This window comes from Hyperolius riggenbachi, chromosome 10, assembly GCF_040937935.1.
Source record: "Hyperolius riggenbachi isolate aHypRig1 chromosome 10, aHypRig1.pri, whole genome shotgun sequence".
Lineage (NCBI taxonomy): Eukaryota > Metazoa > Chordata > Amphibia > Anura > Hyperoliidae > Hyperolius > Hyperolius riggenbachi.
The window spans coordinates 219,423,949-219,496,037 of NC_090655.1; the positions used below are offsets into that span (position 1 = coordinate 219,423,949).

Sequence of the window (72,089 nt, forward strand, 5' to 3'; positions counted from 1 at the left end):
GTTTACACCACGCGTCCTTTTTTTCCTACGCCCTTTTTGCATGTACGCGGGCCATAGGGCCTGATCCAATTCACTTTTTTCTCCTTACTTTTCTTCTAGGAGATCATTTTTGATAATATGCTAAAAATAACGTTTCAGCACTCTGCATTTCAAAAAGTACCAAACAGTAGGTGAGAATGTACTGTCAAAAGTAATCAGAATATTTTCTTGCTTTCTGGTGGCTTAAAGGGCATTTTGTTGATAAGATGTGAAAATATCACCTAGGAGAAAAGATGAATTGGATCGGGTCCATAGACTGACAAGCATGGCAAAGGTAGAATGACTCAATCAGAATGACAATTTGTAATCGGCACAATGTTTTAGGTTTGTCTTTGTTCACTACATGATGGGTATTAGTGACAGAGGTTGAAACAAAAATTTGTGAACTAATGTGTGTCTTTTGTGCATGACAATACTAATAAATTATGTAAAAAAAAATATATGTTAACACTTTTTGGTTTTCCACAATATACTAGACAAGATGCTAATCTTATTGTGGGCACATAGGATTTTCAGGGGAGAACTAATCATACACAATGTTCAGAAAAAAGTACTATAGTAATTGTTGAGTCAGGTCATCTAATAGTCAATTAAAATTAATTTTTATTAACAAATGACAAATTTAAAAAATAATTGTACATAAACGACGGTTGCTTATATAGCCATCACAGTATACCAGATAACATACAGTTTATCATTATTACATGTTGTTTACAATTTCTCCCCTGTAAAGGAAAATCTTACATAGAATATTGTCCCAAGATGCAGCCCTCACCACACAACACAGGCGGGATCACATTAGGATGAATTATGGCCGTATGTACTTTTATTTGTAATAAATATAGGCCGGGATATTGCTAAATTATCGATGCATTTCGTGGACATAGCCAATTGTATGGTCCACCTCTTCAGGAGTGACATTTATTTCCTGGCTCAAACACACAATTTTATTGTTGGCTGATATCCCATCTGCTTTTGGACAAGTGTGTCTATACATATCTTATTACCCTTTTTTGTCAGATCCCCATAATCTCAGGATCTTCATATCAGAGTAAGACAGGTGTTGCGTGTATATAAGTACTGAATCAGGGGAACCGGCTGGTCCTGTCTGAACACATGGGGCCATATGCAATTCACTTTTTCACCTGAGTTTTCTTCTAGGAGATAATTTTTCATCTTCGATTTAAAGTAGTTTTCCAGTACATTTTAACAAAAAAAAGTACAAAAAGGTAGTTGAAAAAGTAATAAAATTATTTTGAGTATTTTCTCGCTTTCTGGTGGCTTAAAAAGCCTTTTATTGACAAGTTTAAAAATATCACCTAGGAGAAAACTCAGGTGAAAAAGTGAATTGCATTTGGGCCATAGAGTTTTGGATACAGCATTGGAGGGTTAAACCCATGGGGCCATATGCAATTCACTTTTTCACCTGAGTTTTCTCCTAGGAGATACTTTTTTATGTTCAAACTAAAATAACTTTCCAGCACTTTTAAACTAAAAAAGCACCAACAAGTAAATGAAAAAGTACTATCAAAATTATTTTGAGCATTTTCTTGCTTTCTGAGGGCTTAAAATGCATTTTATTAACAAATTTAAAAATATCACCCAGGAGAAAACTTAGGAGAAAAACTGAATTGCATATGGGCCATTGTCAGTTGTTTTTCTCTCCTGGGTTTGGTTATGTATTTTCACTGGCTGGGTTGGGTTTCCAGGCATTGAGCTGAATGACTCTCCTTCCCAACATGAGGACACTGCCTAAGCAGGGTCACCAGGTGTTAGCAGTGGGCATATCATATTCAAAACCTTATAGATTCAGGACTAGCATATTAGACTCAGAATTTATCCAGAGGAAAAAAGCTTACTTCACCTGGACCACATATTGTGCTCTAGACGATGTCTCATCAATGGAAATTCAATGGGAAGGAGCGACTGCTTTTAGTACTAATGACGTAGAGGAGTTCCTCAGTCACATATAAGTATACAGCGAGTAGAGAGTAATGGTTTATTATGAGACAGATCTCACCAAATACACTCAGAGGCCAGAGTTCTAATTACCCCAGAGGAATCCCTTCCTCATCATTAGATCTGAAGGCAGAGCTGTGTTGGAGTGATGATACATCTTCTACACCAGGGAAAAAATAAAGGTTGAAATAAAGCCAACCTAATTATTTTCTTTGATGATGCCATGACTAAGATAATAGAGCACCTTCACAGATTTAGTGGTACCTGCAGTACGGATGATGTGTTCCAGTTGTCACGTGATGATGCTGGCTACATGGTGGGGGAAGGGTTAGGAGGCATTTCAAAATGGAATCAATGTTTATTTTAAAATTAGCATTTCTAAACAACACATCAAATTTTAATTTTTGGAACCCTCCTACACCCCACTGTGATCAGAAAGACCGTCTGCATCTATCTGGTGCATGTCTTCTGCGGACGGACCAGACCTGTGAAAGATTAGAAAGACAGCCCACACTAGTAGGCTACAACAATATCAGCTTACCGTTATGAAGAGTGGAGTCTGGCATGCAGTGGGAAGAAACAGCTGGTGCAAGCACACAAGGTGATGCCAATAAGAGCAATCCCAGAGCGGGTGGTTGCTTAGTGTGCAGCTTGAAGAGCACTGAGTTCCAGTTTTTATCTCAGAGAGTCTCCTGCTGGCCATGGTACTTGCAGCGGCAGTTTCTTTCCATTGCATGACGGACTCCACTTCATAAGGGTAAGCTGATATTGTTGTGTTTGTTTTAAAGAGAACCTGTAATAAAGAATTGTGCCCCTGTGGTGTACTTACCTCTGGAGGGGGAAGCCTCTGGTTTCTAATAAGGCTCCCCCTTCCTTCCGTGCAGCACTGATCCAGCGCAGGCTCCCTCAATCAGTAGCAGATGGCAAAATATTAACCTTTGGGATCCAGTGCAGGTGCAGACCATCTTCCCCCTTGGAATCCGGCGGAGTCAAATCGGGTCCACTCTACTGCGCAGGCTTCTTGTGCCTGAGTAGTAGAGTGGACCCAGTCAGACTCGGCTATGGTCTGCTCCTGCACTGGATCCCAAAGGTAAATATCACAGAGTGCTGCAGGCGCTACTGTGGACAGATTTTAGAGGTGTGCCAGTGCTGGATCGGAGCTATGCTGGAGAATGGGGGAAGCCTCATGAAGTTCCAGAGGCTTCCCCCTCCTGATGTAAGTACTCCATAGGGGCACTTTTTTTCTTACAGATTATTTTAAGATTAAAACGTTAATAAACCAGAGAGACACATGGTTGTTCTTCTTGTCTTTCAGATTTGGGGTTCCAGCCCATGCTATAGGCTAACAATAAGAGTAGCTCTTGATCAGACTAGCGCTGTGTCATTCCTTTTGTTTTAAGAGAGCTCACACTGTTAATAACGTTGAGTCTAGAGAGCTGTGTGTGTTTTCACATGATTTCCAAGGCTTCCATGATTGCTGGGTTGTCACTGGTATGAGCTCTCCAGTGAGCAGTGAAGTGATTTTTATATGTAAATACTTTGGGCCATTCAAAACACTTATACATTTTTTTAGGGGAGCCAAGAATAGATCTGGGACTCTGTAAAGGACCCTCCTCTGTATGGGCTGATATCTGGATATTTGTGGGCCTGGATGTACTGGATGCTAGAGTTAATGTATGCACAGTAGAGAGGTGATGACGCAGGGCTCTCTTATCACAAAACTGCTTCCCACACTCTGAGCAGGAAAACTGCTTGTCACCTGTGTGAGTGAGCATATGTGTTGTCAATGTGTGTTTTGCAGCAAAATATTTCCCACATTCTTCACATGGAAACGGTTTCTCTCCCGTGTGACTTTTCTCATGTCTATGAAGTTTAGACTTGCAAATGAACTTTTCCCTTCATTCTTTGCACTCAAATAGTTTCTCTCCTGTGTGACTTCTCTCATGTATATGAAGATTAGACTTAGTGGAAAACCCCTTCCCACATTCCCGGCACTTAAACGGTTTATCTCCTCTGTGTCTTCTCTCATGTACATGAAGATTAGACTTAAAGGAAAACACCTTCCCGCATTCACGGCACTCAAACGGTTTCTCTCCTGTGTGAATTCTCTCATGTCTATGAAGCTCAGCCTTAATGAAAAAACCCTTCCCACATTCACTGCACTCAAATGGTTTCTCTCCTGTGTGAATTCTCTCATGTTTATGAAGCTCAGACTTAATGAAAAAACCCTTCCCACATTCACTGCACTCAAACGGTTTCTCTCCTGTGTGACTTCTCTCATGTCTGAGAAGACTAGTTTTCCCACTAAACTTTTTCCCACATTCACAGCACTCAAACAGTTTCTCTCCTGTGTGACTTCTCTCATGTGTATGAAGATTAGCCGTAGTGGAAAACCCCTTCCCACATTCACTGCACTCAAACGGTTTCTCTCCTGTGTGAATTCTCTCATGTACATGAAGCTGAGACTTATAGGAAAACCCCTTCGTACATTCACTGCACTCAAACAGTTTCTCTCCTGTGTGAATTCTCTCATGTCTATAAAGCTCATTTTTCTGGCTAAACCTTTTCCCACATTCACAACACTCTAATGGTTTCTCTCCTGTGTGACTTCTCTCATGTCTATGAAGCTTAGACTTAGTGAAAAACCTCTTCCCACATTCACAGCACTTAAACGGTTTCTCTCCTGTGTGAATTCTCTCATGTGTAAGAAGATCAGCCTTCTGGATAAACTTTTTCCCACATTCATAACACTCAAATGGTTTCACTCCTGTGTGACTTCTCTCATGTACATGAAGATTAGACTTAGAGGAAAACCCTTTACCACATTCCAGGCACTCAAACGGTTTCACTCCTGTGTGACTTCTCTCATGTACATGAAGATTAGACTTAGAGGAAAACCTTTTACCACATGCACTGCACTCAAACGGTTTCACTCCTGTGTGACTTCTCTCATGTACATGAAGCTTAGACTTAGTGGAAAACCCCTTCCCACATTCAGGGCACTCAAATGGTTTCTCTCCTGTGTGAATTTTCTCATGTCTAAGAAGATCAGTCTTCCAGCTAAACTTTTTCCCACATTCACGACACTCACACGGCTTCTCTGCTGTGTGACTTATCTCATGTTTAAGAAGATCAGACTTCCGGGTAAGCTTCACCCCAGTGTGGATACGCTGATGACTCTGAAGATGGTGTTTTCGAGTGAAACGCTTCCCACACTCTGAACATTCATAAGGCCGCTCTCCTGTATGAAGCCTCTGGTGGATAATTAGAGAGGATTTATATATGAAGTGTTTCCCACACTCATCACAGGAGAACTCCGACTTTCCTTTGGATGTTGTCTTTTGCTTTTGCTCCTCTGTGTCAGAGTGGGAGTCCACCTCATCATTAGAGGGGTTGTACTCTGACTTATTGCTGCTGTCATCCTGTTCATCTGATGTCACTAATCTGTCATCTGTCACGTTCTGCTCTTTGACTAGCTCCTGGTCACCATGGATGGAATCTGGCATGATGTCTGTTTTCTTGGAAGTTTTTTTGGAAGTGGAACGTGTAACAACCGCTGTAACAGAAAACAACTTTTATCACTTACAACACAACCCTCTATAATATCAGTTTTGTTTCTTTTTGTATCATTGTTCCTTATATTACAGTGTGTGCAGCTGATGGGAGATTTGAACTACCAAAGTTAAACTTTAAAAACACAAAATGAGAATTATACAAATGAAGCCGGCAGTTAAAGCCTATGTGAATAGACAAATAATGTCCTTTGACACATTATTTATGCTTACTAATTGACAAATTATTTATTTCTACTCTTGGACCCTCCATTCTATCATTATAATATTGTATATAGAATTTATGATACTATTGAGGACTATTTCATTAACCACTTAGGTAATTCGAGACAAATTATCTATGTCCTGCAAAACTTCAGTTCCTGCCCAGGGATGTAGATAATCATCTATTGAATCTGACGGCCACCGCTCGTTCCCACACTCGCTACTGCATGCATTCTCGCTGCTGCCTGTTAGAGGGGATATCAATGAATGGGAACACAGGTCCCATTCATTAATCTACGTCCCCGTGGCAATGAGATGCCTGCGGTCATTGTAAATACCAAAGTAACTAAAATTACAAAAAAAAACATAAATAGTTACTTTAGGGACTGAACTATTTTAATATGTATGTCAAGAGGGTAGATTACTGTTAATTTAAAAAAAAATATGGGCTTGTAATTAGTGATGGATGCAAACTGAAGAAATGCACCTTCATTTAGAAATAAAATATTGGTGACATACATTGTACTAGGGGAATAATGTAAATGTTGCAATAACCTGGGAACAATGGGCAAATAAAATATATGAATTTATTTCCATTTTTTTTGTTTGTTTTCTTTTTAAAATGCATTTAGAATAACACAATTATTAGTAAAATGTACAACCCAAAGAAAACCTAATTGCTGGAGAAAAAAAAAGATATAGATCGTTTTGTTGTGATAAGTAGTAATAAAGTTATTGATGAATTAATGGTAGGAGCGCTGAAAGGTGAAAATTGCTCTGGTACAGAAGGGGAAAAACCCTTCAGTGGTGAAGAGGTTAACCTCTCTGGCATTTAGCTCATAATGGTGATGGGCAGGAAAAAGAAAATGAAAGTGGCATGCCCATCACCTTTACAGGCATGCCGTCAGGGAGGTTTCCCAACCTGTAGGTGTCCCCAGCATAGCTTAGCTTTCAATGCACACTCTGCATCACGCACATGGTGGAGACATGCGGGCGGTCTTATAATTGAGTCAGCTTATATTCACCATTGGCATGCTGATCCCTCATCTTGTACCTCAGATATAAACATGTGCTCCGGCGATCAGTGTTGATGACGCCAGGGTCATTTGTTTTTGTTTTTTTGTTTCAAGGGTTCTTATTGCGAAGATATAAACATTTCAGCAATTATAAAGTCCCAACATGTCCCCAAGCAGGGGGCTAAAGTAGATACAAATATGGGTGACAAATTTGTATGGTATTGGGATATAGAAATATCTTCACAAAATAAAAAGTTATAAAAAGTGGATAGGAAATAGAATAAATGAGGTAGAATGAGGAAGGAGAGAGAAAAAGAAGAGGAAAAAGGAAGAAGAAAGAAGAAATGACAGATTTAAACTAAGGAGAAACAAGTATATAAATGCAGTGAATTGCTTAGGAATAGACAGAAGTCTGTAGCAATATTGCCCTACGCTCTGTTTACTAGTAGATGACATAGTCAGGAAATAGTAACAAGCAGATACAAGGCTGTACATATGTGTATTAGAAAAATAACAAGTAGCGTAACCCCCTAGATGAGCGAAAATGTAAATATTCTTTTCGACAACTTTTCTGGAAAATATTACTATTTTCGTTCCGACAAGCGAAAATTTGCCTGAATATTTTTAGCGTTTATTTTTGCCTAATGTCCGCTATTTTTGCGTTTAATAGCTAAGCCCCCTTACAAGTCAGAATCACCAAATTTGCAGGGTATATTAAGGAGATAAGTGGGTACAAGAGGAAAAAAAATACCTATAGTTTTTGAGAAAATTGATTTTTTTGAAAAATTTTTTGAGAAAATTCAAAGGAAAAAAGTATACATTTAAATGCGGTAAATGACAGTTACTGTAGCAAACCTAACAGTAGTGTAAATTTACTTATATCAAAAGAAAGAGCAATGAATTTTCTGACGGGGTTTCCAGGGGGTCCATATGCACTGTGTACGCACTTCCCTAGCCCGGGGTTCGGTGCGCATGTCGCCCTCTGGATCCGTTATATCGACGACATTTTGGCAGTATGGAGTGATACAGTGAAAGAGTTGGAGGCATTTGTTACAGGTTTGAATCAAAATCATAAAAATATCAAACTTACTTTTGTGGCGGGAAATGAAAATCCTGTTTTTGGATTTGCTGTTGAAAGTGGAGGGCACAAGGGTGATCTCCACTTCTTATCATAAGGAGACCGCTGGAAACACAATCTTACATGCTGCCAGCCACCATCCACCGTCCCTGAAACGAGGCATACCATATGGGCAATTTCTCAGTTTGTGGAGAAATTGCTCACGAGACGATTTTCATTGAGAATCTCGAGGCATGTATGATCAATTTCGATAAAGGAGATACCCACACTCTGTTTTACGGAGCGAACTTAAACAAGCGTGGAAAGTTAATCGGGAAGAAACACTGGCCCCGAGAAATAGAGAGGAGAGAGAAAGTAATGACTGTGTATGGGTTATTACACGATATGGGGCACACTGAAATAGCTTGCGCTCCTTACTTACTAAGTTTTGGCCCATCTTGACGGCATCGGAGGAGGTCGCTGTGGTTGTGGGCCCCCGTCCCTTGCTTACGGCAAGGAGGGCCCCCAATCTCAGGGACCGCCTCGTCCATTCAGAGCTACAGTTGGTACCGAATACTTGGCTAACAGAGCGAATCCCACATGGTATGTACCATTGTGGTAAGTGTAAATTATGTCCCTGGGTGGATAGGACACAATCCTTTCAAAACAATTTAGGGGATGTTACATATGACATCAAAGCGTTTATTATTATTAATTGTAACACAGAGAAAACGGTGTATATGACTGAATGTCCATGCCATCTTAAATATATTGGCAAGACCAAGCGACCTTTGAAGGAATGGGTGCTTCAGCATCTGGCAATAATTTCTGGTGGCAAGGGACAAACCAATATAGCCGAGCACTATCGAGAGCATCATGCAAACAGTTTGAGAGGTACACTAGTTAAAGGAATCTACAGACTAAACATCACAAAATGAAGGGGTGATTATGATGAAGTGTTACTTTGTAAAGAATCAATGTGGATTTTCAAATTAAATACAGTAACACCTAGAGGGCTAAATACAAAATTAGATCTGTCCCCCTTCTTGAAAACAACTAGATATGGATAAAGGTGATATGGCAATCAGTGGTTATTGGTCCTCGGGATTATGGGTGGACAATATACCTTTGGTTATTAATGATATGCTGTTTGCATGTTATAAGTACGTGTGGGTCCGCAGTGAATGGGCTAGGAGAGTGCTGAAATATATCAACTTATGCTACAGATATGCTCTGTGAGCGAGCTGGACTCATTAATTTAAACTTTCTTTTTGTATTCTAAAATTATGCTGCTGCATGGATTGCTCTATGAATTGGAGTTAGTGTCATTATGGACATACCAGGCAATGCTGTTTGGGAAATGTACGGCTTGATTATATGAACCTTGAAACTATTCAGAGATCTTGCTGGAACTTGCTCTGAACTCTTTCGCCTTGATTTCTGGCCTTCCTTCACCTGTCTGGAGCAGTTCTGCTGCCTGTAACAGATTTTTGAGCTCTCTTCCTCCACCATGTGGCCATTCCTGAATAAGTCAGTGTGCTCGGTATCTTGACAACACAGTGATACATTAGGACGCCGGCGTGTATATGATGTAAGGGCAGAGGAGGAGCCATGACGGGATGTCAAATAGGACTGACTGGGCAAAGCTAAGCCACACCCTGACGAAGAACCGGTGGGCGGTTTGAAACGCATAGGTGGGCGGAGCCTCAGGCAGCCGCGTTCTCAGCGGCGTTCAGTGCTGCAGTGCTACTGTGGCCTGCCAATCCGAGCTTTGGTGGTGATTCCCCACTGTTCCTGTAGTTGTGATCGTATGGGTGAGATTAACCCCAGCTTAAAGAGGAACTGCAACGGCAAAACGTCCCCTGGGGGGTACTCATCTCGGGTGGGGGAAGCCTCAGGATCCTAATGAGGCTTCCCACGCCGTCCTCTGTCCCACGGGGGTCTCGCTGCAGCCCTCCGTACAGCCGTGACGTAATATTTACCTTCCTGGCTCCCGCGCAGGCGCTCTGACGGCTGTCGGCTGCGAAGTAGGCAGAAATACCCGATTGCCGTCGGGTCCGCTGTACTGCGCAGGCGCAAGTCTCCGGCGCCTGTGCAGTAGAGCGGACCCGACGGAGATCGGGTATTTCCGTCTATTTCCGAGCCGAAAGCAGCCACAGCGCCCCCGCTGGAGCCAGCAAAGGTAAATATTGAAATTACAGTCGGGCCTGTCGCCGGCTGTTCAGAGGGCTGCAGCGAGACCCCCGTGGGACAGAGGACGGCGTGGGAAGCCTCATTAGGATCCGGAGGCTTCCCCCACCCGAGGTGAGTACCCCCCAGGGGATCTTTTTGAAGTTACAGAGTCTCTTTAAAAGCACAGTGATGTATCCTGCAGCATATGATACATGTACAGTGGCTGGAGCCGTGTTACTGCTGATCAATATGCGGAACTGTTGTTGCTTAAAAAGTGAATGCATTTAAAGGAGGCCCCCCAACTTTACCCACAGGATAACGCAGAGCACTTTAATGTATGAATGCGCGGGCGAGTGCAATTGTGTAATTGTAATTCTGGCCAGAATATATTGCATAGTTATACATAAACGCACTGCACTACAAGCAGGTTTATGAGTCTGACTGCTAAATTGTTGATTTTAATTATATGTGTATTGTTGGCATACGTGGTTTTTTGTACAATATTATGGGTATTTTGTAATTTGGATAATTTATCACCTTAACTTCATTAAAATAACTCTTCTTTGCATACACATTAGCTTCTAGCTCCCTTTGTTTTTTGGTCTAATGTATGTATTGAGGCTGTGTAGCGCTCCAGTATTGTAGGGAGCAAAAAGTCCGTTATATATTGGTGATTTAAATGGTGCAGATAATTGAGCATTGTTTTTTGTGTATACAGACCCCCTGGAAACCCCTCCGAAGTCACAACGTCGCTTTCTGCTCTCCTCCCTGCAAGCTGTGCGGCAGTGAGCGGCAGTGTGTAGTGTTGGGTACGCAGAGATCTTCAATCAATGTATCAAAGAAGGTCGCAAGATAGAGGATATTGGCGTTGGGCTTTTTCCAAGGATATTGGTGTGGGAACTTTTTTTAAAGGTACAGGTAAGTATTTCTGGTTAATTAAGATGAACTGGTTCACGTTCCATGTTTTTTACCCTTCAAAGTTCCTGACAATCTTGACACTTTAGCTGTGTCGCTACTCGCTATTAACCACTTGACGACCGCCCACAGCCAATGGGCGGCGGCAAAGTGGACACCGAAAGGACCGCAATACGCCCATCGGTGGCGCATCCTTTCGGCATGCAGGGACAGCGATCGCGTTACTGGTGACGCGCGCTGCCCCTGGCAACAGGCTCCGCCCACCCGCGGCAACATCCCGCCAGCCATTCGGAAGCGCCGGCGGGATGTTAACCCCCGATCTGCCGCATACAAAGCGTATAATACGCTTTGTATTGTATACAAAGCGTATTATACAGGCTGCCTCCTGCCCTGATGGTCCCAGTGATCGAGGGACCATCCAAGGCAGGCTGCAGCCCTCCTACTGTGCACCCAATCACACTGATCTCCCCCCCCTTCCCTCTGATCGCCCACAGCACCCCTCAGACCCCCCCCCCCCCCCTGCCCACCCCCCAGACCCCTGTTTGCACCCAATCATCCCCCTAATCACCCATCAATCACTCCCTGTCACTATCTGTCAACGCTATTTTTTTAGGTTAGGTCCTAACTGCCCCTGGGGGCTCCTGATCACCCCCCACACCCTCAGATCCTCCCCAGACCCCCCAGACCCTCCCCCTGTGTATTGTATACATCTATTCTCACCTGGCAATCACCCGTCGATCACCCCCTGTCACTAACACCCATCAGATCAGACCCTAACCTGCCCCTTGCGGGTACCTGATCACCCCCCCCCACACACACACCCTCAGATCGCCCGCACACCCGTCCTCAGATCGCCTCCGAAGTGCATTGTTTACATCTGTTCTCCCCTCTAATTACCCATCAATCACTCCCTGTCACTATCTGTCAACGCTATTTTTTAGGTCAGGTCCTAAACTGCCCCCTGGGGGCTCCTGATCACCCCCCCCCACACCCTCAGATCCTCCCCAGACCCCCCCAGGCCCCCCTTCCCCCCTGTGTACTGTATACATCTATTCTTCCCTGTAATCACGCACTGATCACCTGTCAATCACCCATCAATCACCCCCTGTCACCACCTGTCACTAACACCCATCAGATAAGACCCTAACCTGCCTCTTGTGGGCACCTGATCACCCGCCCGCACCCTCAGATCACCCGCAGACCGCCCTCAGATCGCCTCCGAAGTGCATTGATTACATCTGTTCTTCCCTCTAATCACCCACTGAACACCCATCAATCACCCATCAATCACCCTGTCACTACCTGTCACTGCTACCCATCAGATCAGGCCCTAAACTGCCCCTTGCGGGCACCCAAACACCCACCCACACCCTCAGATCCCGCCTGAACACCTCTCCAGCGCATTATTTACATCTGTTCTCCCCTCTAATCACCCATCAATCACCCATCAATAACCCCCTGTCACTGCTACCCATCATACCCATCAGATCAGACCCTCATCTGCCCCCTTGCAGGCACCCAATCACCCACCCACACCCCCGGATCGCCCTCAGACACCCTCCCCCCCCCCGATCACCTCCCCAGTGCATTGCTTGCATCTTTTCCCCCCTCTAATCACACCTTGAGACACCCATCAATCACCTCCTGTCACCACCTGTCACCCCCTAGCATACCTACCCATCAGATCAGGCCCTAATTTGCCCCGTGTGGGCCCCTGATCACTCGGCCAAACCCTCAGATCCCCCTCAGACCCCCTTCCGATCACCTCCCCAGTGCATTGATTGCATCTATTCTCACCTCTAATCACCCCCTGAGACACCCATCAATCACCTCCTGTCACCCCCTAGCACTCCTATCCATCAGATCAGGCCCTAATCTGCCCCCTGCGGGCTTCTGATCACCCGGCCAAACCCTCATTCACCCCACCACAGTGGCAGAATTTTTTTTTCCTGATCACTGCTGGTCTCTACGACTTAATTGTCACTGAGACCAATCGTTATGCCACACAATACGCAACCGCCAATCCAAGAAGCTACCATGCCCAGCCTTTTCGGTGGAAACCACTCCAAGTTTTGGGGCCTTCTCCTTAAAATGGGTCTAGTCAAAAAGAATGTATTGCAGTCTTATTGGTCTACGCACCCAATACATCACATGCCCATGTTCTCTGCTGCCATGTCCAGGTCATAATTTGAGAACATCCTGCGCTTCCTGCACTTCAGTGCCAATACAACCTGTCATCTAAGAGGCCACCCTGCTTATGACCACTTCCACAAAATTCGGCCCCTCATAGACCACCTGTCATCAAAATTTGCAGATGCTTATACCCCTGAACAGGCATTTTGAGGCATTTGGTTTCCAGACTGCTCCTCACGGTTTTGGGCCCCTAAAATGCCAGGGCAGTATAGGAACCCCACCAAGTGACCCCATTTTAGAAAGAAGACACCCCAAGGTATTCCGTTAGGTGTATGATGAGTTCATAGAAGATTTTATTTTTTGTCACAAGTTAGTGGAAAATTACACTTTGTGAAAAAAAACCAAAACAATAAAAATAAATTTCCGCTAACTTGTGACAAAAAATAAAATCTTCTATGAACTCACCATACTCCTAACATAATACCTTGTGGTGTCTTCTTTCTAAAATGGGGTCACTTGTGGGGTTCCTATACTGCCCTAGCGTTTTAGGGGCCCTAAACCGTTAGTAGTCTAGAAACCAAATGCCTCAAAATGACCTGTGAATAGCACATTGGGCCCCTTAGCGCACCTAAGCTGCAAAAAAGTGTCACACATGTGGTATCGCCGTACTCAGGAGAAGTAGTATAATGTGTTTTGGAGTGTATTTTTACACATACCTATGCTGGGTGGGAGAAATATCTCTGTAAATGACTATTTTTTGATTTTTTTTACACACAATTGTCCATTTACAGAGATATTTCTCCCACCCAGCATGGGTATGTGTAAAAATACACCCCAAAACACATTATACTACTTCTTCTGAGTATGGCGATACCACATGTGTGACACTTTTTTGCAGCCTAGGTGCGCTAAGGGGCCCAACGTCCTATTCACAGGTCATTTTGAGGCATTTGGTTTCTAGACTACTCCTCACGGTTTAGGGCCCCTAAAATGCCAGGGCAGTATAGGAACCCCACAAATGACCCCATTTTAAAAAGAAGACACCCCAAGGTATTCCGTTAGGAGTATGGTGAGCTCATAGAAGATTTTATTTTTTGTCACAAGTTAGCGGAAAATGACACTTTGTGAAAAAAAAAACAGTAAAAATCTATTTCCGCTAACTTGTGACAAAAAATAAAATCTTCTATGAACCCACCATACTCCTAAAAGAATACCTTGGGGTGTCTTCTTTCTAAAATGGGGTCATTTGTGGGGTTCCTATACTGCCCTGGCATTTTAGGGGCCCTAAAGCGTGAGGAGTAGTCTAGAAACCAAATGCCTCAACATGACCTGTGAAATCCTAAAGGTACTCATAGGACGTTGGGCCCCTTAGCGCACCTAGGCTACAAAACAGTGTTACACATATGCTATCGCCGTACTCAGAAGAAGTAGTATAACGTGTTTTGGGGTGTATTTTTACACATGCCCATGCTGGGTGGGAGAAATATCTCTGTAAATGGACAATTGTGTGTAAAAAAAAATCAAAAAATTGTCATTTACAGAGATATTTCTCCCACCCAGCATGGGTATGTGTAAAAATACACCCCAAAACACATTATACTACTTCTCCTGAGTACGGCAATACCACATGTGTGGCACTTTTTTGCAGCCTAGGTGCGCTAAGGGGCCCAACGTCTTATGAGCATCTTTAGGCTTTACAGGGATGCTTACAATTTAGCACCCCCCAAAATGCCAGGACAGTAAACACACCCCACAAATTACCCCATTTTGGAAAGTAGATACCCCAAGGTATTCAGAGAGGGGCATGGTGAGTCCGTGGCAGATTTCTTTTTTTTTGTCACAAGTTAGCAGAAATGGAAACTTTTTTTTTTGTTTTATTTTAGTTTCAAAGTGTAATTTTCTACTAACGTGTGACAAAAAATAAAATCTTCTATGAATTTACCATGCCTCTTAGTGAATACTTTGGGATGTCTTCTTTCGAAAATGGGGTCATTTGGGGGGGTATTTATACTATCCTGGAATTTTAGCACCTCATGAAACCTGACAGGTGTTCTGAAAAGTCAGAATTGCTTCAAATTGGGAAAATTCACTTTTGGCACCATAGTTTGTAAACGCTATAACTTTTACCCAAACCAATAAATATACACTGATTGGATTTTTTTTTATCAAAGACATGTAGCAGAATAAATTTGGACAAAAATGTATAAATAAATTTTACTTTATTTGTAAAATGTCAGCACAGAAAGTTAAAAAAATCATTTTTTTGACAAAATTGATGACTTTTTTGATGAATATAATAAAAACTAAAAATCACAGCAGCAATCAAATAGCACCAAAAAAAAGCTGTATTGGTGACAAGAAAAGGAGGGAAAATTCATTTAGATGGTAGGTTGTATGACTGAGCAATAAACCGTGAAAGCTGCAGTGGTCTGAATGGAAAAAAAGGCTCTGGTCCTTAAGGTGTAGAAAGACTGTGGTCCTCAAGTGGTTAATACTGCAATAACTTTTTCATTACTTAAGATACCTAAGTGATATATATATTGTTTTTTTTTCAGGGCAATCTATGCTATCTTTGAGTAATATTTTTTTCAAAGAATTATTTTATTTTATAAATCATCATTTTATATATCATCTGCCTATGACGCCCTTGCTCCAGTTCGCATTAAACAGTCTACACCACTTCACCATGCACGGTGGTTTGACAGCTCACTAAAGGACCTAAATAAAGAAGTGCGCAGACTAGAAAGGAAGTGGCGAAAATCTCAGAATTCAAAAGATAAACACACCCTTGTCTCTCACCCGGAAAGCTACCAAAATGCGATCACCAAGAAAAAATCCTCCTACCTATCACAGGAGATCACAAAGGCCGCCAACAGACCAGCCCAACTATTCCGCACAGTTGATAGACTATGTAACCCATCCTGCCTAAAGCCTACCATAACTCCCTCAAAGGAGCTATGTGAGAAATCTGCTTGCTACTTTGCTGACAAAGTATCGTCTATTCGGTCTCTCATTCAGTCCACAGCACCCAAGACTCATGCAACTCCTGGAAATAGCTGCAAAAGCAACCTAACACCCTGGACTGACTTCAAAAGTATTAGTGAGGAAGAGATCTCAGACATCCTCCGCAACGGAGGATGTCTGAGAACTCTTCCTCACTAATACTTTTGAAGTCAGTCCGGGGTGTTAGGTAGGAAACCTCCCTGCTTGCAGAGAGCAATTTACTATTTTGTGAAATGCTGGACCAAGCAGGTCAGGGCATTTCAGCATGTGTTTAGTCGGTTCAGGGTCCAGGTCGCAGGTTGTCTGGCGGAGGTTGCCTGCCCTGACCTGCTTGGTCCAGCAGTTCACAAAATAGTAAATTGCTCTCTGCAAGCAGGGAGGTTTCCTACCTCTCTAAAAGAAGGAATCATCAAGCCCCTTCTTAAAAAACCTTCCATGGATCCAGATGCAATGAGCAGCTACAGACCTGTCTCCAACCTCCCCTTCTTAGGTAAAGTTATTGAAAAGGCTGTCTATCTGCTACTTGAAACCAAGCTGTCAGTAAACAACATCCTGGACCCTCTACAATCTGGCTTTAAGAAACACCACAGCTGTGAAACAGCCCTCATGCAAGTCTGCAATGATCTGCTCATGGCAAGGGACAGAGGGGAATGCTCCATCCTAATCCTGTTGGATCTCTCAGCGGCTTTTGATAGTTGACCATGAAATCCTGCTTAACAGACTGCAGGAGTACTGTGGCATCAGTGGATCAGTCCTCTAGTGGTTCAGAATATTCCTGACTGACAGAACACAGAGAATATCCCTAGGACCTATAGGGCCATATGCAATTCACTTTTTCACCTGAGTTTTCTCCTAGGAGAAAAAAATTCATCTTTGATTTAAAATAACTTTTTAGCACTTTGCAATGGAAAAAAGTATCAAAAAGTAGGTAAAAAGTACTATCAAAAATATTTTGAGTATTTTTTTGCTTGCTGGTGGTTTAAAATGGGTTTTATTGACAAGTTTTAAAATTCACCTAGGAGAAAACTCAGGTGAAAAAGTGAATTGCATATGGCCCATAATGTCCAAACCTGCACCTCTACAATTCGGAGTGCCACAAGGATCAATCCTATCCCCTCTGCTGTTTGCAATCTACATGTTGCCACTCGGTACACTTATCCAACGACATGTCCTGACGTACCACTGCTACGCCGATGACACACAGCTATACCTGTCCTTCAAACCTGGTGGAACAGACCCTACTCCAAAAATAAACTCTTGCTTAGCTGAGCTACAGGCATGGATGAATGATAACTGGTTGAAACTGAATGCTGACAAAACTGAGGTCCTCTTTGCCCAAAGCCAGTGCTCGCCATCAAAACAGCTCTATCCTAAAGCAACACCAATGAGGATTGGGAATTCAGACATAAACAGCTCCAACCTTGTGCGCAGCCTTGGCGTACTAATCGATGGGGATTTAAGTTTCAGAAACCAAATTTCATCTGTAGTTAAATCTTCCTACTTTCATCTGAAGAAAATTGCAAAGATTAAACATCTGATTCCCCCAGAGGATCTTCCAACCCTAGTTCACGCCTTCATCACATCACGGCTGGATTACTGCAATGCCCTTTATGCTGGCCTCCCCCAAAAGGACCTGCGTCGCCTGCAATTAGTGCAGAATGCTGCTGCCAGATTGCTAACAAACCAGCCTCGCCACTGTCACATTACACCGATCCTTCGCTCACTGCACTGGCTACCAGTAGAATGAAGAATACTCTTCAAGATTGGACTGCTGACATTCAAATCCCTGCACAATCTGGGCCATGGATACATGAAGGACTTGCTGAAGCTGCACCACACCTCTCACAACCTCAGATCAGCTAGTTCTATAAACTTGGTCACTCCCAGAGTGCACCTCAAAAAATCTGGAGATAGAGCCTTCTGTCATGCTGCCCCTACTCTTTGGAACTCCCTGCCACACCCAGTAAAGACAGCACCACCCCTGGAGCTATTCAAATCCAGACTGAAAAGCCACCTGTTTAGCCTGGCATTTCCAGATTTATAAAATTCTTCCTCTGTACCACAATGGTCTGAGCCATGCTTATGCGCTTTGAGTCCTATGGGAGAAAAGCGCTCTACAAATGTTATTTGTTGTTGTTGTTCTTGTTGTTATAGAATTTTTAAAGGGAAAAACTAGAAGTAAAATCTAAATATACACTTTTTTTCAGGTGTAATGGATAACAGAGGCGCCAAAAGGATAAAATCAATTGTTAAAAAGTTTAAAAATGCTTTGGAGGCAGTTGGTGGACTTACCTCCTGTAAGCAGACACAACAAGCTGTGTATTCAAAAAACAAAGTAGATTTATTGGTACACTCCAGGGTATATTCGCAACGCGTTTCACGGGTATATTCCTGCTTCCTCAGGCAATAATTAACAGGAGTACACACATACATGACACATACATACATGACCGCAGTCTTACGGTCACGATACGCACCTCTTTTTTTCAGGTTTCACACTTAACTTGATAGTTTCTTCCCAGTTAAAATGATGCTATATTTGCCTTATTTCATTACTCATTAGGCATATAGTAGACTGTTAACCCCCATGTGCCCATTTGTTTTTTAGCACTTAATTTAGTTTTATTGCATCATTCATCCTTTACAGAGTCCTACATGTGTCTAAACAGCAAATAAGTACCACAAATGACAACATTTTAAAAACTAGACAACCAGGGCTATTCCAGTGTGGGCATTTTGTGTCTTTCAGATTCTTCTGGTTTTGCTGAAATGTTCCCAAATGTGACCAATATTTTGAAAATGACATTGTTTTCAAGTATGGGTTTCAGTTTGCCGCCAAATATTTTTTTTCTGACTAGGGCCCATGTTATAAAACACAAAAAAATGTATTCTCCAGTTTCTGGCAGTTAAAATGAGGGCATTTGTGCCATGTTTGATGAATAATTGGGCCTGCAGAGGGGCATTCTGGCTGGTGTGCACCTTTGGATTTTAGTATAGTGTCTTTATTTTGAAAATGACATTTTTTAAATGTGAGTTTGTCGTAAAAAAAAATTCTGATGGTCAAAATGAGGGCACATATGCCTTTTTTTTTTTACTTGCAATAGGGCATAATGCATGGCAAGCATGCTTGGATTATTATGCAGGAGTACAGAGGCGCTAAGAGGATAAAAGGAAGCTAAATAAGCTTAAAAACCAAATTCTTGGTAAATAGAGGAGGTAGTGGTGGACTTACCTCCTCCAAGTAGACACACAACGACTGTAGTAAAGACAGTCAATATATCTTATTTATGAACTCCAAGTATGCAACGCGTTTTTCAGGTTTGATCCCACTTCATCAGGCAATAACAACGGAGCAATAGCATATGTGGTCAGTAGAAGAGCCAGGCACCTCTGTGTATGCTTGGATTATTGCAGGACATTTTTTTACAAATCTACTAGGGTGGCACACCATTTGGGCAAAAAGTAAAAATAGGTAAAGAGTGTAAAAACAATGCCTTGTAATAGGCTAAAAAGAAAAAAAAAACTTTAATAATTGTAGACTGTGTGATAAATTTCAAAACATCCTTCAAAACAGAGGCCTACTGTGAGGAAATGCGGAAAAGCCGCCGCGTGTGCCAAGAGCTAGGCGGCTGACTCCGCGTCCTACGCGGCGGTTTGCACGCGTCTGGTTGTGTGGTGGAACGCGGAAAAGCCGCCGCATGTCCTGACAGCAAAGCGGCTGTTTGCATGCAGCAGCATGTGCTTGGTGTGGCTGGGTCTGTTAGTGCACCTAGGCAGATGGAGAGCTATGCTCGCGCGGGCCTGAATTCAGGACCTTTATACCTGCAGAGGAAGTGTCAGCTGATCAGGAAGGTCAGCTGTTTCCTGCAGGACTCATGATTGGCTGAATGGTTCGGGCGGGGCAGCAGAGTCCAGCAACTATATATTCTGCTGCTTATTCAGTTGCTGGTTGTCTGGCGTTGCGATCACATACGTGGGAGCACCCAGATCCGTAGTCAGATCCGCAAGTGTGCCGGGACCAGCTGGAGCTGTAATCCTACACTTAGCTAGTTTCTGTTGATAGCTTAAAGTACTAGTTTGATTGTGATTATCTGTTATGACCTTTTGCCTGCCTGACTATCCTCCTGAACTCTGATCTTGTACCTCGATATTTCTGATACTCTGTTGCCGAACCCCGGCTCGTCCTTAGACTCTGCTTCTGCCTACTGATCTTGTACCTCGATATTTCTGATACCCTGTTGCCGAACCCTGCCTGTACCTGACTCCGCCTTTGCCTCTTGATATTGTACTTTATCTGTCAGTGTGTGTACGACCTGGCTTGTCCGACCTCGAGAACCGACCTCACTGTTGGAGGCGGTTCCCCGTTCTATCAGTGACACTTCCTCCAGAGTGTTACTTTTAGACAATCCTTCCTACTCTCAGCCTGACTCCTCCCGTCTTGGAGAGTCCAGGTCTTCGGAAGGAATCCGTGCAGTATACCTTACTGCGCTGAGGCTTAGTCCTCAAAGTGTTACTGTTACACCAAACACTACACTCTACTCAGGTGAACAGAGATTAGCTGGTATATCGGATTATCGGTGATACTGCAGATCACTTATAATCTGGTATACATCTGTATTCCCAGTGATACTGCAGATCACTGGTAATCAGATCCTCTCTGTGCTTCACCGATCGTTACACCTGGATTGGAGGACAGGATTGGCAGTAATTTTGAGTGTCCTTTTGGATTTTGTGCTTGCTACACACTTTGCATTTTTTTTGAGGGTAGGTTTTTCTTTGAGTAGGGGGGAGGGAAGCGGGAAAATGTTTGTCCCGTAGTCTAACGATATCCTCACAGTCAGTTTGATTAAGGTTGCCACACCGGCTGCCAGAATCAAATATCAGGGATGATCAAACATGCTACTCGTACTTCAGAAAGGAGACCGTGTTGCCTGATTTTTGGTATATGACATAAGAATTAAACAATGCCATCTGAAACAGGTAAATCCCCATTTTTCTTGTACCAGCATTTGGTTTTTCTGTTTACCAGATAGTAAGACAACATCTGGTCTGAAAAATCCACTGCCCACATATGCTTGCCATGATCCAGTATCGCCTGTGGTTTGTCTGTCTCTTGTCTTTGAGACCTCACTGACATCATAGCCTCAGTATGCATGGTGGGCAGCATCAGGACATGTCTCTTGTCTTTATATTCAATACTTCTCAGGCTGCACATCGAACCCTTTTTTAATTTTTTATGCACGACCTGTTCTGATAGGCCCTTCCTGTTTGCCCGCAAGGTACCACAGGCCACAGTTTGAGAATCAAACAAAAATTTAAAAAAGGGCACGCTGGTGTAAAAATTGTCTAAATATAGGTGGTACCCTTTATTTAGTAATGGGCTAATAAGGTCCACGACAGTCTTTCGATTGGTGCCCATATAAGCAGGACACCCGTCAGGCTGTAGTAGTCGGTCTTTCCCCTCATATATACGGAATGAGTAGGTGTACCCTACTGCTTTCGCAAAGCTTGTACAGTTTCACTCCGTACCGAGCTCGTTTGATTGGGATGTATTGTTTTATACACAGCCTCCCTTGATAGGGCATTAGGGATTCATTGACTGCAATCTCCCACTCGGGTACATCAATTTCACTGAATTTTACATTCAGATGGTCCAGAAGTGGCCTTAATTTAAAAAGGCGGTCTTGAGAAGGTTCTTTGATAACTTTTTTTAGCCCCTTATTGTGTTTACAGAGCCCTGCGGCTATCGTGCTGCAGAGCTCTTATATTACCATACAGCACTGTCCTCAGGCACTGTATCCACGCAAGCTAGCTCAGCCGGTGGTTGGGTCTCCATGGGAACAAGTGGCAACCAACTACGTCACTTCCTCTTGTGACGCCCCCAACTCGGAGAGTCCTCTAGCGGTCTGCGTATGAGCTCAGTCCTCGGCTCCATTAAGAGGGACACTGCGCAGCATCAGCTGGGCACTACTGACAGCCGCACCGCTACCAGGTGAGACCTGTCCTGGCGGGGAGACCACCTATATACACATAAACAGTTAATTTCAGAGCGCTCTTTTCTTTCTTCGTCTTGTTTCCTAGTGGAGTATTCAGAGCAGCCTGAATGATCATTCCAGTGGCCTGATCGCACCCCAAGGAGATATCCACTCTCCCATCTACACGTAATATGGGTAGCGAAGACATTACTTCCTATCAATTTTTGAATTTTCAAGCTAAGCATGTCGAATATAGCAGTTATTTGTGAAATTTAGTATTTGGGCGAAAATATGGCACTTTCGCTTTAAATTTTGCTATTGGACGAAAACGCGAAAATTTAAGCTAATTTTCATGAACATTCGGCAGAATCGAAAATGGGATTTTTGATGCAAAAATGACTTTGGCGATCCAGGGTGACCAATCTTTGTCAAATTGCGGCATCCTATCCTCTGTTGTTGCTATCATTCGTTTATGGATCATAACATTGTGAACTTTCGTCTCAACATGGTCCACATCCAAATAGGACGTTTTCCAGCGTGAGGCCAAATAAACTTTTGCACAGTTTGCTATATGTTGGACCATTCTGTGAGAAGGGTGTTTCAAAGTGCTAGGCTTGTCGCCAAGCAAAAATATTGCTGGATCAATGGGTATCGAGTGCTGGAGAACTGAGGATACAATGCCGCAAACCTGAGACCAAAAATTAGAGACAATCGGGCATGTCCACCAAATATGGTAAAAGGAGCCCCTTGCCCCAAATCCTCTGCAACATAAATCAGAGGAAAGAGGGTAAATGGATGCAATGCGGACAGGTGTGAGATAGGCTCTAAGGAGCCACTTAATATTAGCTTCTAGAATAGAGTACTATAGGCTCCCCTTCATTAATATTTCATAGCAATGTACCCATTTAGCTGGAGAAAAATTAAAACCTATGTCAGTTTTCCACTTGGTTCAGATTAAATCCATGGCATCCTGGGGGCAAGTAGCAAACAGACTATATAAGTAGGAAATTATCCCCCCTTCGAGGTGGCTATCCAAGCACCACCTCTCAAAGTATGTATAGGTAATAGGGTGTAACCGTCTGAGTGGACCAATAATGAAAAACTTGCTGGAGGCGGAAGAACTGGTGAGGCCGGCAATAAAGTGTATCTGCAAGGGGGGATGGAGAGATAAGTTTACCATTAGAGACAAAATCACCCAGTTTGTTGTAATTAAGATTAGCCAGCCAGGCCAGATCATCCGCCATACCAGGGGGAAGTCAGGAGTAGAAAACACCCTAGTATTAAGGGAGGGGTTGGCCTACAAATTTAGAAGGAATCTATAACGCTTCCAGAGCCTCAAAGTATGTAGCGAGTAGGGGAAGGAAGAGGCTACTCTGGATAATTCAGAGAGAGATGACCAAACCAGAGAGGGGAGGGTATAGGGCTGTAACAGAGAAGATTCCAAGCTTACCTATAAAGGAAATATAAATCTAGCCTGAGTTAGGGGTATATGGGCTAGTAATTGAGAAGCCAAGCAGTACAGTACAGTAAAGATTTGGGACACCCGGGCCTCCAGCAGACCTTGGTAGTTGCATGCGCTTAGATGAAATCTTTGGCGGATTGTTAGCCCAAATAAATTTAGTCATCTCCCTCTGAAGCTGGGCATAGGCAGATTTGGTGACCAACACTGGAAGAACTCTACATAAATATAGTATCTTAGGTAATAGGGTCATACGGATAGCATGTATACGGCCAGAAAAGGAGATGGGAAATTTAGACCAGAATCTCAGCAGGGAGAGGAGCGAGATGATCATTGGATTATAATTAACAGCAAACATGTCAGCTGGATTTTTTGTCAGTTTGATACCTAGGTATTTCACAAATTTCTTTTGCACCTGGAAACCAAAATGAGAGGATAATGTATTTACTATGCCACTGGAGAGGTTGCAGGGAAGGACCTCTGATATGGTAATATTAAGGGAAAGGCCAGAAACTTTTTTGAAATCTTCTAGTAGGTTTAGTAGGGCAGGGCCCGAGATTAAGGGATTGGTGATAATGAGAACAAAGTCATCAGCAAATAAAGATATCTTATAGGAAGTTGGGCCAATCTTGTATCCTTGGATGTCAGCTAAAAGGCGAACTTTATGAGCTAAGGGTTTCATGCATAAGGCGAAAAGAGCAGGGGAAAGGGGGCAGCCTTGTCTAGTACCACGTTCTATATTGAGGGTAGACGTTTTAGTGGAAGGAAGCTTAAGGACAGCCGTTGGGCTTGAATAGATTGCCTTAACCCTCTCCACTCTGAGTTCTTTCCTAAAGGAAGTCGTTTCTGCTCAGAGTTTTTTTTTTAAGAAATGCGCTCTCCCTCTTACTCTCTCTCTCATTTTAACATGGAACATAACATAGTAACATAGTATATCTTATTTTAAAGAACACATTATAACGTTTAATTTGATACCTTATTTGGACAGTTTGGCATCTTTTATTGGCTGGTAGCAGAGGAGAAAGCCAAGGTGTGGTAAATTGAAAAACAGTTTCCTGGGTGTAATCCGGGCCTACGTGAGCAAGTTTCGCAATGATAGGTGGTTTTATGCCTGCGACCCGGGGTCTTACTGTCCCTACACGCAATGCAATCTTTGGTATTTCAATCGGGCATATTAGCAATAAAATACTGGCTACTATTTACACCCTCCCCCAGTCCATTCCATAGGATGCCATTCATTCTCTGTGCAACTTTGCAGGCAATCTGCAAAAATTCTGCAATTTAATCTGCAAGGAATCTGCATGGAATCTGCAGAAAGGAATCTGCAGATTCAAATCAGGAACCATTTTTTATAAAAAAAAAAAAAAAAACAGTAAAGAAACAGAAGTCATGTAAATGTCACTTCCTGACGGCCGGGACCGTGGATTTCCGGTATGGGGCTGGGGGGCACTGACAGTGTGGGCATGTAGTATTACATGCCCAAAAACCAGCGCACAGTGATCGTCGGTTTGCCGCGGTCCCGGTGAGCTGCAAACCGCCGCTGTAGGGATGTCCCGCATAGCGGGCTGGTATAGCTCAGGGTGCGAAGCCCCACGTGGCCGGGACTCCGCATTCTGGCTATCCCAGCCTGCATGGGGGACAAGGGGTTAAGGAGGCTTGGTAGGGGGGACCCGACGCTGTCTGTTTTCATGAAATGTATACAATATGTATACAGAACTCGGAATGCAGTAACCTGTACTGCAGCAGTGTCATTTTACACAGTTTAAAAACCATTTTTCCTATGAAACTTTGAAATCTATTTGCTCAAAAACTATAAGGTCTTTTCACAATTTTTTTTTTACCATGTTCCTACTCATCTGCTTATTATACATGCCAAATTTGGTGATGATAGCATGTACCGGGGCTTTACAATTAACCGCAGAAGTTGGCACTTCAATAGAAATGCACTTGGAACACGAAAATTCGGAACACGAAATTCGGTTTTCGCATGCGGTACACGAAATTTCGACAAAATCGGAATTCAGCTGTTCCGATCAGCCCTACTCCTGGATACTCTCATGCATCAATTTCAATCTCCGCCTTCTTGTAGTGATATTTCTCAGAAAAAAAATATATAAACAGAAAAAGAAAAAACCGTTGCGTGATACTGTATTATCAAAGTGTCCATATATGATAACACCCAGTGTTCAGAAATTCTGTGTATGCATCCACCATGTAACCAGATATCACAGGTCCTCACCATATATTATAGCTGCCAGGTCACAGACAGCAATAAAAGCACCTTACTCCACCAACAGCCTTTAAATGCTCCTCACATGCAATAAAACCACCAGTAACGTCACCCGTGGCCTCTCCCCTGTTTCTCTGCCGTCCAAATTATAAGACAGCAGACATGCTTGTGGGTATATTCCAGCAGGCCCCAATTGGCATTAATGCGGCAGATGGATCTTAACTTCAGCAAAAGGAATGCAGTTGCATCTCCCTGCATAACCTAGCAACTGAAGGAACTCCTCATAGTGCATAGGGCAGCACGGTGGCGTAGTGGTTAGCGCTCTCGCCTTGCAGCGTTGGGTCCCCGGTTTGGATCCCAGCCAGATCAACATCTGTAAGGAGTTTGTATGTTCTCCCCGTATCTGCGTGGGTTTCCTCCGAGCACTCTGGTTTCCTCCCACATTCCAAAAACATACAGATAAGTTTATTGGCTTCCCCCAAATTGGCCCTAGACTATGATACATGCACTACACGATACATACATAGACATATAAATATGGTAGGAACTAGATTGTGGACCCCTCTGAGGGACAGGTAGTAACAAGACAATATACTCTGTACAGCGCTGCGTAATATGTCAGCGCTATATAAATACTTAAATAAATAAATTAAATAGTGTAAAACCGTACATTCATTAAAAAATCTAAAAGAAGTGCACTCACATGTTCCAATGTAAAAGCAAGCATATCATGGTACACAATCTCCCATGCCGACTCTACACACCTGTAGCTCTGCCATACACGTTTCGCACATCCATACTCATCAGGGGCTGGAGGCGTATGGCCAGTCAGCATCTTAAATACAAGCATTATCCTCCTCATGTCCAATCACCTATGAGCGCCCTCTTCCAACATGGCAGATGAAGCATATCCGCCCTTAGATCCCGTCAATACGAGTTCCCACGAATGGCCATTACCTCACATGTTGCGTAGCGCTACCCTATTGTTAAACGCGACTTCAGACTGGATGCATCCCTCTACTCCGCCCACCAGCATCGAACGGCTGGGTTTCAATTGAGCCTCCTTGCCATCAATACTCAAGCATCACAGGTACCGCCCATCCGCATCATCCTCTGGCGTCAAATAGAAAAAGGTTCTCAGCCAATAATCCACCTCCCTGATTGGCCGAAAGCTCTATACCTAAAATCTTAGCCTCAAGGGGCAAGCAGTTTTGTGCAAATGCAAAATTTTGTTTCCATGCCGCATTAACTTCTGTGTATACCAATTTTAAGCAGCCCATTCCTCAAGCCCTGATGCATACTTACATTGTTTTACATATCACTAGGTCACACTAGTACATACTAGCAGTCTGAACAAGTTAAATCCATATAGCAATCCACATATATTCAATCATGATTGCTTATGCAATTAAATACATATCTACAAGCAGATGAAATTAAATCTTCACAACATATTCTATCCACTTATCTCAATGAAAGTGAGTCCAGCCCCCACTCCACCCATAATCTATCAGCGCAGCACGTAAAGGCCACACCGCACAGATAAATCGCAGGGAAAAAAGTGGAAAGGCCCACCAACCCCCTAAGAAACAAAAGAAAAAGCCCTATGGAGCACATGTATGCCTCTTCTACAAGCTTGGGTACCAGTACATAGGAAGGACCACTAGAAGACCAAAGGACCGCATTGGGGAACATGTGCGGAATATTAAAGAGACTCTGTAACAAAAATGTCATCCTTTTTTCTACTATCCTACAAGTTCCTAAACCTATTCTCTGGCTTACTGCAGCACTTTCTACTATCATAGTCTCTGTAATAAATCAACTTTCCTTTCCCCTGTCGGATTTGTCGCCCGGTGTCTGGAAGGCTGACAACTCTTCAGTGCTGATCTGTTATGCATGCTTCCCCCTCCACACCCCTTTATGCACACTCCTGTGTGTGTTATTTAGATTAGGCAGCGTCTCTGTTCTCTTGTCAGTGAGAGAAGAGAGCTGCCTTTTACAAGCTGGATAAATCGTCCTCTGTTAGGCTGTGAAAGGAGCTGGGCTGTCACATACTGAGGAATTACATCTGCAGGAAGAAACAATCAGCCTGTCACTCTTCAGTGGATGAGAGCTGCAGGGGGAAAGAAACACACAAATGATCTCTTGAGATTCAAAAGGAAGGCTGTATACAGCCTGCTTGTGTATGGATGTATTTTCTATGTGTGGACATACTGTACATCAACTTATTTCCAGTTTTGGTGGCCATTTTGTTCGTTTATAAACAAACTTTTAAAAACTGTTTTTGACTACTTTCAATGCGGCGGGGAGCAGCGAAATTGTGACAGAGGGGAATAGGAGATGTCCCCTAACGCACTGGTATGTTTACTTTTTTTGCAATTTTAACAATACAGATTCTCTTTAAGAAAGGAAATGTTGGGCACAATTTATCCAAGCATTTTGCTGAACATCATGGCCGGGACTCCATGGGCACGAGGTTTTGTGGAATTCACAAACTGAGGGGGTGCAATAAGATCAGGGAATTATCAAAGATGGAATTAAGATGGATCTATCAGATGAAAACCTTGTGCCCAGGGGGATCTTAACGTTGAGTTCGACGTAAACTGTTTTATATCGAAAGATTAATTAGGTTTTTTGGAGGGATATGGGGTATATGCATGTCTCTGAGCTTACAGAAGGCGCATGCATGTGATCCGTAGGGCTTTTTCTTTTCATTTGTATTTTAGGGGGTTGGTGGGACTTGTCCCCTTTCTTCCCTGTAATTTATCTGTACAGGGGAGTGGTGACTGGGATCACATTCATTGAGATTAGCTGAGAGACCCTTTTTCTAGAAAATACCACACTTAGCAAAACTTTTATAACCTATGTTAAGCTAAGATATCACAAAGTGGACATGAGCAACACAAAATGGAGGATATAAAAAATGTAACTAATTTCTTTCACAGGTGACAAAACTACTAGAAACGGCCCTACCAAAGCTTAAAGAGAACCTGAACTTAAAATAAAAAGTGAAAATAACCATACACAGGTCATACTTACCTCCTGTGTAGTCTACTCCTCAATTTCTTTCTCCTCTCCTGCGTCCCGTTTGTCCACTGTGATCCATGAAATTCTACGTACTCCATTTTAAAAAAAGGCCATTACCTCATAACAGCTTCCTGGTCAGCACACTGTTAAACTGTAATATCATCCACTTAAGCCATGGGGAAACATGGACATTACCTTGCACATTCACTTGTAACTGACAGCTGCTGATATATAACTGACAGCAACTGGTATATTTCAGTTCTGACAAACTATTGTCAGAATTGGAATGGACCACTGTAAGAAGAAAATGGCGAGCCTCTGAGAGGAACCGACGGTGAGGTTAGTATGTAATATTCATTTGCAGCTACGTCATGTGTTTATTTTAAATAATTTTACTTGCTTCAGGTTCCCTTTAAAGAGACTTTGAAGTGAGATAAAATCAATGCTTTTAATTTTTATTAATGTCGCTAGTGCTAAAACGCAGCGTTCCCGTGGCAAAATGAGGGGTTTGTACTTTGTACCCCCCAAATCCCCTGTGCTAACTTCCTGCTTGATGCAGAGCTTAGGGCTGTAATTCTGCCTCCTCGCACGTCAATCCTCGCTGATCGCCGCCTCTCCCCCGCCCCTCTCAATCTTCCTTTACTGAGAGGGGCGGGGAGAGGTGGAGATCCACGGACAGATTGACGTGAATGGAGGCAGAGCTGCAGCTGAAAGCTCTGCCTCCATGGGCAGCAAAATCCACGACCAAGAAAGTTGTGGATTTTGCACAGGGGATTTGGGGGGTATAAACCACTTGTTTTGCAGCAGGGATGCAGCGTTTAAGCACTAGCTATAGTGCTCAACATTAGTAAAAGTTAAAAGCATTGATTTTATCTCACTTCAATGTTTCTTTAACCCCCCTGGCGTTACAAAAAAATCACCAGGGGGGCGGTGCAGCACTTTTTTTTTATTTTATTTTTTTAAATCATGTAGCTAGCTTATCGCTAGCTACATGATAGCCGCTGTGCAGCGGCATCCCCCCACCCCCTCTGATTGCCTCTGGCGATCAGCGCAAATAGGAAATCCCGTTCAGAACGTCGTGACATCAGACGGAGTCCCGGTCCACCTTATAGCGCTGCCTGGCACTGATTGGCCAGGCTGCGCAAGGGGTCTGGGGAGGGGGACGGCGCGGCGGGTAGCAGCGGATCGGCGGTGAGCGTCGGCGATCGGATGTTACATGCAGCTAGCAAAGTGCTAGCTGTGTGTAACAAAAAAAATTATGCAAATTGGCCCACCAGGGCCTGAGAAATCCTCGACGGCATAGCCCGACCTGTGTTTGGGATTACCGCCAAGGAGGTTAACACAGTACAACACACACCACTGCCACCCCCTAATAGTGTCCCAGTTAGCTGAGCATCCTGTCTACTCACCAGTGGGCTGTGAGATGCCTGTCTGCTCTCCTGTCCTCTCCAGCTCTTTTCCTGCAGATAGAATGTAACTTGTATCTGCTCCTTCCTGCTGGCACACCGTCACCATCACACTGCGCACTCCTCTCATCTCAGACCTGCACAGCAATATACTGCTCAGAGATGTATAACCTGTGGGGCCAGGCAGAGATCTGAACACACAGCCTGCTCTGTGATACACCAGAAGAGTCAGTGAGAGTAACAGGAAGCTTACTACACAGCAGAACTTGTCATGTTCCCTGCCCACCTCCATCCAAAGGGCAGAGATACAAAGTCCACCTGAAATGATAAAATCCACAGCTAGTGTGTGTAAGGCCAGTCAGGGCCATGAAAAAACTATGCTGCTTAGTAGCTGCGATGTGAAACTTTTTAATATGTCTGTGCCTCCGCCACCTGCTCACCTGCCTCGTGGCTGTAGGTAATCTGGAAAGCCACATTAATAAAATGTGGCTACATGGGTGGGCAAAGCATCAATAGGTCCATCTAAAATGGGTTCTGTTTATGTAGGCAGGATAGTTGAACTTTATTAAAGTATGTTTAATGTGTCTGTATAAAATGTTCCTCTGCTGTGGGTCTGCTGCTCTCTTTGGGCTTGATTCACAAAGCGATGCTAACCTACTTAGCACGTCTTAAGTCTTTAGAGGCGCTAACCAGGGTGCTAAGTAGGTTAGCACCGGATTTCTCAATCAGATCGCGCGCTAACTTTGCGTGCGCAAAACTTTACGCGCGCAAAGTCCTATGCTAAGTCCCATAGGCTTTAATGGGCACTTCACGCTGAGCGCCCTGCGCTCTGTGCAGTGCGCGTGTAAAGTTTTAAGCGCATAACGTTTAGACGGGCTAAGGGGGTTTTCAAAGGCGTGCTAACAGTTAGCACCGCTTTGTGAATCAAGCCCTTTGTGTTTTTGCAGGTGCTGCTGTAAAGGAGAAGAAGAAGAAGGAATAAAAAAAAAATGTTGTGTGATAGTTGTGGTACCTGTTACCTGGACTTTGTATTCTGCCCCCAGAGTTGATTGGCTGCGGGCCAAAATGTGCAGGAAGCAGCTAGCCAATCATTAGAGACACTGTTTCTATAAAAAGACTGTAAAAGGGGCTGTCCTGTCACTCCCCTCAGGACAGCCTGAAGAAGATTGTGTCTCTCCCGCCCCCCCCCCTCCCCACTTGTCGCGGGTAAGAGTTTTTGGTGGTTCTAGGAAAGGTCGGTGTTGTCTGGGCCTGATTCTGTAAGTCATTCCTTCTGTCTTCCTTCTTTACGGTTTATTCAGCATGTGTCTATGACCATGTTTTTGGGTAAAAGTCACCCACTAATGTGGGTGGGCTTTGTGTTGTGCTTATTGAAAAATATTATTATTCAATAAAGATTCTGCATTTTGGTTATTTATGTAAATTATTTATTTATCGTATTAAAGGTTTACAATTTAAATATTTAAATCCACCAATAAACCACCCGCGGCCTATTTTATCCAAAGAAAGTGTCAGTGTTTTATTTATTCTTTGCATGTGGGTTAAGTATTAATCACACATTGTATGCACTTGCCCTCCCATGTACATCAAAAAAAGGGCTTGTGGAAATGTCTGTGCCCAGTAATCCTAATAGTAAAATATCAGTATTAAAGTAAACACCAGGCTTTAAAAAAATAATAAAAATAGATCTACCTGGGGCTTCCTCCTGCCCCTGGCAGCCTATCTGTCCCACGCTGCAGCTCTGCTCCCAGCCGTTGTCCTAGGGTCCCCTCCGTACCAGCTGGTGACCTAGTGAGGTCAGCCGCTTCTGCCCACGGGAGAGCTCTTCTCGCCAGGTTGCCAGCTGCAATGGAGGGGTCACCGGGACAATGGTTGGGGGTGGAGCTGCAGCGAGGGACACATAGGCTGCCAGGGGTAGGAGGAAGCCACAGGTAAGAAGATCTGTTTTTTTTTAAGGACCACTATTGCGAAAAAAGTAGGCAGTTAAAATCTGACACAACCAACAGGTTTTGGGCCAGTCCATCTCCTCATTGGGGATTCTTAGGCTTTTCTTTGTTTTCAACAGCATTTCCTGAACAGCAGTTGCAAAGGCTAACTGACAAAATAGTGTGCAAGTGAGAGGAAGCGACTCTCAGACAGGCGAGGCTCCGGGATGAACCCGGGGCCACAAAGTGCGTTCGAAGTGTTGATGATCAATGTGTCCTGCAACTCACACTAATTCTCCCAGCTAGCTGCGTTCTTCATCGATGCACGAGCCGAGTGATCCACTGCTAAGAGTCTGGTTCGACTTGTGCTGTGTTCTGGCTTTCCGTACGGCAGGTGACTCGGACTCTTGGCCGGGTCTGCGCAAGGAAGACGCCCGGGCGCTTGGCCCCACCAGGGCTCCCCCGCACGTCGAGGGAGGGCTTAGCTTGCTCGAGTCTTCCAAACCTACTTTCCCCCTACTCCTGGGAGCAGGGGGTGAGTGGTACCCTGGCTGACCCGAGGAAACTGTGGCTTCGATGTTCCTGGTTGGGGGATGGCAGGGCCTGGGGGGTCGGCGACTCTCCCGGGCTGGCCCCCGGGGGAGGGTTTGAGCGGGGCCTGCGGCGGTCGGCTCCCTCCTGCCTGCCGTGAATCTCTCCCTCTCCGCCCGGGGATCGTCCCATAGTCGCTGGCACGGCCTCCCGGCGTGCTATGTCTCCCCGGCGCATTATGTCTCCGCGCTTACGGGAGCGGCCCTCCCTTTCCCCGTGAACTGGTGGGCGAGGCAGCTCCTCAGCCATGCACTCTCCCGTTAATGATCCTTCTGCTGGTTCACTTATGGAAACCTTGTTACAACTTGTACTTCGTCTAGATAGTCAAGTTTGATCGTCTTCTCGGTGCTCCACCACGGCCATCACCGACCCCAAGGACCTCACTAAACCATCCAATGGGTAGTAGCGACAGGTGTGTACAAATGGCAGGGACTTAACCTCCCTGGCGGTCAATTAAAACTGCCAGGGAGGCAGCGCAGTAGTTTTTTTTTATTTTTTAAAATCATGTAGCTAGCCTAGCAGGTGTCTCGGGGGGCACCCTCTAACGCGGCGATTGGCGGCGAATCGGCAGCGAGCGGTGGCGATCGGTGAGTTCACGCAGCTAGCTGCGTGCAACAAAAAAATTATGTAAATCGGCCCAGCGAGGCCTGAGCAATCCTCCTGCATGGCATAGCCAAGGGCCCTTTCGTCAGAGCCGGGACAAGGTCCTCCAGCACCCAAGGCTGAGACACCAAAGTGCGCCCCTCCATCCCTCCCACCCCAGCTGTTACACACTGATTGCTATTAGACTAAGAGGCGCCATAGGGCCCACAACCTCCCCAACACCTTAATATGTAGTTATCTGGCTAGCAGTCACTGCTATGTATCCCCTTTTCTTATTTCTTTCTGCTTCAAACACAATTAGGAATGACAGCTGAATGAATTCTGCGCCCCCTCCTACACTGCGCCCTGAGGCTGGAGCCTCTCCAGCCCATGCCTCGGCCCGGCCCTGCCTTTCGTCACTACCTCTCCGAGTCAGGAGTGGGTAATTGGCGCACCTACTGCCTTCCTTGGATGTGGTAGCCATTTCTCGGGCTCCCTCTCTGGAATCAAACCCTGATTTCCCGTTACCCATGGTCACCATGGTAGGCGCAGAAAGTACAATCGAAAGTTTATAGGGCAGACATCCGAATGCATCATCACCATCACGGGGACATGCGATCGGCCTAAGGTTATCTAGAGTCACCAAAGCAGCGGGGAAGGGGAGGCCGGGGCCCCCTCCAGGTGCCTGGATTGGTTTTGGTCTGATAAATGCACGCATCCCTGGGGGTCAGCGCTCGTCGGCATGTGACTCTCTTGCAACTAGCAGAGTCCCAGTGGATTGGCGTACAGCCCACGTTTTCCCATTATTTAAGAAGGGCAAAAAATCTGATCCAGGAAATTATAGACCTGTAAGCTTAACATCAGTTGTATGCAAACTATTTGAGGGGTTACTAAGAGATACTATACATGACTTCATAGTAGAAAATAATCTTATTTCTCAGCATCAACATGGGTTTACTAAAGACAGGTCCTGTTTGACTAACATGCTCAGCTTTTATGAGGTAGTGAATGCTAATATGGATATTGGGAATGCTGTAGATGTGATATACTTGGACTTTGCAAAGGCCTTCGACACTGTTCCCCACAGAAGTCTGGTGCAAAAGTTGAGGATGCAAGGACTGGGGAAGAGTTTGTGTGCATGGATAGGGAACTGGCTAATGGACAGAAAACAAAGAGTTGTGGTCAATGGATCGTACTCAAAATGGGAGACTGTTAGCAGTGGGGTCCCACAGGGGTCTGTACTGGGTCCAGTGCTCTTCAATTTATTTATTAATGACCTAGTAGATGCAGTAGTGAGCAATGTTGCTATTTTTGCAGATGATACAAAATTGTGCAGAATCATCAACTCTCAGGAAGATAGTGTCATATTGCAACAGGATCTGGATAGGATGGCTATATGGGCACATACATGGCAGATGAAATTCAATGTTGACAAATGTAAAGTCATGCATTTTGGTCGTACCAATGGTCTAGCACCATACAAAATAAATGGGATACAGTTGGGAACATCAAACTTGGAGAAGGACTTAGGAGTACTCATCGACAACAAGTTAAATAATCGTACTCAATGCCAAGCCGCTGCAGCTAAAGCGAACAAAATTTTAGGATGCATTAAAAGGGAAATAAAAACTCGAGATGCTAGCATAATATTGCCCCTGTTTAACTCTCTAGTAAGGCCACATCTGGAATATGGAATTCAGTTCTGGGCACCACATTACAAAAAAGATATTGCAGTTTTAGAGCAGGTGCAGAGACGAGCTACAAAATTGATACGTGGGATGGAAGGTCTCGCTTACCAAGAAAGGTTAGATAAACTGGGTTTATTTAGTCTAGAGAAAAGACGCCTTAGAGGAGATCTAATTAACATGTATAAATACATTAGAGGGCAATATAATAGCTTGGCGGATGAGCTTTTTGTCCCTAGGCCTTCTCAAAGGACTAGAGGACATGAGCTGCGCATGGAGGAAAAACGTTTTAGTCATTTATTTAGGAAAGGGTTCTTTACAGTAAGAGTGGTTAAGATGTGGAATGCATTGCCACAGGAAGTCGTTATGGCAAACTCTATACCTGCATTTAAAGGGGGCTTAGATGCTTTCCTTGCGTTGAAAGACATCCATGGCTACAATTACTAGGTTATGCCTAATGATGTTGATCCAGGGATTTTATCTGATTGCCATCTGGAGTCAGGAAGGAATTTTTCCCATTTGGGGCTAATTGGACCATGCCTGGTGGGGGTTTTTTCGCCTTCCTCTGGATCAACAGGGGTATGTGGGGGACGGGCTGGAGTTGTACTTTGTACTGGTTGAACTCGATGGACGTATGTCTTTTTTCAACCAAAATAACTATGTAACTATGTATTAGCTCAAGAATTTCCACAGTTATCCATGTAACGGATGGAGCGATCAAAGGAACCATAACTGATTTAATGAGCCATTCGCAGTTTCACTGTACCTGCCATGTGTACTTACACGTGCATGGCTTAATATTTGAGACAAGCATATGCTACTGGCAATATCAACCAGGTAGCCTGCGCGCGATCCGTGGCCCGGTGGGGTTCAAACACACGACGGAGGCTGGGGGATGGGATGGGCTGCTGGAGATATCCGCGGCAACCTCCCTTTCATGCACCGCCTACCCCACCCCACAGGGCCCTCGCCCACCCTCGGGCCATCCCCATCCCGGCAGCCGGGGCCTGGCCCCCGAGGGGGCTGGCCTCCAGCCATGGAGTGGGTCGGGTCTGGGGGTCAGCCTTCCCCGGTGAAGTTGGAAAAGCGTGCTCTGCTGTGGGCCTGCCCACAGGAGGGGACAGACCCTCTTCCCGTCATTGTCAGAGCGGGACCCCTGGCGTCATTGGTCCGCAGGGCTGGTTGACCTACGGGTCCTGACAAACTTGCCTGCGCCTTTGGCCTGGCCACCGGGAGGGGACGGCCGGGCCTCGTACTGGATCCTCGGCTGGTGGGGGGGGGGGGGGGATCCGGGCAGCGGGGTGGTGGGGAGCGATCTCCACCGCCGTCGGCGGCCGGGGCCCCTGGGCCGTGGCCTGGCAGTCGACTCTCCCCCTGCCCCGGGTCGCCCCATTGGTCTGCAGGAGGTCTGCATGGATGGTGGCTCTCGCCTGCCTACGCCGGAGGGGGTGGCTCGCCCTCGGTCCGTCCACCGTCCCTGGCCCTGCCGGTCAGGGCCGTGCAGAGGATCCTTAAGTGGGGGGTGCTCAAATTTTTAAAAGGGGCCTCGCAATGCCCCCCTCCCCATCCCCACCTGCACACACCCCCATTCTCGTTTCTGGCTAGTTGGTATTGGTTGTCATGTAGGCTCTGAATACAGATGCTGGGTGCCAGGGCTGGGCCGAGGCATAGGCTGGAGAGGCTCCAGCCTCAGGGCGCAGTGTAGGAGGGGGCGCAGAATTCATTCAGCTGTCATTCCTAATTGTGTTTGAAGCAGAAAGAAATAAGAAAAGGGGATACATAGCAGTGACTGCAAGCCAGATAACTAGATATTAAGGTGTTGGGGAGGTTGTGGGCCCTGTGGCACCTCTTAGTCTAATAGCAATCAGTGTGTGACGGCTGGGGTGGGAAGGATGGAGGGGCGCACTTTGGTGCCTCAGCCTTGGGTGCTGGAGGACCTTGTCCCGGCTCTGCTGGGTGCCATGTGGGTTCTGGCTATAGGTCGGTATCGGGTGTCATGCGGGTGTTGATTGCAGGTACTTAGTGCCATGTGAGATCTGGGTGCGTGTACTGGATGTCATGTGGGTGCTGGGTGCAGGTACTGGGTGTGACATGGGTGCCTGTAGTGGGTGCTGGCTATGGGTGGGCTTTGGGTCAAGACGTTGCTTTATAAAGTCACAATTTCACAAAAATGCTTGCTTGTATTGCAAAGCTCAAACCAAGTTATACTCTTATAAAAGGGAGCATCATGCTTCAAATAGCAATCAATGTACAATTGACTTTGTAGTGATTGAAGATCAGTATACAGTAGTGATGATCAAGTAGATGCAAATAACTTTGAGTTATTGAGCAAATTTATACAGCTTGAAAATGAACCAATCGAACTTTACCTCAGCAGGATTTGATTGGTTCATTTTCAAGCTGCATACATTTGCATAAATTTGCATCAACTCAAAGTTACTTGCATCCACTTCATCATCACTACAGTATGTGCACATGCTTCCAAACTCAATCAAATACAAATAGACTCAGAAATCACAAAAACTGTCAATCTATATATATAATAGAGTAAGTGCCTCAACCTTCAAACAAGAAGAAGAAGTAGTGCCCTGCCCCCAGGGCGTGCCTCAACCTTCAAGCCAGAAGAAGAAGTACTTTGCATGAGAAAATGTATGCGTGCTCAAACACCAAGTTTAAGCCTCTTTTCCACGGACTGTTGAGCTGTGTGCTCAGCAAACAGTTACCAGGCAGCAGCAAGCAGTTACCAGGCAACAGTGAGCAGATACCAGGCAGCAACAAGCAGTTACCACTACCAGGCAGCAGTGAGCAGTTGTGAGAGTTTGAGAGGCATTTCACTGCCTATCAACAGTCCATGGAAAAGAGGCCTTACCCTAGCAAGTCTGGCTTTGCAAATCTGGCCTAATTGGCTATTCATGAGGCAATGCTCATCCAAATGCATGCACAAACCAATACCGCAAAGTGGTCAACCTGCTACATGCTACATTAGCACTATCCAGGAGCGCCACGGGGAGGATTCCCAATGCCCCCTTTTTATACACCTGGGGGGACCGCAGGGTCCCAGGCTCTCTCACTGCCTGGGAACCACAGCGGCACCCCGGAGGGGGAGGCTGGGTGGCACAGACGACCCCCCCACTTACCTAATGTCCATTGCGTTCTGCTACATGCACATTAACTTGGGGGCACCACATTAGAAAGGAGTGAAGCATGGGTCACCCCAAGCTTTAGAGCTCAGGGCTGGCTCACATACATACAACACTCCAGAGGGGAGAGGGGGGGGGGGGGAGGACAGGCGCAGACAACTCACTCCAGGGTTCACACCACCGGAGCAAGCCATCCACCACCTGCCTCCAAAGGATACAAACTGCACAAAATGCTTTCCATGAGAAAATGAATGCGCATGTAGCAGAACGCAATGGACGTTAAGGTAAGTGCCTATTTTTAATATTAGGAGGTGGGTGCGGACGGCTCTCCCCGGCGCTGGCCACGCTTGGGGGGGTCGGCTGCGCCACCCAGCCTCCCCCTCCGGGGTGCTGCTGTGGTTCCCAGGCAGCGAGAGAGCCTGGGACCCCGCGGTCCCCCCAGTTGTATAAAAAGGGGGCATTGGGAATCCTCCCCATGGCGCTCCTGGATAGTGCTAATGTAGCATGAACTAATTCCCGCAGGGCGACCGCTTTGCGATATTGGTTTTTTGACCCTGCATAGTTTGGCATGCGAAAGCAAATGCATATTTGCATGAGCATTGCCTCATGAATAGCCAATTAGGCCAGATTTGGAAAGCCAGACTTGCTAGGGTTAAACTTGGTGTTTGAGCACGCATAATTTTTCTCATGGAAAGCATTTTTTGCAGTTGTATCCTTTGGAGGCAGGTGGTGGATGGCTTGCTGTGGTGGTGTGAGCCCTGGAGTGAGTTTTCTGCGCCTGTCCCCCCCCCCCTCTCCCCTCTGGAGTGTTGTATGTATGTGAGCCAGCCCTGAGCTCTAAAGCTTGGGGTGACCCATGCTTCACTCCTTTCTAATGTGGTGCCCCCAAGTTAATGTGCATGTAGCAGAACGCAATGGACATTAAGGTAAGTGCCTGTTTTTAATATTGGGAGGTGGGTGCGGACGGCTCTCCCCGGCGCTGACCACACTGGGGGGGCGGCTGCGCGCCCTCCCCCTCTGGGGTGCCGCTGTGGTTCCCAGGCCGTGAGAGAGCCTGGGACCCCGCGGTCCCCCCGGTTGTATGGGGGCATTGAGAAGCCTCCCCGTGGCGCTCCGGGATAGTGCTAATGTAGCATGAACTAATTCCCGCAGGGCGATCGCTTTGCGGTATTGGTTTTTGGACCCTGCATAGTTTGGCATGCGAAAGTAAATGCATATTTGCATGAGCATTGCCTCATGAATAGCCAATTAGGCCGGATTTGCAAAGCCAGACTTGCTAGGGTTAAACTTGGTGTTTGAGCATGCATACATTTTCTCATGGAAAGCCTACTTCTTCTTGCTTCAAGGTTGAGGCGCGTACTCTATTAGATAGATAGATGCGGCGTATGCTACGTCGCGGGTTGGCTAGTACATTTTAATTGCTCTAATGCAAGTGCCCTATAAATTTCTTTTGTGCATCAGAAAACCCCTGCATAAAAATTACAGATACAAATCACACCTCTTTTCAGAGATTTTCATTCTACCTACTATCATACACCTCTTGGTTAAAGGACAATTGAGGTGACATTAGACATGATAAGATAGACATGTGTATGTACAGTGCCTAGCACACAAATAACTAGGCTTTCTCTGCCTGAAATAGTTACCGGTAAACATCAGGTATGCAAATGACAGATTCTGTCCGGGTCGGGACCGGGTTGGACTGGGTCAGAATAACCTTCACTGATAAGTAATTACAGCTATAAAACACTTTCCTGTCAGTAAATGGTTTCTAAAAGCAGAAAGGAGATAAAAGGTCAATAATTCATTGATTTGAGCTCTGGCATCATTCAGTAAAGGTGTCACTGAACACAGACAATGAAACAATAAAATCTTCAAAACTAGATAAAAATCTAAAATAAAACCTTGGGATAAAAAAAAAAAAAAATTAGGAGAAGGAAGAGATACTAGTTTTTCCCATCAGTTTATTTTCAGTTCGCATGTCCTTTAACTATTGTACCATTATCAAATTGAAAATGCAGCAATCATATTCATATAAAAAAGCAACAATTGCACCCACATATGAAATGCTGCCATCACACCCACATGAGACATACAGTGTTGACTCCCACAAGAGAAGTGCAGCATTGTCCACCACATAGGAAATGCAGTTATACCACCCCCACATATAAAATGCAGTTATCACGCACACATATGAAATGCATCAATTATAATCACTGTTATGCAGAACATGAAATGCAGCCATGGCCCCCTCATATGAAATGCAGCCATTATCCCCATATGAAATGTACCCACCATCCCACACAGGAAATTGATTAACAATTTCTGCCTCCCCATCATTGGTGTCAGTGGGCCCTGTAATACCCCCCCCAAGACAGAAGTAACAGGTGGCTTCTCCCTACCCCCTGAGACAGTAGTGCCAAGTGACACCCCTGCTCTTCCCCGATGACACCCCCTGCCCCCAAAGAAAGGATATATACATATGCATATGGTGGCATAGTGACTAGAAATCTCGCCTTGCAACGCTGGGTCCACGGTTTGAATCCAACTATTTGCAAGGTGTTTGTATGCTCTCTCTGGGTCTGCGTGGGTTTCCTCCAGGCACTCCGGTTGCCTCCCACATCCCAAAAACATACAGACTTCCCCTACAAATTTGCCCTATACAATATATACATAAGACTGCAGTAGGGATTAGATTGGAAGGCCATCTAAGGGAGAGTTAAGTGAATAGACATAATACAACCCACCTAGGGTATACTTTAATATTTTGTTGCTGACCTCGCTGTGGCCAGGCCACGCATGCGCAGTATGCCCCAGGCCAGAAGACTTCCTGGGGCAATTTGCAAAAGCTGCAGGCAGCAGAGGACAGAAGTGAGGGAGAGATAAGGCCAGAGGGGGCTAGAGGAAGCCCCAGGTATGTATGCATTTCTTATATCCCCCTATCTCAGGTTTACTTTAAAATCAGGGCCCCCCTCAAAAAAAAAAATCACACTACCACCAGGTTTAAAGAGACTCAGAGACCAAAATAATAATAGATTTATACATACCTGGGGCTTCCTCCAGCCCCATCCGCATGGATCGCTCCCACGCCGCCGTCCTCCGCAGCCTTTAATGACAGGCCCCCCTCCTGGTCCCACTCACACCATATTGCTACCCCCATCCCTTCCCCCTCAGAAAATAATCCCACTACCAACAAGTCCAGTGGCAAGTTAAAATCAGGACCCCCTCCTAAAATCCCTTCCCCCAGAAAGAACCACAAGTTAAAATCAGCCCCCCCTCCTCCTGCTCCCAGAGTCCCACACTAAGTTAAGTCATGGGCCCCCTTTATCTCCCAATCAGCTCCACTCTGTCCTTTCCATTGATTCCCTCCTCTCCTGTAATGCATAACCCTCAATGCTGGTCTGCCTTCAATTAATTTAAAAACTCACGGCAGCCCACGCAGCAGGAACGCTGTCTCAGCTGTCAGCTCTCTCCTCAGTCGCGCTGTTGTCCTGGGTGGCATCGCAGTCTGTCACTGTCAGTGACTCTGCGGCTCCCATGCACCTCGCACTCTCTCCTCGCTTCTTGTCCAGTCCTACTGACGTCACCTCATCGCCGACGCTGGGAAAGATTCTCCCTTCGGCAGCCGCGTCTCCTACGTCGGGTTGGTGTTGTGCGGTTGCCATGGAGACGCGCTGTGCCGAAGCTGCAAACGTTTTGATGCGGGGGGCCCTCTTTCTCCGTCCGACGGCCTACTATGTGTGCCCCTGGCCCCTGGTCTGGCGTACGTTAAAAAGGGGCGCTGGGAAAAAAGGGCGCGGGGTTTTAAACGATAAGCATGGATAACGTTTAAAAATATATTGTACTGTATTTCGTTTAAAATTAATGGTTTATAAAGTTATAAATCATTAAATAATGTGCATTAAATCGGCAATTGTAAAAACGTTAATCTTTCGTTTAAATAGTGAAACGTATAATAACGTTTAAAAAAAAATTACTAAGTAACCCTCCCTGTACCTACCCCTAACCCCTAGACCCCCCTGTTGATGCCTAAACCTAAGACCCCCCCTGTTGGTGCCTAAGTAACCCTCCCTGTACCTACCCCTAACCCCTAGATCCCCCTGTTAGTGCCTAAACCTAAGACCCCCCTGTTGGTGCCTAAACCTAAGACCCCCCTGTTGGTGCCTAAACCTAAGACCCCCTGTTGGTGCCTAAACCTAAGACCCCCCCTGTTGGTGCCTAAACCTAAGACCCCCCTGTTGGTGCCTAAACCTAAGACCCCCCTGGTGGTGCCTAAACCTAAGACCCCCCTGTTGGTGCCTAAACCTAAGACCCCCCTGTTGGTGCCTAAACCTAAGACCCCCCTGTTGGTGCCTAAACCTAAGACCCCCCTGTGATAAGCATTAATAACGTTTGAAAAACATATTGTGCGGTTTTTTCGTTTAAAAATAATGTAATAAAAAAAAATTGTACTGTTTTTCGTTTAAAAATAATGTTTGAAAAAAATATTGTACTGTTTTTCGTTTAAAAATAATATTAAAAAATGTATAAATCATTAAATAATGTGTAATCATGAGAAGCAGTAATAAAACATTAAGTCTCCGGGCGCCACTTTTAAAACGTTATTTTTCTCCGGCGCCCTTTTTTCCTATCGGGCGCCCATTAAACAATATTTATTATGGGAGTGAATGGCGGTGCCCGATTTGTCCACTAGCCTCCTGCGCCCTTTTTTACTGTTCCCCCTGGTCTGACCTGCAGCAGCAGATTCGCCACTTGTCAGCGCGGATGACTGCAGTTAAGCAAGCAGGCACTCTCAGGGTCATTTTTCGCAGCGCACTGGAGGAGGTTGGGGGAAACGGGGCCCACCCATGAGACTGACCAAAAGGGGGGGGTGCTGCAGCACCCCGAGCACCCCCCTGTGCACGTGCCTGCTGCCGGGTCCGTCTGGCCTGACAAGCTCCTCCCAACAATTTCCCTGAGGGTTCCAGGCTTGGGTTGGGGGAAGTTGGAAGCCGCCCTTCCCAGGGGCATGTGGATTCTCGTCCGAGTCTACGGGGCCTCGGTGGCCAGCCGCATCTGCTCTCATCGGGGTTTGCGCGCCGGAGGAGTCCCGTGCCGGCCTCCCCACGGGTGCCCACAATGTGGCCTTGGTCGGGGAACCCATCCAAACCTTATGCCTCTGCCCCGCAGGGGCACCACTCCTTACCCTCCCCCCCCCCCCCGGGAATCCATGTGAGGGGAGGAAGTCCCTGCCACTGGGGCATCTGACTGAAATAGTGTCCCAGTTGTTTTTAAAATGCTTTGTCTTTTATTTAGGAACCCTTATCCGTCAGGGCTAAAGCAAACCCTAGGCTGAAAAATTGACTTACCTAAGGAAAAATAAGTCTCAGGTTCCTCCAGAGGCTTCTCACACTGTCTCTCAAGCTGTCCTCTGGTCCGGTGCCGCTGCCCCGGGACCCTCCAGAACATCAGGGCCACACTCCTCCTGTGGCACAAGCGTGGCCATGCTGCATCTGGGTGAGCACCACCATGCCTGCCCAGTAGCATGGAGTTGCTCATGCATGAGTGACCCGGGCTTACTGCGCAAACTCGAGCATACTCACATAAGTGCAACACGGCTGCACTCATGCACTCATGCTTGAAGAAGAGCGCTGTCTAAATGAGATTTGTGGTGCTTTTGGCAGAAATCTTTGGGGGGTATATAAGCATCAACGAGGGACCAGATGATGCCATGGAAAACCTCTATTCGATCCAGAGGCTTCCCTCTTCTTAGGTAAGTATTTGATTTTTGACCCGAGCTTCATCTTGAGTACACTTTAAATTCAGATATTCCTCTGTCCCCATTTCTGCCTATTCTAGACCTGTTGTAGGAATGATACAATGAAATGCTGCTATAAGGATCCTTCCTGTCGGTTGCAGCGGAGCAGCAGAGCAACCAAGCAGTTTTGATTTCTCTGCATGCATTTGGTTGCTGCTTGGTTTTGATTGCATTCGCAATGAGTCTCATTGCTATCTGCAATTAGTGTTGGGCAAACACCTAGATGTTCGGGTTCGCGAACGTTCGCCGAACATCGCCGCGATGTTCGGGTGTTCGCACCGAACTCCGAACATAATGGAAGTCAATGGGGACCCGAACTTTCGTGCTTTGTAAAGCTTCCTTACATGCTACATACCCCAAATTTGCAGGGTATGTGCACCTTGGGAGTGGGTACAAGAGGGAAAAAAAGAGCTTATAGTTTTTGAGAAAATTGATTGTAAAGTTTCAAAGGAAAAACTGTCTTTTAAATGTGGAAAATGTCTGTTTTCTTTGCACAGGTAACATGCTTTTTGTCGCCATGCAGTCATAAATGTAATACAGAGAAGAGGTTCCAGGAAAAGGGACCGGTAACGCTAACCCAGCACCAGCAGCAGCAGACGTGATGGAACAGGAGCAGGCGCAGGAGGAGAAGGCCATGCTTTTTGAGACACAACAACCCAGGCCTTGCATGAGGACAAGAAGCGTGCGGATAGCATGCTTTTTACCGCCATGCAGTCATAAATGTAATAAAGATAAGAGGTTCCATAAACAGGGACCGGCAATGCTAACCCAGCAGCAGCAGCACACGTGATGGAACAGGAGCAGGCGCAGGAGGAGAAGGCCATGCTTTTTGAGGCACAACAACCCAGGCCTTGCATGAGGACAAGAAGCGTGCGGATGGCATGCTTTTTACCGCCATGCAGTCATAAATGTAATAAAGATAAGAGGTTCAATAAACAGGGACCGGGCGTCAACGCTAACCCAGCAGCAGCAGACGTGATGGAACAGGAGGAGGCGCAGGAGGAGAAGGCCACGCTTTCAGGTGCAACTCAGGCCTTGCATGAGGACAAAGCAATGCAATGAGTAGTTTTCAGGACACAATGGGCTATTCGGAGGAGCTATTCCCACCCCCACAATCTTCTACCTGTGAAAGGTCAATGGAACAGCCACAAATGTTGTGCCCGGATTCACAACCTTTTTCTGTGGAAAATGCACCTCGCACTGAAATGCAAGGCGAGGCCGAGGATGAACATGACGTCAACAACTCAACATGACGCAAAATGGGGGCGGAACAGAAAGCTGCTTTCAATGTTTTGAAGGCCTTAATTGCCTCCGGTGGCCAGTTAGATGCATCATTCATCACACCCAAATTCCAGAGCAATGTGTGCAGGAATTTGAATCGCAGGAGGTGTACCGAGATCATCTGGACAAGTGACCAAGTGACCAAGTGACAAGTGACCAAGTGACAAGTGACATTGACCAGTGACAAAGTGACAAAATGACAAAGTGACAAAATGACAAAGTGACAAGTGACAAGTGACAAAGTGACAAAGTGACAAAATGACAAAGTGACAAGTGACAAGTGACAAAGTGACAAAATGACAAAGTGACAAAGTGACCAGTGACAAAGTGACAAGTGAGAGGTTGTTCTGGGGAGCTCTACTCCACTGCACTCAGTCACATATGAGGAGAGGTCTCGTCGGGACTGCTGATCCTCCTCAGCTTGCTCAAAGCCTTGAGGGTTCCTGAAGATCCTCTGCTTGGAGTTCGCCGGGGTTCAGCTTGGTGTCGGGGTCGGCGGCGTCCTCCTCACTCCAAGTTCTCCAACGTGGCAGATCTTCTGTTGAAGGAAAAAAAAAAAACATTGTTTAAAGTCCAGTACCGGTTCTGAAGGACTCACCAAGAGATGCAGGAGCGCTTCAATGTAGCGCACCATCACTCGCTGGGTGATGTCCCTCCCTACGCGCTGGAATTCTATGCTGCACATGCTAGCACGCTTTTGCGCAGTGCCGAGGCGCATTCCAGCAGCTAGCTAGTACGTACCAAGCTTCTGTGGATCTGATTGGGCCACTATGTTGGATCTCTGCCAAGTCCTCCAAAATTTTGAGCAATCCAAGTTGCTTGTGACTGAGCACTGCAGTGACAACTCTACAGTCAGCATTACAATACCACTGCTGTGTTTACTGAAGAAATCAATGTTGAAGATGGAAACCGCTGGCATGATGCAAGTGGGGGATTCTGAAGATGAAAATGATCAGCGTGATGATACCAACATCAGGCAACCTGCCTCAGAAAACGCTGGTCCCAGCTATGACAAAGAACAGGACGAGGAACAGCTGGAGTTGGAGCAGGAACTGAATGCCCCCACTGCCGAGGGACAGAGCGGTGCACGTTGGACTTCCACAATTTAGCGGGAATGGACAGCAGAAGAGGAAGAAAGTGATGCTGGTGACGAATATGGTGCATCACAACAATCACAACGCTCACAAGAACATGAAGACAGAGGAGTCTGGCAGGACTCTCTGGCACACATGGCTCAATTCATTCTAGACTGCATTGAGCGCGGCCCGCGCATTATTCACTATTCATTATTATTCATTATTCTGGAATCTGGACAACACCAATTACTGGGTTTATACCCAGTTTATACAAGCACAATGTTAAAAAACTGATTGAAGAAAGTGTCAGACAGGTCAAAAATGGAACAATTCCAGCAGGCCCTTGAGGATGGAGACTTTAGAGAGGAGATTGACATCCTCCTCCTTCTCTAGCCAGTTGTACGCCGACAGACTGACTTCAGCAAACCCAGGAGGACCAGGAGGGCAGCAAAGAACACAAGCTGCTGCTGCCTAGTGCCCAAAAGGGAATGGTATTGGCAGTGTCCTTGGAGTGGGAACATTTTCTGACACCCATGCAGCAGCCCACAGAACAGCAATCGGGCAGTTCCACGTCCTCCAACACCAATCGCCTGGAATCTTCTCCAGGCGATTGGTGTTGGAGGACGTGGTCCAGGACTACAAGGTCCAGGACTACATGTCAGATGGCGTAGCTGTGTTGAACAATCCATCTGCAGACAGACGGTGAGTGTGACAGGCAGCACAGAAGGACCATGGCAACTCACTCATAGTACCACAGTTTGATAGTGCTGCCCAAAAAATTATATGGATCCGTGGACCCGGGCAGTACTGGGAAGTGGGAACGCAGATTTTAGTACCTAAACACACGATACAACATGTTTTCCGGGGTCGGACTCTGAGGCACATACAGATGGTCCCGATCATCATCCTCATCATTCAACTCTTCTCCTGAGTCTGAACCACCCACCACCTCTGCCACCCCAACATCCCCAGACACAGACCCCTCATCGTCCTCAACATTAACTTGGGATGCTGGCCTGAGCCCGACCTCCTCCTCCACATCAGGCCCCATCATCTCCTCAATGGCAGCCCTCAATAATCGCTCTGGCGCCGGACCGATGGACACAACGTTCTCCTCCGGGGAGGGCTGCTGCTGACCACTGGCTGCTGGGGTGGATGTTATAGCTTGCGTGGGGCGTTGGCTGTTGCTGTTGTTGGGAGTGCTGCTCACAGCGGAGGTCTCTGAGGAACTCATGGTGAGCTCATATAGTGGTTGTGTACTGTTCCCAGCAGACACAGAGTGGCAGTAAACACAATGCTATATAGTGTGCTGGGTGAGCGGTGTACACAGAGTGGCAGTAAACACAATGCTATATAGTGTGGCTGAGCGAGCGGTGTACTACTGTTCCCAGCAGACACAGAGTGGCAGTACACACAATGCTATATAGTCTGGCTGAGCGGTGTACACAGAGTGGCAGTACACACAATGCTATATAGTCAGGCTAAGCCGTGTACACAGAGTGTCAGAAAACACAAGGCTATATATAGCGTGGCTGAGCGAGGTGCACAGTGGCAGTACACACAATGCTATATAGTCAGGCTAAGCCGTGTACACAGAGTGTCAGAAAACACAATGCTATATATAGCGTGGCTGTGCGAGGTGCACAGTGGCAGTACACACAATGCTATATAGTCAGGCTAAGCTGTGTACACAGAGTGTCAGAAAACACAAGGCTATATATAGCGTGGCTGAGCGAGGTGCACACAGTGGCAGTACACACAATGCTATATAGTCAGGCTAAGCCGTGTACACAGAGTGTCAGAAAACACAATGCTATATATAGCGTGGCTGAGCGAGGTGCACAGTGCAGTGGCAGTACACACAATGCTATATAGTCAGGCTAAGCCGTGTACACAGAGTGTCAGAAAACACAATGCTATATATAGCGTGGCTGAGCGAGGTACAGTGGCAGTACACACAATGCTATATAGTCAGGCTAAGCCGTGTACACAGAGTGTCAGAAAACACAAGGCTATATATAGCGTGGCTGCTGAGCCAGGTGCACACAGTGGCAGTACACACAATGCTATATAGTCAGGCTAAGCCGTGTACACAGAGTGTCAGAAAACACAATGCTATATATAGCGTGGCTGAGCGAGGTACAGTGGCAGTACACACAATGCTATATAGTCAGGCTAAGCCGTGTACACAGAGTGTCAGAAAACACAAGGCTATATATAGCGTGGCTGCTGAGCCAGGTGCACACAGTGGCAGTACACACAATGCTATATAGTCAGGCTAAGCCGTGTACACAGAGTGTCAGAAAACACAAGGCTTTATATAGCGTGGCTGCTGAGCCAGGTGCACAGTGCAGTGGCAGTACACACAATGCAATATAGTCAGGCTAAGCCGTGTACACAGAGTGTCAGAAAACACGCTATATATAGCGTGGCTGAGCGAGGTACAGTGGCAGTAAACAATGCTATATATAGTCTGGCTGAGCGAGCGGTGTACTACTGTTCCCAGCAGTGACACACAATGACTGGGGGGGACCTTGGCTAGCGTGGCTGGAGCGCGAACTACCCTGCCTGCCTACCCAAAGCTAAACCCACAGACAAATGGCGGAGATATGACGTGGTTCGGGTATTTATTTACCCGAACCACGTGCCCGTTCGGCCAATCAGAGCGCGTTCGGGTCCGAACCACGTGACCCATTCGGCCAATCACAGCGCTAGCCGAACGTTCGGGGAACGTTCGGCCATGCACTCTTAGTTCGGCCATGCGGCCGAACGGTTTGGCCGAGCACCGTCAGGTGTTCGGCCGAACTCGAACATCACCCGAACAGGGTGATGTTCTGCAGAACCTGAACAGTGGCGAACACTGTTCGCCCAACACTATCTGCAATCACTCTGCAGTAGTGCAATCACTCTGCAGAGTAGCTCAGGATGTTGTCATGAATCCATCTATGGCTTGCTGCAGTTGAACTGCAGTTTCTTACATGCATGCGGTTGCATAATCTGGCATGCATTTGTAATGAGAGAATTTTCCATTCACAGGCAGCTTGCAGCTGTCAATCAGTCTAACACAGGATTGCATGATTACCATTCAGCTGTGTGGGAATTTGCATGTCTGCTCTCATTGGCTAATGTCCATAGAAAAGCCTGCCTCTCCTCTCAGACCTCGCCCAACATAGTGTTCAGCTTAGCCATAGTTGATTGCTGTGTTCCTGGTGTGAAGGTGTTATTATATTGTATTGCATCATCTTGCCTTACCTGCCTGGACATTTACTGCACCTGTGGGGGTACAATGCAGTCTTTACCCATCCTGATAGGTTGGAGACTGTCTTCACCACGTTGGTGACTGGTAGTACTCTTGCTTGTTCTGTTTCTGTGGACGTGACTGTAGCAGCGGTTGATATTAGTTACGCTCAGAGGCGCTTCTAGAGACCAGCTGACCAGCTAATTGCCTAGAGTGGCAGATTTATTGCAGGGTGGCTTTGAGGGAAAAAAAAAGTTTATTTTTCCTGTCCTTAGAGGCTGAAAACTCAGGGAACGGAGATAAAAAGTTCTAATGAAAGCCTCTACTGCTCAGCCTCAAATAAGGAATCTACAAACCTTTTGTCTACAACACTTTGACATTCCCTAATGTGTTATCTCGGGATCTAGAGTGTGACAGCAGATGCCACTTCAACAGAGCTGAATTTTAACTCCCCAAAAACGTGCTATTTTAGCTTTAAACATTCATTCACTGAGGCTGGGAGAGGAACAGCCTCCCCTCTTTAGCTGGATCTGCAGCTGCTGGCTCATGGAGCCGATCTTTGTTTACACACCCCCCTGTAGACTGGGCTGTATTGGGCTGTGCTGCCAGAGCATGTGACCGGGGCTATGGAGCGTCTGCTTGAACCTAGCCTGTGCTTAAAGTGAACCTCCGGACTAAAAATCTACTCAGCAGAACTGAAAAGGCTTTTTGTTTCTTAAACAGTTTCACAGCATCAGAACTTTGTTTTTCTTACCAAAGCATCATTTTTAGCTGCATTTTTAGGTAAGCTCCACCCATCAAAGAAAAAAAGCCCGGGCTTTTTTTCCCTGATGCTGTGCAGAGCATGATGGGATTTCCTATGTTGTTCACGTTGCCTAGCAACTGGGAGAGGTGCTCAGGACAGAGGACAGTTGGAACTGTGTCTCATGCTCCCTGTCACCTCTTTTCAACCAAAAAGATGGCTACCATCATGAAATCAAACATTTGCCTGTTCTTTTAAAACAGGGTGGGTAAGAGATTATATTACCTATCTATTTTAATTAAAATAATTAATGTAACTTAATGACAGTATGTTTGTTTAGGCTGAAGTTCCTCTTTAAGTTATCTCTGCTCCTGTCAAAACCCTGATTGATGGAGTGTAGATCTGAGATCTGAGTGAGCCATGCACCACTGGAGGGAATGGAGAAGGGAGAGAATATATGGATTGGATATGAAGCTTGTATAAGCATCCAGTCCCCCTGCCATGCTGTCACAGCCTCTCTCTCAGCACACACACACACACTGCACATATGCCAGCCTATCAGGCTGGCTGGAAGCTTTTACAGGCTGGAGGAAGTGCCCTTGTAATGGATTGACTATTCTCTGCACAGCATTTACAACAAAAATGCATGCTTTCCTGTATCTTGTCTCACTTTCTACTTGTCCCCTGCCCCCTCCCTCTCTCTTGCGTGTCCTCTGTCACTCTTCCTGCTCCCTAGTTCAATGGCAGGCAATCTATGTACAGCTTTCCCCCTTCCAATTGATCTGCTATCAACTTGACCAGGGTAGGGCCCTATTTGAGCCGACCTTATTAATTACCGTAACAGAAGCTATGACACCCAATTGGAGTTATAAGGCCACAGCTTTATTACAGTATTGACATTAAACATTAAATGAGCTGTGACAAGAAACACTGAAATAAAAGGAGGGGGAGGGAAACAAAAAGATATTACAATCACAAACATATTTCTATTAACAGATGGCGGGGCGCTTGAGCGCTCTGCAGGTCCCTTGACAATGCCCTCCCGTGCCGGCCACCAGCCTTCGGCTTACATTATCACATTATACATTATTGCATTATCCAATATTGCCATTATCCATTATCATTATCATATATATTCCATTATGGGATCCTCATTCGGCGCATTAATTAGTTATGCCAGCTCGGTGGGGAATACTTTCTCGATGTCCAAAGATACGGCATTGTCAAGGACCCGCCACCACATTCGTCCTTGCCCTCTCAAGGACGAATGCCCGCCCACACGCAGAGCGCTGCCTCGAGAGCCTCTCTCAGGCCAAATAGGAAGATGCTGTTGCCCAAGTTGTTCAGATGCACCAATGCGTGGCGGACCGCTAACCCCCCTGACTTATCATGAAATTGAAATGGCTCTATTAATTTATTATTAGGCTAGAAGGTCGGCCCGCTCCCTATCGGGAATACCTCCAGCCATCGGGCCATTGCCCCGACGTCAGTGGTGTTATCCCCCTCTTCCGCTCCTGATTCGGTTTTAGTTCCCTGTGTGCTTTCGTTCCTTTTGAAGCATCTCGCCCCCGGGTGCCCGCTGACCCCACCGGAAGCGCAAACGTGTTTATATTTGCATTCGCTTCCCCGCTTGCAATTATCGTTGTTAAAGTCCCAGCATAGACCCTTTCTCTGCTGGGCCGGCGAGGTGTTCGCCCCGCTGGCCGCTGCTTGAAACGGGATGTTGTGGTCACCCTTGTACCCATTCCCATATTCCGGCTTGGCTGGGCTACTCAGCGACATCCATAGCATGATGTCCCTGTGTTCCCAAGTCAAGGTCGGTCTGACAGCCATTTTCTGCCTAAATTGCTCGTCATAGAGCAACCAGGCCTTCCCCCCATATTTGTGGTATGCCTCCCTGATGCCGTCCAAATAGCAGAACATCGCTGCGCACTGCTCTGGGGTCTTCTCCCCCACTATACTGGCGAAGATATGAAAAGCTCTCGACCAATTGGGGAATGTCCTAGGGATCAACCTATACATTCTCCTTCGGTCATCCTCTTCCTTGCGATGTTCTTTGCCCCTCTCCCACTTTTCTAAATTGTAGGCGTCCAGCGGGAGCACGGTGAATATGTCTATGTACTGACCTTTCCATATTTTCTCCTTCGTCTCCTCCGATACGTGGAAACCCAGCGGACCTGCGAAACAGACGTAGGTGCTGCTCTTTGCCGAATCGGCAATCCGGGGAGTGCGTTCGGATTTTTCGGGTGCTACCGCCGCCGGAGGTGTGACGCTCCAAGATTGGGTGTTCACCGCCTCGGGGGCTGAGCCACCTTCCCCAGTCTGTTTCGTGGGCCCTGCTTCGCCTCCCCCACCCCAGGCCCCTGCCTGTTTCCCTGTATTATTAGCCCTAATGGCCTTCAGAATCTCCAGCAGCAATGCTTGTTGGTCGTCAACCTGTGTACCATCCTTCGCCGTATTACTACCGGGTATTTCATTAGCAATAATTGCATTTGTCTCACCTGCTCGGTCTCCGCTCCCTGAAGGCTCCGTTGTACACTCACTTTCTTGTCGCTCCTGAGCCATGTGCTCCCCGGAGCTGTGGCAGGTGACCTGCGGGGGCAATAATAAAGAAGAGACCCCCTCCACCCAGTTGTACTGCGGCTGGACGACGTGCCCCTGCCGTCCATTGCCCCACTCGTCTTCTTGTTGGCCCCCTTCCCACTCCTCGTCTCCCCCCCATTCTTCCGCCGGACTCACCTCCGTGTCGCTCTCCGCCTGTTGTCCGCTAAGTGCCCTTCTGCCTGTCTCATGGTGCCCCCCAGCCCCGTTGTGCCTTCCTGCAGCTCCTTGGTCCCCGCCCCGGTGTCTCATTGCCCCCTTGCCCCCTACCTTGATATGCTTCCCATTCGCTCTGCGGCTTCCTCCCTGCAATCCCTGTCCTCCTGCGCTGGTCCCCTTTTTCTGACCACTGCTGCGGTGTTCCCCTTTAAGGTGGTCATACCTGTGTGGGCCCTTATTTGCCTTGTGGCCTCCCTGGCGACCATCTTCTAGTGGCCTGCAGGGGGTGGGGCAGCTGTCGGGCGTCCTGGGGTAGCTGTGGAAGTGGTGGAGGGCGGGGGGGTCAGCTAATGGGTCCATACACGACCCATCACCGCTTGAATCCACCTCCTGTCTCCGCTGGCTGGGGCTGCTTTGTAGTGTTGTCCGGATCATGAACGATTCGGATCTTTGATCCGAATCTATTTTGTGAGTCGAATCATCCGAATCATCAAAATGAGTGATTCGGATCGAAAAAGGGGCGGGGCACGGAGTGACACGCCCCCTCTCAGCGGGCTCCTGGAAGCAGAGCAGGGATGGATCGCTGAGTTGAAAGGGAGGCAGCCTTGCAGCCAAAGGTAGATGAGAGAGAGGGGACATGGGTGCCACTGCCAGATATGTGTAGAGCACACATACTGGCTGCAATGTGCTGCCCATTATAGGCTGTCTGTTCCGTAGCTATGCACAGTGATCACATTGGAAACTTTTGGTTCAGCACAGCTCAGTAACTTTGCAGGCACTGTGATTGAAAGGCAATATGATCCTCCTGCACTCTGCACTAAACAGCTGCACTTCACTTCTGGGAATGCTTTCTTTCACTGCGACGTTTGCTTTCAAAGTACACAGATGAGCATATAGGTGAAAAACATGTAAAGCTATGATTGCACCATGTGGGTATTGTGTGCAAGCAAACATTTCTGCTCTCTGCTTGTCCCTCCTCCCTTCTCTGCCCGCTCCCTGCCCTCTGTCCATCTTCTCCCCTTCTATCTGTGTGTCCACCCACCTCCCCTTCTCCTGTCCACAGCAGGGAAAGACCTGTCCTGCTATTCATTTCACCCTCTCTCCCACCCCCAATGCTTCAGTAGTAAAATGATCCGAGATTCGGATCAAAGATCCGGATCTCTTCAATGATCCGATTCGAATCATCCGGATCATTGAAAAGATCTGAACTTCCCATCTCTACTGCTTTGTGCCCCGATCGGCGGGCGGCCATTTTGGTGGAGCCCTGCAGTGCTCCGGCGGCGGCCATCTTGCCGTGGGCCTGTGGAGGCCGTGCGGCGGCCATTTTGCCGGAGCCTGCTGGAGGATGGGTGGCGGCCATCTTGGGAAGCCCCGACGAGAGAAAGGGGGGGTGTCTCTGCAGGCTGCCGTGGACCGGATGTACATCTCCGCCCGGCTGCGCTGCCTGCTATCGTGGGGCTGGCTTCTGCCTGAACTGGGGCCTTTCTCCTGCACCCTGCCGCCGCTCTCCCCTGACAGCTCACTGGCTGGGGCCCGCCGCCTGCCGTGCCGAATCCGGACCTGGTGGGGGCAATGATGTAACCCGGGTCCTGGTCCCCCTCCCCCCGTCTCCTGCTCCTCGCTGGTGAGCCTGTGGGGCTAAATCGCGCTGGCGGCCTCCTCCTCCTCACATTCCCCGGGCGCGGGGCGCCCCCCAGGTTAGTGAGTTGCGCTTGCACCCACACGGTCCCCTGTTCCCCCGGCATGGCCTGCACCCGGTCCCACAATTGATCCAGGGAGGCGTCCATGGCTCCCAGCGGTGTTATGCCCTGGGTCTAGCTGTTAGGGATGGACGGATTGGAAGGGCTGGGGCACCCCGGAGTTGCTCGGGATGGGATGGGTCGGACTGGGGCAACCCAACTGCTGGGATGGATGGTGTGGGAGGGCTAGATCCACGTGAAGCCGCACGGGATGAGTGGGAGGCCTGGGGCGCCCAGAAGCAGCTCGGGTTGGAAGGGATAGCACTTGGAGCTGCTCGGGATGAGTGGGAGGCCTGGAGCGCCCAGCAGCAGCTTGGCATGGATGGGGAGGACTAGAGCAACCTGAGGCTGCGCGGGATGGGTGGGCGGCCTGGGGAGCCCAGAAGTAGCTCGGGATGGATGGATGGCAGGGATGGTCGTAGTCAGCCAACTTCGCTACGCTGGAACTACGCGTAGTTTTACACATTTACGCTTCGCCAAACTACGGCTTTGAAATCAAATAATCGCTTTGTATGCATTTCGTAGACTACGCGTTAAAATACGCAATTACGCGTAGTGGAAAACGTAGTGCATGCGGACGCTTATGCCATTATGCGGAAAAATGTACGCATTAATTCCTCTGTCAAAGCTTGTACCAGGACCTCTTCTATGCGTACATTCCCCTTTCCAATGCGTAATTTTGTAAGCATAAAATCGTACGCGGAAAAATAGACGCAAATAGCGCATTCGTAGTTTACTTCGCAATACACTTGTGAACTAGACATAGGGGAGTAAACTACGCGTAACGGTACTTCGCTACGCGTAAAATTGTAAGCGTAGTTTTGAAACTTTGCCTACGAACTACAATGCGTAGATGCGAACTACGATGCGTAAATTCGCACTTGCGTAGTTTCTGCGCATCCCTGATGGATGGGAGGGAGGGTGGAATCTGCAGCTTGGTGCGAATTGCAGGTAGCCCCGAGGGAGGGAATGAGGCAGTTTGTATGCCTGATGCTGGATGAGGGGTAGGGAGGGATTCCTGGCTAAGGCCCAATAAAGAAAATGTTTGCACTTACCCCAGCCTTTGCTCCAGCGAGGAGAAGTTTGCTGTATCCACACGATCCCAAAAGGAAGGCTGAATGGCCAGCCCCCTGGTCTTATAGTACCCCTCCTTCACACCTGGCGACCCTATTGTTCTTGGACAGTCCGGCTCAGAGCCCACCCGGTCACGCCCCTTCTCGCCCTAGCTTCGCCCAGCTCTCAGGTTACTATTCATGCATTGCATGATGTGTACCGGCCTTTCTCCATCCCTCTCTTCCTTGCTTACATTCTCCCTCCTTTTCTATTTCTCATTCGCTTTCTTTCTTTCTTTCTTTCTTATTTCCTCTTTGTCTTCCCAGCCTCCTACATCTCTTGCTTAGGGCCAGTTTCCACTAGGAGCCATGGCCGTTTCTGATTCGGTTGCAGTTTCTGTTCTGCTGTGCAGCCGCAGCCTGAATCGCTAAAAACGGCTATAGGGATTCGGCTTCGTGCTGCATAAAGCTGCAGCATGCCATCCAGATTCGCACCAAAGTGCAATCTGAACTGCAAAACCATAGGTGAGATGGGCAGCGTTTCCCACCCTCTTGTATTGCGCTTTGAGTCCTATGGGAGAGAAAGGCTATAGAAATGTTACTGTTATTGTTGTATCGGGCCCATATTCGGAGTGGAAATATGGTCTCCTTCCTCCTTCATGACCTGCAGCACTTTAGATAGTACATAGTCATATCACTGAATGGCCTCAGAGGAGCTCACAATCTAATCCTACCATAGTCTAATGTCTTACCATATTATTATTATGTATTTATATAGCACTGACATCTTCTGCAGCACTTTAGATAGTACATAGTCATGTCACTGACTGCAGAGGCGTAGCTAGAGCTTTCAGCGCCCGGGGACAAAGACAGTTTATGCCCCCCCCCCCATGGTGGCAAAGCGCAAAAAGGGGGCGTGGCCCCGCTTCAGAATGTGAGCGTGGTCATCGGTGCCGCTATACAAATACATAATAATATGGTAGGACATTACACTATGACTATGGCAGTATTAGATGTACTCTGTAAAGTGCTGCTGCAGAAGATGTTAGCGCTATATAAATACATAATGATATGGTAAGACATTAGACTATGACCATGGTAGGGATAGGGATTAGATTGTGAGCTCCTCCAAGGACAGTCAGCGACATGACTACAGTCTGGTGGGTCAGGTCTGGCGGCTGGAGGCCTCTGGCTCAGGCATAGTGGTGGTGTGTGCTGGGCTCTGGCCCAGTGGGTTCTATGGCTAGAGGCCTCAGGCCTGCCTGGTGGTGTGGTGGGCACCACCAGGCAGGCGTGTAGTGGGCTGGACCCTAGTGGGCTGGAGACCATGGTCAGCAGTGAATGGGGGTGGGTACCTGGGGAGGCTGGTATGTCTGGGAGTGAGGGGTCGCAGCAGCCAGTAGGCAGACAGAAAACTTACAGAAAACAGCCAGCCAGGTTGCAGCCTACTGCTACATGTGCGCTGCCTGAAACTGGATAGTACTGCCTAGATCTGGGTTGGGTGGGCTGGGCTAGCAGGAGCTTGGCTTCTATCTTTTCTTCCCCCAGATACTGTGATAATGGCTGGATGAATGTGTGATAAAATGCTAAAAGCTTTAAGCCTAAAGGGTCAGGGACAGGGTCAGTCAGTCAGCGAAAGGGAATGTATGTACAGTATGTATGTATGACATACATACATTCTGTGATTCCATCCCTGGCTGCCTGACCCTGTCCCTGACTCTGCAGGCTACTTCAAGCATTTAGCATTTTATCACACAAGTACCCTATTTTATGGACCATGAATCCCTCCCAGAAACAATAATTCCACACCCAGTAATCTCCTCCACCCCCTCAGTAACAGTAACCATCCAGTAACAGTAATTCCACTCCCAGCAATCTCCTCAAACCCCTCAGTAACAATAACCCTCCCAGTAACAGTAATTCTCCTCTCCCACCCCCCAGTAACAATAATCTACGCTTCCATAACTGCTGCCCCACTTAAGATACAGTACAGTCAGGGCCGAGCCTGGGCTGGTGCTGCGGGTGCAAGGCACCCAGGCGCCTGCCTCTGAGAGGCGCCGCCCGGCCGCTGCTCTCCCCCTGTGGCCGCCGCTCGCTCGCTCGCTCCCTCTAGCCGCCGGCGCCGCGTCAGACCTCGATCAGGCGGGCGGGCGCTAGGACCTAGCACGCCGCACTGATATGCGGAAGTGACATCACTTCCGCATATAGAGCGGGTGCGCCTGGCGCCTTCTTACTGGTCGGGTCGCCCGCTGATTGAGGTCTGAAGCTGCTGCAAGGTGAGGAGGGAGCGGCAGAGGCAGCAGCGGCGGGAGGGGAGGGTTGGGTGCGCTCCTGTCACTACCTAAACGGGGACCCTATACCCCCGGCTACCTATCCTGGGCACATATTACCCCCTGGCTACCTATCCTGGGCACATATTACCCTCTGGCTACCTATCCTGGGCACATATTACCCTCTGGCTACCTATCCTGGGCACATATTACCCTCTGGCTACCTATCCTGGGCACATATTACCCCCTGGCTACCTATCCTGGGCACATATTACCCCCTGGCTACCTATCCTGGGCACATATTACCCTCTGGCTACCTATCCTGGGCACATATTACCCTCTGGCTACCTATCCTGGGCACATATTACCCCCTGGCTACCTATCCTGGGCACATATTACCCCCTGGCTACCTATCCTGGGCACATATTACCCCCTGGCTACCTATCCTGGGCACATATTACCCCCTGGCTACCTATCCTGGGCACATATTACCCCCTGGCTACCTATCCTGGGCACATAATACCCCCTGGCTACCTATCCTGGGCACATATTACCCCCTGGCTACCTATCCTGGGCACATAATACCCCCTGGCTACCTATCCTGGGCACATATACCCCCTGGCTACCTATCCTGGGCACATATACCCCCTGGCTACCTATCCTGGGCACATATACCCCCTGGCTACCTATCCTGGGCACATATACCCCCTGGCTACCTATCCTGGGCACATATACCCCCTGGCTACCTATCCTGGGCACATATACCCCCTGGCCACCTATCCTGGGCACATATACCCCCTGGCCACCTATCCCGGGCACATATACCCCCTGGCTACCTATCCCGGGCACATATACCCCCTGGCTACCTATCCCGGGCACATATACCCCCTGGCTACCTATCCCGGGCACATATACCCCCTGGCTACCTATCCCGGGCACATATACCCCCTGGCTACCTATCCCGGGCACATATACCCCCTGGCTACCTATCCCGGGCACATATACCCCCTGGCTACCTATCCCGGGCACATATACCCCCTGGCTACCTATCCCGGGCACATATACCCCCTGGCTACCTATCCCGGGCACATATACCCCCTGGCTACCTATCCCGGGTACATATACCCCCTGGCTACCTATCCCGGGCACATATACCCCCTGGCTACCTATCCCGGGCACATATACCCCCTGGCTACCTATCCCGGGCACATATACCCCCTGGCTACCTATCCCGGGCACATATACCCCCTGGCTACCTATCCCGGGGCTGTTTGTCATTATGTGCATTTGCTGGTGAAAAGCAGTCTCTTGTTATGTGCATTTACATGGGGAAAAGCTGTCTCTTATGTGCATTTAGTGGGGAATTTTTGTCAGTAAAAATAATCTTTTGTCAGTAAATTTTTAGGTATTTGTCAGTAAAAAATAACGTGAAAGGTTGGCAACACTGGCAGGCTGTGTGGCGCAACGGGAAAGATACAGGCAGCCCACCTTGGGCTTGGCAGGGGGGAGGAGCCGACGTCAGCGAGCGAGAGTAGGGTGGCCGCAGGCAGCCATAAATACGCAGTGTGTGACTGCGTCGCACTCGCAGAGCCTCTCAGCCTGAGTCAGTCCAGAGACTAGCAGACTGTCACTCGCAGGAAGCCAAAGCCAGCCAGGAGCAAGCCCATGGAAGAGGGGTAGGAATGGGGTATCACATGCATGCGTAAAGAGGTGGAAGGTGTGGGTGTGATTAGGAAGGACATGGGTGTGGTTATGTGGTTGGGCGTGGTTAATTTAACCACTCCCATAGGCGCCAGAGAAAATCTTGCACCCAGGTGCCAGGCACCCCAGGCTCACCCCTGAGTACAGTACAGTGGAGACTTCACTTACGCTCCTTCAGCCCCTGGCTAAGTCCATCCGCTGGTCTCTGCTTTTTCACCACTACACACGGCCAGCCCCAGCAGCAGCAGTCTGTCCAGCACTTCACACATGTCCATCCTTGCTCCAGTCAGTCCAGCACTTCACACATGTCCATCCTTGCTCTGTAACACACTTACGGGGTTACAGATGCTGCATCCAGCATGTGCACAGCACTTTCCAAAAAGTCAGCTCCTCTTGTCTCTCCCTCTTCACCCGGCTTCAACTGGTCTCCAGTGCGCGGCTCCCTCTGCTCCATACAACAGCATCCAGGGCTCCCTCCGATCCATGTGACCACACGTGGCTTCATCTGGGCACCATACATGGCTCCTTCTGGTCCATGTGGATGCTGCACACGGCTATACCAAGCAGCACAGTCCAATCAGCCAGACCTCCAGCACTCAAACATCCCGGGGCTTCAGTGACAGCATCCTGCACGTGGGTGCACAGCACTTAATGACGTGAGCTGGCACCGCCGCTACTCTCTCCTCATTGGTTGTTCGCTCTGCAGGGGGCAGAACCTCTTCCACAGCAGCCACATAATGTAGATTGCAGGAGCCAGGAGGTAGGTCTCAGCCAGTGCAGAGACAAATTGGGCTTGGCTGGATGCTGGCTCCGCTCACTCTACTCATCCGTTTCCGCCCCCCTCTCCACAGTTGCACTCCACTTCCCTGCCTGCCTCCGGCACTCCTCCTCACTCACTATCCGGCTTGTGACGTCTCACAGGAAAAGCCCCGAGCAAGGCAGCAGCAGCAGAAGACTCCGGCACAGAGAGGAGATTTACACAAAAAATAAATGCGGCTGGGCGCCCTTAGTGAGTCAGCGCCCGGGGGCACATGTCCTACCCCGCCCACCCCTAGCTACGCCCCTGACTGACTGTCCTCAGAGGAGCTCACAATATAATTGTAAAGATACGCGGAAAAGCCGCCGTTTCTCAAGGTGAGGCGGCTTTTTCCGCATCCAGCATGGCGTCACAACGCGGAAAAACCGCCGCATGCCGCATAGGCAGAGCGGCGGAATCCGCATCGGAGGCGGCGAACTTGCCGCATGGCAGTGGTCCTGACAAAAGGGATGAGCATGGGGAAGTCGCCGCTGGTGTAGTGAGCGGTGCGGTGGCTCCCACGCTCGGTTCACTGGATACATTGCAAAACAATACTGGTGTGGCTGGGACTGATAGTCCACCAAGATTCAGAGTGACACGCACGCGCGCACAGAGGCAGAGCTTATATAACAGCCAGAAGTGAGTCAGCTGACCAGGCCGGTCAGCTGACAATTATTACACCTCTCATTGGTCCAGCATTTGGGAGGGGCCTGGAGAGTGTTCTGGTATATATACTGCTGGCTGTTCAGTTGCTGGTTGTCTGGCGTTGCGATCACTATGTGCTAGCACCAGAGCCGGATTAAGGCTAAATGGGGCCCTAAGCAAAGTAACTGATTTGGGCCCCCCATCATGTCGTAATAGAATCAGAAGATGCAGCTGCACAGCAACATGCCACACATACCGGGGCAGCCGAGCTACTGGTTGCTGTGCAACAGCCCGCTTTCCTCTGTGGGTGCACAATTCAGGAAATACCCTCTTTCCCTGAAAATAAGACCTACCCTGAAAATAAGCCCTAACTGGAATTTTGAGCATGCTTGAAATATAAGCCCCAAATATAAGCCCTAGCGGATGTTAAAGAGGAGGAAGAGGCAGCCAGTAAGCAGTGACTCAGCGGTGCAGTGCTCATTGGGCACCAGTCCTGTCATCCCAGCACACAGCAAGCTTATCAGCTGTGTGCAGGGAAGACATGGCAGGTGCCTGATCAGTACAGTAGCATACCTTTAAATCCATGAACATCACAGTACAAAGGAACAGGAAATGTTCTGCTGAGAGACACTTCCTGATAGAAATATAAGACATCCCCTGAAAATAAGACCTAGCACATCTTTTAGAGCAAAAATTAATATAAGACACTGTCTTATTTTCGGGTAGCAGCGGCAAAATGCAGAGTGAGAGATGAATGGCTGGGACATTTGCACTCAGGGGCTGGGGCACCCCCGTGAAGAGGGCGCCAGATATCACAGCAGCAGCACTTTCCCCCTGCATCTCCAGGCTGGCAATAGCAGAAAGCTCTGGACACCACCAAACTGGAAGCCGTTCCCCAGACAGAATTACATAACCACCCCCACCACCGAACAACCGATTTCCTCCCAAACTAGACAGCCACCATGCAGCCTCCATCCCAGTGAATATGATAGTCCAGCAGAGAAGGCAGCCACAGCGGGGGAGAATAACAGCACCAGATGACTCACATTCACCAATTGCGATCCAAGCAATAGAGGTCCCGTCATCCGGAGCCCATCTGTCTCCTAGAGTGCTGCCGCTCTGTTACTACTACTATTACTACTTCCTACTTCCTGTCTGATCTGAGAACCAGGAAGTTCAGAGCGAGCGGCTGCACTGTAGAAGAGACAGATGGGTTTCAGATGACGGGATCTCTATCGCTTGGATCATGGATAGGTGAGTGAGCGTTTGCCATCTGCTGCTATCATTCTTGCTGCAGCTGTGGTTCTCTGTGGGAAGGGAGGGCGGAGTGGGCAGCGGCAGAGCGCACAGTAGCAGGAGGGGGACCTAGGAGGAGAGCCTGGCTCTGAAGACAATCAGCAGCGCACGGCATCATTTGACCAGACAAGACAAATAACATTTATAACGCGCTTTTCTCCTGGCGGACTCAAAGCGCCAGAGCTGCAGCCACTAGGACGCGCCCTATAGGCAGTAGCAGTGTTAGAGAGACTTGCCTAAGGTCTCCTACTGAATAGGTGCTGGCTTACTGAACAGGCAGAGCCGAGATTTGAACCCTGGTCTCCTGTGTCAGAGGCAGAGCCCTTAAAGGGACTCCGAGCAGTGCCTGTGGGTATGCCTTTCAGCATACCCACAACTAATCAATTACATCCTCACACATACCAACATGATGTTTGTAATTATATCCCCTTGGGTTCCTTATATTTCATTGCATTGTGCTGAATCGAGCTGCCGACTTTGGAGAAAAGTCGTCCTGTGGCCGCAATTTCGATCGTGAAAATAGCGAAAACTAAAAGGCATAGGGTGGCCGTTTATATATCATTGGAAAGAGGAGAAAGAGAGCTTTAAAATTATATGCATCTTTCCATAGTTACTGCACTGCTCAGAGTCCCTTTAACCATTATACCTTCCAGCCACCGCTGACAGGATGGTGAGGGCTGGTTTATGTGCTGATGGGGCCCTTTTGACTCTGAATGGGGCCCCAAGCGACTGATTTTGTTGCCTGGTCGGTAATCCGGCCCTGGGTAGCACGCAGACCTGAGTCAGATCCGAAAGTGTGCCGGGACCAGCTGGAGCTGTAATCCTACACTTGGCTACATTTGTTGATAGTTTAAAGTACTAGTTTGATTGTGATTATCTGTTATGACCTTCTGCCTGCCTGACCTGACCATTCTCCTGAACTCTGATCCTGTACTTTGTCATTCTGATACTCTGTTGCCGAACCCCGGCTCGTCCTTAGACTCTGCATCTGCCTTCTGATTTTGTACCTCGATATTTCTGATACCCTGTTGCCGAATCCTGCCTGTACTTTAGACTTCGCCTCTGCCTTCTGAATCTGTACTTTATCTGTCCGTGTGTTTACGACCTGGCTTGTCCGACCTCGAGAACCGACCTTACTGTTAGAGGCGGTTCCTAGTCCTGATAGTGACACTCCCTCTTGAGTGTCACTCTCGTTCTGTCGTTCCTTCTCTCAGCCTGACTCCTCCCTCCGGGAGAGTCCAGAAGGAATTAGGCAGTACTCCTTACTGCCCTGAGGCCCAGTCCTCTAAATATTACTGTTTGCACCAAACACCCTCACTCTACTCAGGTGTCCAGAGGTTAGCTGGTATATCGGATTATCGGTGATACTGCAGATCATCTATAATCTGGTATATATCTGTATTCCCAGTGATACTGCAGATCACCGGTAATCAGATACTCTCTGTGTTACACAGATCGTTACAATAATCCTGCCATAGTCATAGTCTAATACTCAACCATATTATCATTATTATTATGTATTTATATAGCACTGACATATTTTGCAGCACATTACATAGTACATAGTCATGTCACTTATTGACCATAGTTTATCTAATATCTCTTATGTAGTCTAAGGTCATTTTTAGGAAGCAGAAACCATTTGTATGCCAGCACACAGGTACCATGTGATGCAGTCTTATTTAGGAAGGGAGTTACTGCACCAGGTGTCACAAACCTTAGCAAAGCCACTGGGAGGATGGTGTCTTTGTGTGCATTCCAGAACGGACTAGCCAGGAGGAAGGAGGGAGATTTTCCCCCAGGCTGCTGGTACAGTGTATAAGGCAATGTGAAGCACTAGGCTGGTTGAGGTAAATAAATGTACAAGTTGATGGCAAGCTGGTAAATGTACACAGCATGATGCAGAAGAGAGGCTTGCCTCCTACAGTGCCCTTAGAAAAAAACTCTGTCTGCTCTCTCATCATTGTAAAGACTGCATGTGGTCAGCTAGATAAGGTATTACACAGGTTGAAAAGATTTAGACTGTCCCTAGACTCCAGGAGGGCTGCTTTCTGACTTGTGTGAGAGATTGGCAGGGCAGAACAGGAGTCATATTACAGGCAAGTTGCCTCTGTGTTATGTGGCCGCAATACAGATAAGCTCTCTGCTCCGTGTCAGGCTATTCTCAGTCCCTCTCCACTCCTCCTCTCTCCCTCATTCACCTTTGTCCCCCCCCCTCCCCCCTTCCCCTACAACAACCAACAAACAGTAGCGTATCTTCAGAGACCCGGGATCAGTTCTGTGCGTGCTGATAAGCAGGGTAGCGGAACAGTGAATGACTTGGAGGAAGTCTTTTATTCACAGCAATATAAATAATTAATATATACAGACAATTATTAAAATCAACAATTATTAAAACAGTAATAGCCAGTATAAAAAAAATAAAAGAAGGGAGAAAAATACTTAGTTCCTGGAAAGATGTCCTTTTTGTGGGAAAAATCAGAGTTCTGGGTTTCAATCAAAGTTCAGAGTTCAGACCAGGTGGATGCCAGCATATCCTCAAGCTGGCACCGATGAGTTCAAGATGTTTTCAGGGTGGAGGACACTGAGTTTGGGTCCTCTGCCATTCTTATGCCCCTGATTCAGTAGGAAGGAGTGAGGGCGGGCCCACACACCCCCTTAGAACATGAGATGAGTCCTCCCCTTGTCCTGGGAACCAGAAATCATACCTTAACCATATATGGGCTCTATCTCACAGAACCGTACTGGTCAGGGCAGATTTACTAATATTTTCAGGTCTGCCTCGATGTACCCAGCAGCCTGATACCAAACATGAGGAGTGGGACCCTTGTGGTATCAGCAGGGCACTTACGAACTGCCTAACTGGCAGTCTTTCCCTCAGAATGGTCTGAAATTTCTTCAGAACCAGCGCCAGATAGGGCCAAGCATGCTCTGTTAGTTTGGAGGGTCTGCCAGCCTGGCAACACAGAAAATATGATACACATAGCAGTTTATGGAATATGAGATACCCCTGGGATTGATAGCAGGTCATTCCCAGGCAAAGGCTCTTTGAAGTTTGGGGCAGCTAGCTAGGTGTCAGCTCCCCTGCTGGGAGGGAGCCGGAGGGTCTGGCTTTTCTCCCAACTAGATTGCTTCTGTCATGGTCTATACCTGATGGATGGGCCATCAGCACAGCTTGAAGCCAGGGACTCTCTGGGCCCAGGCTCATTAGAATATCAAAAGAGCCATCCAGCAGTTGGGCTGGTGCTATCTCTCTGCTGAAAAAAAGACTTCAGCTGCCCCTACACACTCAACCCAGATTGTATCGATTTGAAGCGCAATCGATGCAGAGAATCGAGTGCGATCGCTTTTCTTCACGGGTGGTTACAGGACGCGCCTGCGGCCCCGCAACCGTCCGTGACAGCCCCCCCCTGGGGAGAAGGCAGATAGACATGCATCAGCAAGATGTGTGTCGTTGCCGCTAACCTGCGAGATTTGATCTAGTTTCCCGTTGGCGTTCTGGGGTCGGCTGCCCGCTGCGTGTCGGCCAACCTGGCTGACGGGTCTCGGGTTGCCGGTGCGGCGGGAAAACCTATTGGAGCCTGTGGCTCGGTCCCCCTGGACCGGTCGCGGTCTGCTACCCTCAGGGTTGACCCGACGTGGACCGTTCTGGACAGGGCGTTTGCGCCACTGCAGTCGGACGTGGTGTCTGCCGGGACTGCTGACAACGGGCAGTGGGTTGGTTAGGTCAACAGCCAGCCCACGCAGGGTTCCCCTGCTAAGTGGCTGTGGACCTAAGGGAACCCCGCGGGAATCCCTGGACCTTCCCAGCTCCTGACAGACGGCACATGCTCTGCAGTAGTTTGCTACATCCCTGTTCATCCGGGGCCAATAAAACTGGTTCCGAATACCGGCAAGTGTCTTGCGGACCCCTGAGTGCCCTGTCAGAGGATTACCATGTGCGGATTTCAGCACATGTCCCCTGAACGCACTCGGGACCACAAGTCATTTGGTATTCGCGTGGGATCTACCTGTAGGGGGCTGTACAGACTCACTGTACAGTCTCTCACCTTCCCAGTACACCTTGAAAGCGGCCCCGTCTGCGAGGGGCTCAGCGGCTTGCTGCCTGAGCACCTTCAGGCTTGGGTCACTTTGTAGTGCGGCTGAGAATACGGCGCTGTCAGTTTCAGCCAACTGGCTCATGTCACACGAGGCCAGTGGCTGAAAGGTCTCATCCCTGCGGTCAGAGGAGGGGGAGGAGGCCGGAACCCCCTCCACCTGTTCTGAGCTCGGGTTCTGAGCAGTGCAGCTGCGCGGTACTGCTAGCACAGGTACACTGTCAGAATGGCACAGACGGACATTACTCAAATCATCATTGCATGCAGTAATGACATTGACAGGTATAGACATTTTTTCATTACAGACAGGTTGTACAGGAAACTCAGGTACAGTTACAGCATCATCACAACAGACAGTCTGTACCTCAAACTCAGGTGCCTTTGAAGCAGGCACTATTGAACCTGGTACCCTTGAACTGGGCACATTCAACCCACCTCCCCCTGGTGCTCCCCCAAGTGTATAAAGTACCTGGTGGTGGGTGGAGAGTCCGTCTCCTTTCGTGAGCGACAAGGCGGTCGTGGCAGGTTCATAGTAGGACACAAACTTGCCCAAATCAGTCCCCAGCAACACAGGGACTGGGAGATCCTTCATAACCCCAACAACCCTTTCGTGGACCCCCCTCCCCAATCCAGCTTCACTCTCGCGTGGACTATGTGAAAAAGGGTGCCCTCTACTCCAGTAAGGGCAAGGGATCGGCTGGGGCTGATGCTCTCCTTTGGCACAAGGTGTGAGTGAACTAACGTAATGTCAGCTCCGGTGTCTCGGAATCCGGTGACAACTTTGCCGTTCACTCTAACAAGTTGCTGCTGGTCGGTTCGGTCGCGGATTTCCTTTCCGCGGGCAAACAGGACAAAATCTGATGATCCAGGCTGTGGTTCGCTGGCGGGTTGCCTCTGCTGTGGGTGAGGTACAGGTGATGCAGATGATCCAGGTGCTGGTGGTGTCTGTCTCCGCTCCGGACAGTCGAATTTCATGTGTCCGGGCTGGCGGCAGTAGTGACAGGTGACCTCTCCAGGGGCTGCAGCCCTGGCTGCAGAAGCTGTGTTGGGTGGCCTCTGTGGCTGCCGGCTCACAGGGGCAGGAGAGTCTGCCGAGGTATTGGGCTGACCTCCTCAGTGCTGGTCGTAATGGAGAAAGCTACGCTTACGGATCATTACGCGTAATTTTACGCTATTACGCATTACGAAATTACGCTTACGGCATAGACAGTAAATTTCGGTACATGTCCATAATTACGCATAGCACTTACGCAATTACGCGTAAGTATACCGTAGTGCAGGTTATTACGTTATAGGCTTACGCGTAAAATCCTGCTAGCAATTAATGCGTAAGGTCATGCTGCCAAGCGGAAAAGTTGACGCATGGATCAATGTTAGGTAGCCGCCGACTTTAAGGGTTAATAGCAAAGCCCCCTTAAGTGCTAAGAGCCTCAAATTTGGAGAATATATTAAGGAGATCAGAAGGAATAAGAGGAAAAATTTTTTTTTCAAAAAGACCTTATAGTTTTTGAGAAAATCGATGTTAAAGTTTCAAAGGAAAAATATATACATTTAAAAACCCGCCGACTTTAACGGTTAATAGCAAAGCCTGCTTAAAATTTAGGAACACCAAATTCACAGGGTATATTAAGGGGATCAGTGGGAATAAGAGGAATTTTTTTTTTTTCAAAAAGACCTTATAGTTTTTGAGAAAATCGATTTTTAAGTTTCAAGGGCGAAAATGTCTTTTAAATGCGGAAAATGTCAGTTTTTTTTGCACAGGTAACAATAGTGTTTTATTTTCATAGATTCCCCCAAGTGGGAAGAGTTTTACTTACTTCGTTCTGAGTGTGGGAAATATAAAAAAAAAACGACGTGGGGTCCCCCCTCCCAGACCTCTTTAACCCCTTGTCCCCCATGCAGACTGGGATAGCCAGAATGCGGAGCACCGGCCGCGTGGGGCTCCGCACCCTGACTATACCAGCCCGCATGGTCCATGGATTGGGGGGTCTCGGAAGGGGAGGGGAAGCCAAGCTTTCCCCTCCCCCTCCGAGCCCTTGTCCAATCCAAGGACAAGGGGCTCTTCTCCACCTCCGATGGGCGGTGGAGGTGGAGGCCGCGATTTCCTGGGGAGGGGTTCATGGTGGCATCTGGGAGTCCCCTTTAAAAAGGGGTCCCCCAGATGCCCACCCCCCTCCCAGGAGAAATGAGTATAGAGGTACTTGTAGTACCCCTTACCCATTTCCTTTAAGAGTTAAAAGTAAATAAACACACAAACACATAGAAAAAGTATTTTAATTGAACAAAAAACATAACCACGAAAAAAGTCCTTTAATATTCTTAATTAACCATTAATACTTACCTGTCCCTTTAAAAGCCAGTTCCCACGCAATATCCTCGGAAATATACTAATCAGTTACAATGTAACAAAGTTATTCAATGTAACAACTTTGTTACATTGTAACACCACCGCACCCGACGTCACTCACCGCCGCCGCCGCCGCCACGTCTGCGCTGCAGGACCCGACAGAGCTCTGAGCTATAGCTCAGAGCTCTCTAAGCATCTTTGTATTTGGGCTCCAAGGAGCCCCATTGGTCCTTAGCAGACCAATGGGGTTCCTTCTGATTTGAAGGAACCCCATTGGTCTGCTAAGGACCAATGGGGCTCCTTGGAGCCCAAATACAAAGATGCTTTGGAGAGCTCTGAGCTAATATAGCTCAGAGCTCTGTCGGGTGAAGGGACGCTAAGTCCCCGCCGGCTCCGCTGCCCTCCCCGCCTCTCCCACATGTCACCTATATACATGCTGGCACCCATGGGTGCCAGCATGTATATGGGTGACAGGTGTGGGCGGAGTGGACGGCGGGAGCCGGCGGGGACTTAGAGTGTATGCGGCGGCCGGCGGGTGAGCGGCGAGTGACGTCGGGTGCGGTGGTGTTACAAAGTAACAAAGTTGTTACATTGTAATAACTTTGTTACATTGTAACTGATTAGTATATTTCCGAGGATATTGCGTGGGAACTGGCTTTTAAAGGGACAGGTAAGTATTAATGGTTAATTAAGAATATTAAAGGACTTTTTTCGTGGTTATGTTTTTTGTTCAATTAAAATACTTTTTCTATGTGTTTGTGTGTTTATTTACTTTTAACTCTTAAAGGAAATGGGTAAGGGGTACTACAAGTACCTCTATACTCATTTCTCCTGGGAGGGGGGTGGGCATCTGGGGGACCCCTTTTTAAAGGGGACTCCCAGATGCCACCATGAACCCCTCCCCAGGAAATCGCGGCCTCCACCTCCACCGCCCATCGGAGGTGGAGAAGAGCCCCTTGTCCTTGGATTGGACAAGGGCTCGGAGGGGGAGGGGAAAGCTTGGCTTCCCCTCCCCTTCCGAGACCCCCCAATCCATGGACCATGCGGGCTGGTATAGTCAGGGTGCGGAGCCCCACGCGGCCGGTGCTCCGCATTCTGGCTATCCCAGTCTGCATGGGGGACAAGGGGTTAAAGAGGTCTGGGAGGGGGGACCCCACGTCGTTTTTTTTTTATATTTCCCACACTCAGAACGAAGTAAGTAAAACTCTTCCCACTTGGGGGAATCTATGAAAATAAAACACTATTGTTACCTGTGCAAAAAAAACTGACATTTTCCGCATTTAAAAGACATTTTCGCCCTTGAAACTTAAAAATCGATTTTCTCAAAAACTATAAGGTCTTTTTGAAAAAAAAATGTTTCCTCTTATTCCCACTGATCCCCTTAATATACCCTGTGAATTTGGTGTTCCTAAATTTTAAGCAGGCTTTGCTATTAACCGTTAAAGTCGGCGGGTTTTTAAATGTATATATTTTTCCTTTGAAACTTTAACATCGATTTTCTCAAAAACTATAAGGTCTTTTTGAAAAAAATTTTTTTCCTCTTATTCCTTCTGATCTCCTTAATATATTCTCCAAATTTGAGGCTCTTAGCACTTAAGGGGGCTTTGCTATTAACCCTTAAAGTCGGCGGCTTTTTTATATTATACGGGAGCGTAATATTACGCGATTACGGCAGACTGTGTAATTTCAATGGGAGTTTACTGTCTTACGCGTAATTTGTTACGCGTAAAACGTAACCCTGCGATCTACGCGTAATTAATTACGCGTAATACCGTAACCTTACACGTAACGCTTACGGTGCATTTGTAGTGAATTACGATGCGTAATTACGCTAATGCGTAATTTCGGCCCAGCACTGGACCTCCTCTCCAGTAGTGATGGGCGAACACCTGGATGTTCGGGTTCGGGAAAGTTCGCCGAACATGGCCGAGATGTTCGGCATGTTCGGGCCGAACCCCGAACTTCCCGAACATCCCTATTTTGGGGGCCCTATGGGGTCGCAGGCATAAGGGGGGAGCATGCCCCGATCGCGGGGGGGGGTCGGAAATTCCCCCCACCCCCTCCGCTAGCGCTCCCCCCTCTGCCCGCTTCCCCATTCAAAAGTTTCAAGAAGTACCTGTATAGCGGATGGCCTGGCAGTGGCACTGTGGAGTGAGGAGGAGGAGGAGTCCGGAGAGTGACGAGTTGAGGGAGGCCGGGCAGCGGGCGTGAGGTCAGAGAAAGGGCGGAACTCGCCCTTTCTCTGACCTCACGCCCGCTGCCCGGCCTCCCTCAACTCGTCACTCTCCGGACTCCTCCTCCTCCTCACTCCACAGTGCCACTGCCAGGCCATCCGCTATACAGGTACTTCTTGAAACTTTTGAATGGGGAAGCGGGCAGAGGGGGGAGCGCTAGCGGAGGGGGTGGGGGGAATTTCCGACCCCCCCCGCGATCGGGGCATGCTCCCCCCTTATGCCTGCGACCCCATAGGGGGGCCGTATTGCGGCCTGTTCGGCCGAACAGGGCCCTGTTCGCCCGAACAGGGGCCCTGTTCGGCCCTGTTCGGGGGCATACAGAAGTTCGGGGCGAACCCGAACTTAAAAGGCCGAACACCATGAGGTGTTCGGCCGAACTCGAACATCACCCGAACAGGGTGATGTTCTGCAGAACCCGAACAGTGGCGAACACTGTTCGCCCAACACTACTCTCCAGCTGGATGGGACAGTTCTGCGGGTATCAGCCACCCGGGTAGTTGCAAAAGTCTCAGCAAGGTCTGCAGCGACAGTGGCTGAAGCCGGTCTGCGTTCTAACACAAACTGTCGTACATCAGCAGGGCAAATGTTCAGAAATTGTTCGAGGACTATCAAGTCCTCCAGGACGCCATAAGACCCTTTGGTGAGGCCTAGAGTCCACTGGCGGAGTGTGGTGAGCAAGCTGCTGACCACATCTCGGTACGAATCAGAAGACTTTTTCTGCCAGGCCCTGAACTTTTTCCGATAGGCTTCGGGCGTCAGCTGGTACTTAGTAATGATAGCGTCTTTTATAGCAGCATAATCATTATCCTTCTCCGCAGGCAATTCTGTGAAGGCATCAAGCGCTTTGTAGCGCAGCAACGGTGTCAGATGCCTGGCCCACTGGTCTTGGGACAGACGATACTGACGGCATACTTTTTCGAAAGATCGC

At 47.6% G+C, this 72,089-nt stretch overlaps 1 protein-coding gene and 1 non-coding gene across 2 annotated transcripts; both read right to left on the reverse strand.

Annotated features, from left to right (window-relative positions):
* Positions 1-3,240: 3,240 nt before the first annotated feature.
* On the reverse strand, positions 3,241-30,379 carry LOC137534528 (zinc finger protein 84-like). The gene is made up of 2 exons (XM_068256066.1): positions 30,171-30,379; positions 3,241-5,554 (listed from the first exon to the last, which is right to left on the reverse strand). The coding sequence occupies exons 1-2, from the start codon at positions 30,295-30,297 to the stop codon at positions 3,897-3,899; spliced, it is 1,785 nt and encodes a 594-aa protein (XP_068112167.1). The 5' UTR covers positions 30,298-30,379; the 3' UTR covers positions 3,241-3,896.
* A 1,913-nt stretch (positions 30,380-32,292) lies between these two features.
* Positions 32,293-32,446, reverse strand: LOC137537344 (5.8S ribosomal RNA). The gene has a single exon (XR_011024600.1). It is a non-coding gene; the product is annotated as a 5.8S ribosomal RNA (ribosomal RNA).
* Between the last annotated feature and the right edge of the window lie 39,643 nt (positions 32,447-72,089).

Bases quoted from the DNA above. Each gene is read 5' to 3' on its own strand.
- LOC137534528 (XM_068256066.1), bottom strand. From the start codon at position 30,297: ATGAGAGGAGTGCGCAGTGTGATGGTGACGGTGTGCCAGCAGGAAGGA. The intron at 5,555-30,170 runs GTGAGTAGACAG...TTTCTGTTACAG, and splicing joins AGGCATCTCACAGCCCACTG to CGGTTGTTACACGTTCCACT.